At 29.0% G+C, this 68,817-nt stretch overlaps 4 protein-coding genes across 10 annotated transcripts; 3 read left to right on the top strand and 1 right to left on the bottom strand.

Annotated features, from left to right (window-relative positions):
- The first annotated feature begins 2,217 nt into the window (after nt 1–2,217).
- Nucleotides 2,218–7,496, top strand: LOC106762819 (BRISC and BRCA1-A complex member 2). The gene is made up of 13 exons (XM_014646893.2): nt 2,218–2,391; nt 2,491–2,581; nt 2,676–2,853; nt 2,935–3,025; nt 3,265–3,300; nt 3,408–3,506; nt 3,590–3,720; nt 3,829–3,877; nt 3,985–4,074; nt 4,160–4,213; nt 6,435–6,500; nt 7,092–7,189; nt 7,287–7,496. Exons 1-13 carry the CDS (start codon nt 2,308–2,310, stop codon nt 7,348–7,350), a joined length of 1,131 nt encoding a protein of 376 aa, XP_014502379.1. The 5' UTR covers nt 2,218–2,307; the 3' UTR covers nt 7,351–7,496.
- Nucleotides 7,497–10,565: 3,069 nt separating this feature from the next.
- Nucleotides 10,566–18,316, top strand: LOC106761907 (cellulose synthase A catalytic subunit 3 [UDP-forming]). Of its 5 annotated transcripts, none has more exons than XM_014645518.2 (15): nt 10,566–11,082; nt 11,363–11,596; nt 11,729–11,924; nt 12,707–12,927; nt 13,079–13,190; nt 13,328–13,505; nt 13,800–14,066; nt 14,176–14,521; nt 14,600–14,737; nt 15,072–15,197; nt 15,280–15,492; nt 15,651–15,915; nt 16,134–16,336; nt 16,579–16,929; nt 17,353–17,937. In XM_014645518.2, the coding sequence occupies exons 2-15, from the start codon at nt 11,570–11,572 to the stop codon at nt 17,935–17,937; spliced, it is 3,228 nt and encodes a 1,075-aa protein (XP_014501004.1). In that variant the 5' UTR covers nt 10,566–11,082; nt 11,363–11,569. The 5 variants fall into 5 exon arrangements, with proteins under 5 accessions (XP_014501004.1, XP_014501002.1, XP_014501003.1 ...); XM_014645516.2 differs by having other exon boundaries at nt 11,358–11,596; XM_014645517.2 differs by having other exon boundaries at nt 11,349–11,596.
- An 18,029-nt stretch (nt 18,317–36,345) lies between these two features.
- On the top strand, nt 36,346–40,850 carry LOC106762214 (zinc finger CCCH domain-containing protein 30-like). 2 transcript variants are annotated; one of them, XM_014645989.2, is made up of 2 exons: nt 36,346–36,751; nt 38,060–40,850. In XM_014645989.2, the coding sequence occupies exon 2, from the start codon at nt 38,125–38,127 to the stop codon at nt 40,210–40,212; it is 2,088 nt and encodes a 695-aa protein (XP_014501475.1). In that variant the 5' UTR covers nt 36,346–36,751; nt 38,060–38,124; the 3' UTR covers nt 40,213–40,850. The 2 variants fall into 2 exon arrangements, with proteins under 2 accessions (XP_014501475.1, XP_014501476.1); XM_014645990.2 differs by having other exon boundaries at nt 36,347–36,751; nt 38,033–40,850.
- A 6,360-nt stretch (nt 40,851–47,210) lies between these two features.
- LOC106760804 (protein DETOXIFICATION 43) lies at nt 47,211–55,128 on the bottom strand. Of its 2 annotated transcripts, none has more exons than XM_022781213.1 (12): nt 54,988–55,128; nt 51,292–51,399; nt 51,049–51,170; nt 50,552–50,818; nt 50,159–50,355; nt 49,925–50,060; nt 49,731–49,827; nt 49,540–49,640; nt 49,257–49,420; nt 48,891–49,079; nt 48,346–48,563; nt 47,211–47,387 (listed from the first exon to the last, which is right to left on the bottom strand). In XM_022781213.1, exons 2-12 carry the CDS (start codon nt 51,372–51,374, stop codon nt 47,339–47,341), a joined length of 1,623 nt encoding a protein of 540 aa, XP_022636934.1. In that variant the 5' UTR covers nt 51,375–51,399; nt 54,988–55,128; the 3' UTR covers nt 47,211–47,338. The 2 variants fall into 2 exon arrangements, with proteins under 2 accessions (XP_022636934.1, XP_014499717.1); XM_014644231.2 differs by having other exon boundaries at nt 50,531–50,818; nt 54,988–55,117.
- Nucleotides 55,129–68,817: the final 13,689 nt, after the last annotated feature.

The raw sequence follows: 68,817 nt of genomic DNA, 5'->3' as shown, positions 1-68,817 counted from the left end.
TAAGTTTAATTATCATCTCAAACACTTTCAACCCCCCCACCACTATGTGTTAGACCTAATTCTCGAACCGCAAAATTGGTCCTTGAGAGACGACCTAGGGGTCATTCCCTAGTTTATACTGCACTTTAATTGCACATCTAATTTGATTGGGCGGCGACACCCATCAGACTCATTTTTTTTCGAGTGTTCAATGTGGTCTCTAATTTCGTAATTTTATGTTCAATTTGGCCATTTTGCTGACTGCGTCTAAATCGTTCACGACTAAGTGTCGACATGAGCAATTAGTGAATTATATGACAGTTATTGGTTGAGGTAGCCACTTAAACACATAGTGATGTGGATTTGTGATATTTGAAAGTGATTTTCTGAAATTTAATTAGACGTTGGGGTTCTTTATGAGGTCTAGGTTGGAAAACTAGGGCTTTTGTTTTTGAAGTGTGAATGTTTTCTTTTCGTCATTTGGTGGGAAATTTCCCTAACTAAGCAATCTTCTTTTCAATATTCGTGGTTGATGAGGTATGTATGCTTTCCAATCTTCTTCGTCTTGTTGCAGTACTTGGGGGCACCGAACTTGTCATTCCTCACATGGTGGTGGTTAAAAGGGAGTGGGGTAATCTCTATTTGCAATTGTGGTGAGATGACAGTAGTAAAAATGACAAGAACTTCAAAAAATGTTGGAAGACAATTGTGGGGTTTTCATAACTACAAGGTTATCTGAATAAAAGCCTTTTTAATTAACTTAAATGGAGTTATGTGTTGGTAATTAACATTGCGTTTGAAGTTTTTTTTTGCTTAATAACAAAGTGGGTCTTCTAATGTGATGTATTGTCACTATTTCAAGTGGTGCTCTAAAGAAAATGTTGATGAAAGGGATGTTATCATTGCCAGGCAAAGGAAGAAGATTTATGATATGAAGAATTCAGTGAAAGTTTTGAAGAAAAAGGATGCAATTATTAATAGCAATAGTGTGTGTTGTTAGCGTACTGAACATACCTATGTTGTGTGTGTGTGTTTACATTGATGTGTTGTCTATGTCTTTAGGTTGATGTTTTTAGGTGGCCACAATGTTGTTTGGTTTAGTGTTTTAGGGCAAGGAATTTAAATGAAGTTGAGGTTCTGTAGTGTTAACGTTGGACCACTGTCTTTTGTAATGTCTACAAATGAATGAAGGAACGAAATTTGTATTTGTTTGAAATTGTTCAAATTAGTCCCCATTAAATTTGTGTGAATGTAGTCCATATCATGATGACTGATGTGTGAATAAAATGCAGAGTCAAAACCAGAGAGTTTCACAACTAAGCTCTGAATGTTTTTCACAACCTGTGAATTTGTCTCGAGAGAAACAAAATGAAAACCAGGAAGTTCCACAATTGAGTTGTGGCTTTTTCTATAACTTGTGAATTTACTTTAGGACTGCGAAATCGAAAGCAGACCGACAACCAATTATAAAATGTTACAAACCAATGTGTTACACACTCACATCGAAAACATTTTACACAATTCTTCAAAACATCACCCAACCAAAATGTAAAACAAACAATTGCCAACATAATGCAATAAAAATCTTAAACCCTAGTACAAAAAACAAGCATAAATTAGGAACACAAACCTGACCTAGACACGAATCAATGCTTCCAATTTGAACGATAAAGTCACCCAATGTTTGATTTCTTGGAGATTTCTCCACCAAACCACAATAAAAACATTCATATTTCAAAAGCCCCTAATTTGGAACCCACTAACCTCAAAATGTTTGGTTAAATTTATGAAAACCACTTTCAAATATTACAAATCCATATCACTATGTGTTTAAGTAGTCATGCAAGTAAACAATTGTCATGTAATTCACTAATTACTCATGTAGATAATTATTCATTAACGATATAGATGTCATGCCGTTAGTAAAAACAACCAAATTAAACATAAATTACAAAATTAAAGACCATATTGAACACTCAAACAAAATGAGTCTTGAATTGACAAAAAATTGAGGAATATAAAAACAAAAATTGATATTGAATGATGTAGGACTAACATTGGAAATGTTATTTAACACAATAAAACTTGACTAGATTAGGAGATATATGTCTTTTAATTTTTAAATTTGGGAAAAAAATCTCCAATTAACTCAAATGAGCGCATAATTATAGATAATCTGGATATAGTATAATATTAAAAGAAATACAAAATTTAATTTCATCTAATTCGCGATTATGTCCGATGTGTGAATACTATTTTTGATGAGTAATGAGTGCAGCAGAACAAAAGAAGAAGCAGTAGCAGCAACAGGAGAAGCAGAACACAGCCATGGCTGCAGCTCCCGAAAACGTCCCTTCCTTCATCGCCGCTCAGCTCAGCCACCTCCTCGCCCACTTCCGTCTCACCCTCAAGGCACTCTTTTTCTCCTTCTCTCTCTCTCTCTCTCTCTCTCTCTCTCTCTTTCTCTTTCCATTTCTCTCACATTTTCCTTTTTTTTCTTTTCTTTCTCAGGTTGATCAAATGTGGTCCGCCGACAAATACAACTCCGGCCCCTTCGATCGCTTCTCCCTCCTTATTCCTTACTGCTTGGACTTCATCAGATGTATTTCTTCCTTCAATCTTTTTCAATTTTCTTTCAATTCGGAATGGAACCAAACCTTTGCCTAGGGTTTCTTTTCTTTCCTTTTTTCTTTCAGGGGATGTTATATTCGACGCCGAGTCTCCCAATGCTGCTCCCGATGTTATTTTTGGCCCCGAGGACGATAGTTTTCACCCCTTTCACATGCTCCCTTCCCCCGAATCAAGTAACAACTGTTTGTCAGATTGGAACTACAAAGACCCCTCGCGTCTCTTAACCCTCATTCAGTTCTTGAGGTCTTTCTTCTTTCTTTTATCGTGCTTTTTGTGATGCTGATTGTGGTTCTGTTGTGACAAGATAGTTTGCTCAATTAACAGGGATCAGTATGTGTTGTACCAGAGGAAGCGCGTTGAAGAGGTTGATGATGAACGCTTGAAATTCGAAATCAGCACTATCTTGTCCAGAGAGGTAATTGTATTTTATTTTATTTTTGTTTTTAACTTTAACTTCTTTGTTTGCTAACTTTCAGAAATTTGAGTTTCCCTGGTGAAATTTCATTCGTTTCATGTTTAGAGCCTATTTTTAGGTTAAATCTTGCTTCACCCCTACCCCAAAAGCTGGACCGGATATCTATAAAAGAATAAGGGATTATATTTTTTTTATAGGTTAAGTTGACCTTTTACTTGATTGCAATTGTTTTTCTACAGGGAATAGAAATGTATATGGGCTCTAATGCTGAGAAGGTATTCCTTTAGAAAAAACTGTGCTGATACTTCTATGATCTATCGATGACCAAGTTAACTTAGCATTTGGCCATTGTTTACTTCTGTGACTTTACATTTTAGTATAGTTAGAGGAGGTTAAATTTGCTGTGCCCTTACTGGACATGAACATAAACAATATGGTGTCTTGCTGTCCCTGGAGATATTCCCAGAAGATATACTTACAGGTTGCTTTTGTTTCTCTTTTTAAATATTCTTTTGAAATTTCCACTTGCTTTCAAACAAACAACTTATGATATATTAAACGTAGGTTGTATATCCTGTTGGAAGAAAATATACGTCAGTACCTTCGGCTCCTCGTCTGAAGTTGGTATCTTCTCCTGAGCTGAAAGCCGTTTTTTCCATTGATGATGTCAAGCTACCTTCTTGGGTGGATGGGATGTAAGCATTTCAATTTTTTATTATTGTACGTGTCCCGTTCCAATGCTTATACAAGATGGGGATATTTTTTTATAATATTATTGCTTTTAATTGTTCTATTTTGCATAGGTGTTTGGCAGAATATCTTCCAAATCTGGAAGAATATCTTGGGAAACAGGTTAGCTTACATTATCTTTACTGTGTCTGTTTTTATTGTAAGTGCTTAATGAACATCCCCATTTATGTTAAAACTGATATAAATATTTAAATATGTTTTGAACTTAGGTCTTTGAGGCTGTTTCACTAATTGAAGTTAGAAGGCAGTTCATTGAAGCCTTAGCCAGTCCGTTTGGAAGGCCAATTGAAGCTGATCCTGTATCTGCCCTCCACACTCTCTCAAATTGCTAGGGCTGCTTTGTTTTTTATATTTATTGCTGACTTCTGATTGCTCTGTTTCTAGGTTTTTTGCAGGAAGGCAACTTTTCTTTGTGCATCTGGTGTTTTCACATTCCTGGTAATTTATGACACTCATTACATGTTGTATTCATTTGACAGAAGCTTTTGAAACATCAAAAAAGGTTTTCCACATGAGGTTTATTGCATAACTCATGTGATAACTTCTGTCATTTAAAGACATCTGTAACATGTGACTAGGTTAGGGCAGAAATCCATTGTCAGTATCTTTCATTTTAATTTGATGGAAGTCTCATGGCTGGCCAAACGAGAAAGTTCATTAAAACGTGTACACATTCCTTGAGTTTTAGATTAAGTGAACTTGATGCCCCTGTTTTAGAATTACCCATTTCCCTATTTTCTTTTCACGGCTATGACAATCTCGGTACATCTTTTACCTAGAAAACTGGAAAAAATCCTGCTAGTCGTGGATTTATGATCATCAATTAGCAAGATGATATTACCTCTCATTTCCAAAATGTTAAGAAGTACTGCCTCAGCACTAGATCTTGCAACAACATTTTATTTCATACTTTTCCAAAATACTAAGTTTCCTGTAATCAACACAGTATCCAGAGGTGGACTGCCTATTGTCGGGTAAGCCTGCCTAGTTAGCATCTGAGTATATTTTTGTGCATCTCCTCTGTCTTCATAAATTAGACCTTTGCCATGGCCTTTGGTATGGACAGTTCAAAAAATAAATCAGTACACTGAATGCAAAGGCAATATTTGGACGAGTAAGTAACTGTTAAGTAGTTTGGCTTCCGAACCAACCCCTTGTATCTCCAAGGATTCAGTAATGACTCTCCTTGATCGTGTAGTAGTTTGACTTTAGGATCCGTGAATCTCCTACCCATCCTAGGATTGAGGGACTTTGATACCTAGTAAACATTGGAGCTTACTGTGATGACAAGGTAAATGCCTTCCTGAGATGAATGGTGATACAAGGCAGACTGGTTATTATTGCAAACCATCCCAAATTGATACACAACAGTGTGAAAACGACTAAACTAGGGCTGTGGTATCTGTTCGAATCAATGAAGTTACCTGAAAAGCCGACATGTGATGGAAACCCTTGATGTGGTTTTCTCTTGATTGTGGACCAGTATATCAATCTACAAAATTCTATCTTATAAACAAGAATGCATGTCTTGGAAGCTACAAAATCTTGAACTATGAATCTAATCCAATGCGCCATTCATCTCTGAGATAAGCAAGGGAAGGATGATTGCTACTTGAAATATTACACACTCAAGAAAAGAACACTTCGAGAAGTCTATGCACCACTCTCGACCAAGGGATAAACAATGGCAGGAGGACCATCACTTTGGATATTACCCACCCAAGATAAAAACACTCCAACAAAGCCATGGGGGATTGCCACTTGAGTTATTAGGCGCTCAAGATAAGAACACTCTAAGAAAGAAGTGAAAAATCACACTTCCCAAAACTTTCTAATTCTCATTCAAATTCAAGTGTATGGATACATAGTAAGGATCCCTTTAAAGAAATGGAAAGAAGTATTGGAAAAAAAAAAAAAAAAAAACCAAACCAATGCAATTGCTTGTCCTAATTATGTGTAAATGAAGGGGAAGTTACAGCCTCCTCGTTAATGAAGTGATTAGGTTTAGGAACTTGCATAATTTCTTCATTACTGAGGTGGTTATGTGTTATGTGGGTTCGTGTACCTTTCCACTTCATTCTACCTTCCAAGAATTTTCTAGAAAGTTCTAGAACATTATGGAAACTTCTAAAAAATTGGCCATCACATTGTTCTAAAATTTACTAGTTGTGTTATGATTCTTGCTTCCTTCTTGTCATCCTTCCTGTCCCTTCAAAAGTCTTATTTGTTCTTTCTTTTTCTGTCATTTTTTTTCGTGCTCACATCACATACCATAATAAATGACTTCGACTTCCCCTTAGCAATAAAACCAACTGGTAGTTCTTCTTCATCAAGATCTTCATGCTAGAAATAATTTTTCATATCAAGCTATAAAATAGGGGTCATGGAGAAAAGGAATCTTACTGAAGCCAAAACCACTGGAGAAACTGTCAGTTTAGTCTTGATCATACAAACTCCTGAAAGGATGAATGTTATTTTTAGGGCCAACTTGAAGCATTTATAGCCAACAACACCTTATAGCGATGTTGATGGTGATATCTTGTATGATTTTTCTGAGGCTGATGGTGATATCTTGTATGATTTTTCTTTATTTATTTATTTTTTACATTTATAATTGGTATTGCACTTGACCAAAATCCTGATACTTTGGTTTGCCTAGGTACACTTCATGATTCCAACTCAATTTCCAAAGCAACAGCCCGCTGTCATGCTTCAAAGTTCACAGGTTTTATTTGTTTCCACTTTCCTACATGTTTTTTCTTGAGAATTTAAGATTGAATATGACAGCTAAACAAACTGCTTATACTTATACATCCATTTTGAGTTGCTGCAAAATGTCAAATTTGTTTTGGTATAGTGACAATGAGTATGGAACCTAGTCTTCATGCATCCTACCCAAACCCCCCACCAGGAGAACAATCCTAGTGCTTTTTCAAAATGTCAAATAACACTGAATTATTTCAGTTACGTATTTAATGTAACAGAAACCTGGCGATCTAATTGTATGGTATAGTTTCTTAAACACCCATATACCTTCTGTTGGAGACATAGAGGACAAGTTCTATAATCTATTTCGAAAGTATGGATAATGTGCTGGAAACTAACATGCTCGTTTTCTGTAAAAAAGTATAGTATTGTACTTTAAATAGTTAACATGGAAATGTTCTTTGAATATAATTGTATTTTATTCATCTACTCCCAAATTATTTTGTTAGGAGGATCTTCAAATCAGGATAGTAGAACAAATTTGTATGTTTCTGACGTAATCATGATGTACAATACAAGTGATTTAATTTAATTATTTGCGTTATTGCAGCATTTTAATTCACAAATGGCACCTTTGAAGTCACGGCTTATCTCTGATTATCCATGGAGTCCGAGATGGGAACCATTACAGATGGCTGAGCGTATTTGGTGAGTGCTTTGTATTATTTGCTTTGACTTTTTTCATTAGGTTAACACTTTTTTTCCTGTTCCCACATTTATGAACTAATACGAATCGTTTCTATAGTGAGTTTCTGGCAGACGAGGCCTTGAATTTCAAGAGGCAATGCAGTGAGGGTCAGGTTCAGTAGTAACATAACCAATCTCTAAACATGTTCGTTCAAAAATGTCATTTTTCGATCCTCTTGGTCATTGTTTTTGGGAATTTTTCTTGTATGTTAATATCGACATGGAAAAGAAAAAGGGTATATATTTAGTTTATTTTCCGATGATTTTATTAATGATTGTATGTCTTAATTTTGTAAGGACTCTTAAAAAGATGGTTTTTTTTTTTTGCACTACGTAGGTTTTTTATTTTTTCATTCAAACATAAACACGAGCATCTTCAATTCTTTTCTAACAAATCTTAGATTTTTTGTAAGCTACCTCTGCTTTCAACATTAGTTCTTTAGAATTTTGAGATAATTGTAAAATCTAATTATAAGTTCATTTTGTTCTAAAGAAGATTAGCTGAAGTTCTTAAAATTAATGATAGGAATGTGTTTTGAGCATTGCTTTAAAAATGGATTGTCTGGTTTTGTCCACTATTGGTCGGCCATTTGGTTATTTTGTGAAGTAATCAAATCCGGTTTATTTATGAACAGGTTCAAAAAATTCGAATTTGACTTGCTTCACAATGGACTGATTCATTAATTTATTTAACTATATTTTTTTTTCTTCAATTTCAAAAATAAAAAAAAATAACAATTTTTTTTAATTGAAATTATAAAATTTAAATCAAATACAATCCAAAATGATATTAAATTTTTAATATTATTAAAATCATGATAAACTTTAAATACAATCTAAAAGTATAAAATAAATTACTATTTAATATCATATCATTATCATCACTTATTCATCTATAATATTATATTATTTAACTAATAAATCTATAAAGTAAGGTTTAAGTTTAAGTTTATAATTATCGGCTTTTTAATAAATTAAAATTTATTGAGGCTTTTTAATATAATTTAAAATTTATGAGTAGGTTGATAAATCAATCTAAAATGACTCTCAAATTTTATCTAGTTTTATCAATACTAATTTTTAGAGAGAAGTAATTATTTTGTACAAAAAGTCACATTCCATTTATTTACATTTATTTAGATGTTTTTTTTTGTTTAAACTCTTTTTTTAAAAGAAAAAATAGTTAAAAATAACCTACTTTGGAATAGCTTATTATTTTTAAAAAGCAGAGGATATGATTGATTAAGAAAACGTTTTTTATAATTGTAACCAATCTTCAATAGTTTTTATATTCATTAGAATTACTTAATTTTTATCATTTTTTTTTTCAAAACTATTTAGCTTATAAGTTTAAAGTTGGCTTATTGGAGATTTATCAAAAAGTGAGTTAAGCCTCTTTACCATAACTACATAATTGGAGATTCTAACAACTCTAAAGTAGATTTTAATCTCAATTTATTGATTTTTAACCAACAAATATTCATGTATTTTCTCTTTTTCAAAGTACGATGTCCTTTTGAATATATAGATCTGACCTGTAATGAGTATGATTTACTTTTAAATTTCAATTATTAATTAGAAAAGGTATTAATATTATATGTGGTAAATTTCTTTATTGACATTTTTAACTATTTACTTTTGTTTAGTTTAGAAGAATCATGTTTGATATGAAAATAAAATTACTCCTTTAAATGCCGTCTAACAAAAATGGGAGTGTGTAGAATCCTAATTTTTAATAAATAAAATAATTGTTAATCTTTTTAATCAATGTCTAGAGCACTTATCATTTACTATTAACAAACTAAATGAGTAACATGTAATTGTTTCAATTTCATCAATTTGTTCAAGTTTTAGTTTTGGATAAGTAATTGCACTAAATTTATTTTGAAAGTAGGATTATATATAGTAAAACAAAGTAATAGAACTATTATATAGTCACTATTAACTATCTCAATGTATATACTAAGTGACCTGAAAATTTTGAAGTTATAATATTTTCATCAATTCAATACATATTTATAATCTATACAAATAGATTTTTGCAATACCATTTTTCTTTATGGAGTAAGCCTTTTATTCTAAACTTTCTATTTTAAATTTTGATCATTCTGGAAAAATACTATGATTTTAATAAATTTAACTAACAATAAAAAAACCTATTAAAAAATATAGGAAAATTACTTCTATTTCCTCTTAAATTGCGACATGTAAACCGTTTTCTAGTTTTAAAATAGACTTCTCCCTTAAATTCTGAATAAAATAAGCAATAACATCTTACTCACGTCACTTACATTGTAAAATAACACTTACATTTACAGTTCTTATGTGACTAATAAAATAACACTTACATTTCTTATTTCATTTATATTTATACATATATATTTTTTATAACATATTTATACTTATGCTTTATAAATATTTATTTTCTTTATATTAAAAAAATTTTAGAATACAATTTTTAAAAGTTTATAAGATAATTTATAATCAAGTGAGAATATAATTTTTCAAATATTCTAAAATTATTTATAATTTATCTAAAATTAAAGGAGGTCTTAAATTAACATAATTCATATTAAGTTGGAGTGAAAGTGAAAATCAGAGTTATGTAATAAATAGAAATAAACATGATCAACATAGAAAAAAAAAATCCTAATATTTTAACAACACTTTTTAACAAATTTTTTTATAAAAAAATACGTATAACTATTTCATTCGTATGTTTAAATTTATTAAAAAATAAATATTTGAAATATACTAATTAGTACATATATGTTGTCAAAAAGTTATAAAAAGAAATATTGTTAAAACAATTTAAAAAAAAAAAACTCAAAAACCCATAACATTGTTGACAACAATGCATTCCTAAAATATCTAACAACCTTAGAGTTAGTTATTGAGTTGCCATTGTTTCAATCTCCAGCTGTTGTCTACTTGCCACTCCAACCTTATAAAACTCTAAAATAAATATTAATATTCTATATTATTCTGTAAGGAGGAACAATGTTATATTATAGTACTCTTTGATGTGAAATTTATTTTCAGTTAATATATTTAAACTCTTGATAAAAGAAAAACATTCAATAATTACACTTCACAATAAATTATATGTAAAATTTACTAAGAATGGAAACTCATACTTGGTTATTAATAATGAAAAAGTTATTAAATTTTATCAACATTTCTTAATATAATATATACAATAATTGTTATTTCTTTGGAGCATTGTGTAATTATTTTTGTCATGTTATATCACATTCTTGATTAATGTAGAGAAGAAATATTGGGTTGGTGAAGAGTAAATGATCGAGTGTGTATGATGCAGATCCGTTAGGTTTGAAGCTTCAATTTTTCTCTCTCTCAGACACAGAGAGAGAGAGACACAGACATATGTGTATGAAGGTGTCGGTGTCGGCATAATAGTCAAGTTCGTAGTTACATTGTCCCTTTCGTCATGCCTAAGCCATTTGAACATTTTTATATATATTTACAGCTATGCACATGCAGTGCAAATAGAAAAAAGAAAGCTTAAAACTTTGAGAATAGACTGAGAAAGAGAGAGAAGCATTTTTCAATCTTGCTCTCTCTCTCTCTCTCTCTCTCTTTCTCTCTCTGTCGGTCAATTTTCGATCTGGGTCTCTTTTATTCAGTTCGGAATCTCGTGGAGTGTTGTCTCATACCTTCATGGGAGTTGCTGAATTGGGGTGCTCCTGATTCTGTATCTTCCTCTCACTTTGTGAGTTTTCAAGTGGGGGGTTTGTGATCTAAATTCTGGCTTCATTGCTCTGGAATTTCATCTGGGGTTGTCACAAACTGAGTGATCCATCTACTTTGGAGACAAAGATTGCTCTTTTGAGGTGAGTCTCTGATGTAATTTTCGAAAATGATGGTTTGTTTTTTGAAGTAGATTTGGCGGCATAGGGAAATGACATTTCTGTTTTTGCCTTTGGTGAGTTGAAGTGTATTGTTGCCTCAGTCACACATAAGTTTGACCCTCGTATCATTTAACTTCATCTGTTTTTTTATCTCGGCAAATTATTGGAGTCTTAGAGATCTAAACATTTTTTCCATGTTGCAAACTGTTGATGGTGCTTGTTGAACCAAGTGATCTGATTCATGGTAGTGTGCATAGGTCAGATACAGATCCGAGCTTCAATTTCTATACCAAGTGAAGGGAGCTGCTTCTGAAGGGGAACTGGAAGTGGAATGGAAGAGAGGAATCTTTCAACTGATCTTCTGAGCAATTAGAAGTTGCAAGGCTTTTTAAGTAATGCGTGTATCTTGTTGAGCTTGAACTGTTTTTTGATCCGTTATTATCATCTGGATAGAGCTTAGTACGAGAGTATGATGGAGTCAGAAGGAGAAGCTGGGGTGAGTTAAATGTTATGTGAATTTTCTGTCTGATTATTCCTTAAATTGGAGTGAGCAGCTGTTGTTTGGGGTGCTATTATTGTTAATTGATGATGTTCAATGATGCATTTTGGTACCATTTCCAATGAGCAGGCAAAGCCAATGAATGCATTGGGTGGTCAAGTCTGCCAGATCTGTGGTGATAATATTGGGAACAATGTAGATGGCAATCCGTTCATTGCTTGCGATGTTTGTGCTTTCCCCGTTTGCAGGCCTTGCTATGAGTATGAAAGAAAGGATGGAAATCAGTCTTGCCCTCAGTGCAAGACCAGGTACAAGAGGCACAAAGGTAAGTGAGGATAAAATCGTTGGTTACCAATATATTTGTAAGAAAAAAAGTGAAGGGAAGATTTTTATATGCTTGAGGAAGTTTATATGATGCTATGAGTAGCTTTTTATTTTAGAGAAAATATAGCCTTTTGTTTGAAGAGAATTTTCTCAATGAACTATATTACTCAAGCTTGTATAGCCATGACAAGCTTTAGACTACTGAAGCCACTAAACAAAGCCTGTAAAATCAAGCAAGTCCTTCACTCTTGGACTATACAAAGGATAGTATAGGTAGTTGCAGAATACAATGCTGTGCCCCTACAATTCATAGTTTGGCTCTTACCCTTTTTTCATCCAATTTTGCTGAGTATGTAAACAGTTCATAGAAGAATTCAGCTGTACTGATGACCCATTCCAACTGCTTAATCTAGAATTAGGAGAAGACACCAGCCACTTAAGTTATTGGCTTGATTATGTGACTGTAATTCCTTAAGTTAATCTTAGTGATTAGCTTATTGAAGATTTGCTGATATGCATGGTGCAAACTGCAATACAAAATCATAAAATAATCAGATTTATGCTCAAGAAATTTGCTTTCTTTCCAGTGCCCCCAAAACACAACATTGTTTTGTTTCCACCTATTGGATTGTTTACCTCCAAGATGAAATTATTCTTCCACACAATGTAATATTTCATGATACAAAGATTTCTGTTTTGATCTGCTATTTCCAGTCCATATATGAAGGAACTCTACCTTTCCAAACTAAGTAGTAATTACCATGCTTACTTAAATGATTCTAGGTAGTCCTGCTATTCTTGGAGACCGGGAAGAGGATGCAGGTGCTGATGATGGTGCAAGTGACTTCAATTACAGTTCAGAAACTCAGAACCAGAAACAGAAGATTGCGGAGCGCATGTTGGGCTGGCAAATGGCATATGGTAGAGCAGAGGAGGTTGGTGCTCCAAATTATGATAAGGAAGTTTCGCACAATCACATTCCTATGCTTTCCGGTGGACAGGAGGTAGTTCAACTAGGTTCCTCTGTGATATTTTTCTCCACTTCCACACCCAACCATTAAAAATGTCCACTTTATCCATCATTACTCTTTTAGAAAGTATCTCTGAATGGAGTTTGAAATTCAATTTTCTTTGGTATGTCTTCTTCCATTTCAGGTTTCTGGAGAATTATCTGCAGCCTCACCTGAGAGGCTATCAATGGCATCTCCTGGTGGCCGTGGGAAGCGCGTCCACAATCTTCAATATTCGTCTGACATTAATCAATCACGTATTTGCTTGCACCTTCCTCCTTGAGCTATTCACAATATCAAATAGTGTCGTTGTTATATATATATATATATATATATATATTTCGTTTTTGCTTAGCTTTCTGATCTTATGTGTTTGGTTATTATATTTGTACAGCTAATATTAGAGTTGGGGATCCTGGATTGGGCAATGTGGCATGGAAAGAAAGAGTTGATGGCTGGAAAATGAAGCAAGATAAGAATGCTGCTCCAATGAGCACGGGCCAAGCTACATCTGAAAGAGGAGCTGGAGATATTGATGCTAGTACTGATGTGCTTGTGGATGATTCCTTGTTGTAAGTACTTATTTAATTACGAGAATATATGCTGCTCCATTTCTGTTGTGTTTATCTTTACTCTTAGCTCTGTCTGTTGGTATAAAGGAGCTTTTCTGAATGTCATGGGTGATTTATTCCATAATCACTGTTATTATGCTTTTTGGCAGTTAAAGATTGATACTTTGTGAATCGTACTCCCTGTTGTAATAATTTTTATGATCGTTTTAAATAACCAAATTCATCCATAATGCTTGTCCCTTGTCTTCAGATTCTGTGTGAGACAGGACTAAATAATTTGTTTCTATCATGCAGAAATGATGAGGCTCGACAACCTCTCTCCAGGAAGGTTTCTATTCCATCATCTAGGATCAATCCATACCGAATGGTCATTGCTCTGCGGCTGGTTATCCTATGCATTTTTCTTCATTATCGAATAACAAATCCTGTGCCCAATGCATATGCTTTGTGGTTGATATCAGTTATATGTGAGATTTGGTTTGCCATATCTTGGATATTGGATCAATTCCCCAAATGGCTCCCTGTGAACCGTGAAACATATCTTGACAGACTTGCACTAAGGTAAGGCCTCTCTAGATGATCAGAATTTTCCTCTTCTTTAATCTTTCATTTTTTTATTTTGCCTTTTCATTATGATATTCTCTTACTACAAGCACCATGTGAGTTGCAGATATGATCGAGAAGGGGAACCATCACAGCTAGCAGCTGTTGACATTTTTGTCAGTACTGTCGATCCATTAAAAGAGCCTCCACTTGTGACTGCTAACACTGTATTATCTATTCTTGCTGTTGACTACCCAGTGGATAAGGTGTCCTGTTATGTCTCTGATGATGGTGCTGCTATGTTGACATTTGAAGCACTGGCTGAGACATCAGAATTTGCAAGGAAATGGGTTCCTTTCTGCAAGAAATATAACATTGAACCCAGGGCACCTGAGTGGTATTTTGCACTGAAGATTGACTATTTGAAAGATAAGGTTCAACCATCGTTTGTCAAAGATCGAAGAGCAATGAAGGTGAGAGATTGACCTACAAATGGACTATCATTTTCTTACGGGCAGTTTTTAAGATCAATTCCTTTTTCTGTTTCACAGAGGGAATATGAAGAATTTAAAATCCGTGTCAATGGACTTGTTGCAAAGGCACAAAAGGTTCCTGAAGAAGGATGGGTGATGCAAGATGGTACACCATGGCCAGGAAACAACACCAGAGACCATCCAGGAATGATTCAGGTAGTTTGCTTGTTTATTTAACTTTTTTGGTTGGTGGGATTCTTATGGTCAAGAGTCCTTACAACAACCTTTCATCTTTCATTCATTACTTTGGAATTATCTCAAAAGTTTCATCTTCATAGATAGAGTAAATGTTAGTGGGATGAAATTAACATATCTAATGTTTCTATTTTCTCTTTTGAATTTGTGTTTGAAAATGATTTCCTCTTGTAAATGAAATGACCTTATGAATAACATTTGACACATCTTATTCCATGCCTGTCAGATTTTGTCAGGAACTGAGGGGTATTATAATAAGCATGCCATTCACTAAGTTGACATTCTCTACCTGCAGGTTTTCTTGGGCCAAAGTGGAGGGCTTGACACCGAGGGTAATGAACTTCCACGTTTGGTCTATGTTTCTCGTGAAAAACGTCCTGGGTTCCAACATCACAAGAAGGCTGGTGCCATGAATGCACTTGTGAGTAACTAGAAAATTTGGAAATTACTTATCTTCACCTATGTCTTTGTCTAACCACAGGTGGTTCATATAACTATTTCAGGTTCGAGTGTCTGCAGTCCTTACTAATGGACCTTTCTTATTGAATCTTGATTGTGATCATTACATAAACAATAGTAAAGCGTTGAGGGAAGCTATGTGCTTTATGATGGATCCGAACCTTGGGAAAAATGTTTGCTATGTCCAGTTTCCACAGAGGTTTGATGGTATTGATAAGAACGATCGATATGCCAACCGTAATACTGTTTTCTTTGACGTAAGTAACTTGCACCATACTTATCTGAGGTTTAGATCAAAGATTTAACATAATGACATCCAACTTTTTTTTGCAAGGATGATCCTTTGTTACTTTACGTATATTGCCATTAACTTCTTTGTGATACTTATCTCTGCAACCTGTCTCTTTCTGAACAGATAAATTTGAGAGGTTTGGATGGCATTCAAGGCCCTGTTTATGTGGGTACTGGGTGTGTGTTCAATAGAACAGCATTATATGGTTATGAGCCCCCTATTAAACCTAAGCATAAAAAGCCCGGGTTGCTTTCTTCACTCTGCGGTGGTAACCGGAAAAAGAGCTCAAAATCTAGCAAGAAAGGATCAGACAAGAAAAAGTCTGGCAAGACTGCTGACCCAACTGTGCCTATTTTCAGTCTTGACGATATAGAAGAAGGGGTGGAAGGTATGCCTGATCTTTTTAATTTTATTAATTTTGGCCTGTGTGCTTTCATTGGTAGGAATGCCTTGTAAACTATGTTTTGCCACATATTGATGTATGAAGATTTGTATATCTATCTCTATTCCATTTCTAAAGTAAAGTGTGTGGTAGCTAGCTATAAGATTCTGTGAGAACTTCAACTTAACTTAAAAACCATTTTCTTATACAACCTTTTTATTTAGGTGCTGGATTTGACGATGAGAAATCACTACTTATGTCACAAATGAGCCTTGAGAAAAGGTTTGGTCAGTCTGCTGTCTTTGTTGCCTCTACACTCATGGAAAATGGTGGTGTTCCTCAGTCAGCAACTCCAGAAACACTTCTCAAGGAGGCAATTCATGTTATCAGTTGTGGTTATGAAGACAAAACAGAATGGGGAAGTGAGGTATGAGTTACCTTATGTTTAAGGCTCTTTTATGTTTCTTATTCCCAAGTCTCATAACATCATTTTACTGTTATCAGAATAATGCATTCAGGGACAAAAGTATGAATCAGTATAGCGCTGTGTTTTTAGTGATTTATATGAAAGTTAAAACGCTGATTTAAGCATCCTTTAGTGATTAGAATAAACAAGATGCAATGATATAATTTCACCAAAGATAATCTCTGTTCTGTTGTGTTCCACAGATAGGATGGATCTATGGTTCTGTCACAGAAGATATTCTTACTGGATTCAAGATGCATGCCCGTGGTTGGAGGTCTATCTACTGCATGCCCAAGCTCCCGGCGTTCAAAGGGTCAGCTCCTATCAATCTTTCTGATCGTCTGAACCAAGTGCTTCGGTGGGCTTTAGGTTCGGTGGAAATTCTTCTTAGTCGACATTGTCCCATCTGGTACGGTTATAGCGGAAGGCTAAAGTGGCTCGAGCGGTTCGCATATGTGAACACCACAATCTATCCAGTCACTTCCATTCCCCTTCTCATGTATTGTACCTTACCAGCTGTCTGTCTCCTGACTAACAAATTCATTATTCCACAGGTTTGTGATTTCTTCCTTAAGAGTTCAGTATATACTATATAGCATACTCCTTGTAGCCTTCATTTGGATGCTGTTCTCAATGATCAATTTCCTCATTGCCTTATTTTGGTTATGACTTATGGGTAGGATATATTGCTAAAAGTAAGATAAACTTTTCTTGGAGAATTTCAATATAGGAATAGTAAGCTCAGTCTTCAATTTGGGGTCCTCAAACAAATGAGATATGATCCATGTTCAAGATGATTCATACACATGTTTTCTTGTCTAAGAATTTCTTTTGGTTAACAGTGACTAAATTCTTTGAAACTGTCACTCTACTGCACTTTGTAAATTGTGGTGTGGTATCTCTTATGCAAAACATACACAACTTCTCAAAATGTAATCTTATGTAACACAACACCACCTTTTACTTTTGTTTTGCAGATTAGTAACATTGCAAGTATATGGTTTATCTCTCTCTTTCTTTCCATCTTTGCGACCGGTATTCTTGAGATGAGGTGGAGTGGTGTTGGAATCGACGAGTGGTGGAGAAACGAACAATTTTGGGTTATCGGCGGCGTTTCGGCCCATCTTTTTGCCGTGTTCCAAGGTCTGCTGAAAGTGCTTGCTGGAATTGACACTAACTTCACTGTTACCTCAAAGGCATCAGATGAAGATGGAGACTTTGCAGAACTGTACATGTTCAAATGGACAACCCTCCTGATCCCTCCCACAACACTTCTGATCATAAACCTGGTTGGAGTTGTTGCAGGTATCTCCTATGCCATCAACAGTGGCTACCAATCATGGGGTCCCCTCTTTGGTAAGCTATTCTTTGCATTCTGGGTGATCATCCATCTCTACCCTTTCCTCAAAGGTCTCATGGGACGCCAGAACAGAACACCAACCATTGTGGTGGTCTGGTCCATTCTTCTTGCATCCATTTTCTCTCTTTTGTGGGTCCGAATCGACCCTTTTACCACCAAAGTCACTGGTCCTGATGTTGAGCAGTGTGGAATCAACTGCTAGGGAAACAAAGGCATGACAGATTGAATAACATCTTTGTCAAACACCTATGTCAACCAACAACATAAGCCTGGTGGGAATGTTGTGATTAGGCTTATGTTGTCATTGTCTTCCAATTCTTTGGTTTACAGATTTTGATATTTGTTCTTTGCTTGTTTAAGTTATGTGCAGTTAAATGGTCCATACACAAGAAATCATGTTAAGTTATGTGCAGTTAATGTGGACCATACAGAAGAAATCAAAGTAGAATCAAATCATTCAAGGTTGTTTATTTTTTTGTAATACTTTCAGCATATCTTCCATTCTTTTGGAGCTTTTCATCTTATTTATAAACAATTCATCAGAAGACAATATCCTTGTATACACATCATTGCTTTCTGAATCACCTTTTCTTCTGATTTATTTTCATTGCAAAATATGTAAACAAGAAGCACAAGTTATGAAAAAATATGCTCCAACAAAATCTTAACTAAGAATACAACTTATTTATTTAAAATTGTGTACATGATACTTGTTTCTAAAATGTTTTTCTTCTCATTATATAAATTATTAAATATTTCTTTATATAAATCAAACTCAATATAATATATATTTGTGAGAATATGTTAAAATAGAAATAATCTGGTCCTTCAGTCGCATAATCTTAAACAATTTTGATATAATAATTGTGATAAAATGAAGTTATAATTTAATGGTCGGATTAAATTAAATATTTACATAAAATTGTTGGTTTTAACATTTAATAAGAATTGTGCCTTTATAATTTGATTTTTCCTTATAAAAAATAATCTTCATTTTAAAAAAAATAAATAAAATTTGTTCTAATATGTAATTTAAAAAAAAAAATCATTTTATTAAAAATTGAGAAGATGAGAGTTATATTCTAATACACCAATATCAGAACCAAATTCACCAGAATTAAATTAAAAAATAATAAAATAATAAAACATAAATTTATATTTCCAAAAATTACTTTTTCGAATAATTTTGCTAAACAAAACTTATTAATTTGTATATATTTTTTAAAACTATCATTGTAATACTTAAAAATAAAAACATTATCTCATAAAATTTTCCATACTGAAAGGTCGTATTTAGAATTGTTAACCTCTGGATGAGTAATTCGAAGAATAAAATGATTTTGCATTGTTGTATTTATAAAAAAAATAGATTCTCTATTGCATTTTTTGTTATTTTTAATTATATTTTTAAAATGCATTAATATATACTAATTTTAATGTTTTAAAACATTAAAAAAATTTAAAAATATTAATATTGATAAAAAAAGAAAAACCAAAAAATAGCAGAAAATATGTCTATAAGTTTCATAAAATGATGTTCAAGCTTATGTTATCTAAAAGGTTGCTGAAATCAATAATTGTGATGAAGCATATGATATAATAATAAATACAAATTAAATTTTGGGACCATGACCTTGTTCTGTCTTACTAACATAAAAGTTGATGTAACAGAGTTATTTAAACATTAGTAAAAAGATTATTAATTGAATAATTAATATGTGTGATACATTGATAACTAAATGAGTCAATTTGAATTAATGTCTCAGTTGATGTAATTATATATATTTTCAATATTTTTTCATGAAAATAAGATTTAGATTGTATTTTAAATAAATTTTTCATAAACATTCCAAGAATAGAAAAAAAAATCATTTTCTATAAATAAAATTAGTTTATATACATGTTAAAAATAATATTTTATAAATTGAATATGAAAAAAAATTATAAATTAACTACTAAATAATGTCCTTTATCTATTTTTAGTGTAAAATCCATGTCGTGATTTAAAAACTATAGAAATTGAGATCAAGAAAATAATAATAAAAAAAAAAAAACCTTCCTAGGGTTTTGTCTATCATTTTCATGTTCTAGCTAGTTTCCAAAAAAAGATAGACAAAGATATAATTTTGAGGCCACTAGTGTGAGTTATATTTCATAGAAAATGATAGATAAAGATGAACCTCACATAATTATTAAAATTATGTCTTTTATTTATTGTCCATCCATTGAATTATAGGGTTAACATTTAAGTAGAGAATTCTATTGTTCATTTCTTTTTTAAGAGTAGAAAAAATGTCTAATTTTGGATAAAATCAATAATAGGTATTTAATGAATTTTTTAAATGGATATTTGTTATTTTTACATACAGAATTTTGTGAATATTTAAATACTTACAACTAAATTTACTATCCACTTTTCAGTTGAATAATAACATTATTTTGTATTGTAAAATTACAAAATAAATATACATAATTGATGTTTCAAAGTAATATTTTTGATATGTTATCGTTATAATTAATAGAACAAGTTTTTCATTAATTACATGAATTATGTATAATGTAAGATGAAGAAAATTAGGAAATAAGAATGAGTATTGAATTTGGAAAGAATAGATTACAAATAGATTAAAAAATATACGCTTAAATTTTTATATTCATTTAAATAATTTCATATTTTATAATTATTTTATTTTTACGTTTCGTGTCAAATAAATATAAAAGTGTATCATCGTATCTAACTCAAATATAAAGGTTAAATATGTTTTTAATCCCTATATTTTGGGACGATTTTGATTTTAGTCTCTCTTTCAAATTGGTACAATTTAGTCCTTCAACTTTAGAAAGCTTTGGTTTTAGTCATTTTTAACAATTTTTTTTAACTTTATTTATTGTTTCAAGCATCTTTCATTGTAGCATTTGGATTGTTTACACTGTTTGACACATTTTTGTTTCAATGTTAACTGAGAAACGCGTTTGAAACCGCAAATAAAATTAAAAAAATTTAGTAAAATGAACTAAAACCAGAGTTTTCTAAAATTAAATAACTAAATTATACCTTAGTTTGAAAGAGGGACTAAAGCCAAAATCGTCTCAAAATACAGAAAGTAAAAACGTATTTAACCCATAGATAAAGATAAGGACATTGATAATAAAAGTGATAGGCCTACCATGGAATGAAAGTATACTAAACTCAATAGTCCAAAAAATGTTAAGTCATTTTCCAATGCACATTCAGATGCTTCTTTATGATCGCAATCGGATACAAAAAGATAAATAATAAATACAAATAATTAGGTTTTGTCTATTTCTTATTATAATAATAATAATAATAATAATATAATATTGTTAAGCGTGAAACATTAACCTAATCGCAATGCGTTCTCGTTTCTCGCCTGCAGTGAGCGAAAGATGCCTATGTTGTCGTTTTGTGAAGCGAGGGAAGGGTCCAAGGCGTCGTTTTCGTTCCCTTCAATTACTTCCAAGCCTCTGACTGTTGTGCATCAATTCTTGTATGATTCTGACATCTCCACCATCACTATATGCAATTTTATATATCATTTTCTTTTAATCTAATAATCCTAACACCGTCCATTCCGATATGTTTTCCACAAATCTCACCTTCTCACTCATATTTATCCTAAACTAATTTTACACTTATATATGCATTATGCATTGATGTTTCTATGTGTTTTATATGTTAATAAATATATATTATATTAAAACATATTTATTTAGAGATTAAACAATAATATTTTTAAATTTATAATTAAATTTTTAATAGGATTGAAAATTATTTATAAGTTTTGAAAGTTAACATTTATGTGGAAATGTAAAGAGTAAAATTTGTAAAAATACAAAAGATATAACATCTGAAAAAATATACAATAAATTTTTTAAAAGTATAAGAAATAGTCTATGCATATTTGTTATATATACAAATCAGTACATAGATATATTAATTTAATATGTATTGATAGACTCGTGAATAAATTTGTCTAATATCTAATGTTAGACTCGTTTAATAAGTATTTGAACACATTCATCTAATGTGTATTACTATACTAATCTAATGTGTATGAACAGACTCGTTTATTGTGTATTGCAAGACACGTCTAATCAAAGAATAAATAAAGTTGTCTAATGTGTATTAATATACTCGTATAATAAACAAACTCATCTAATGTATATTGCTAGACTAATTCAATCAATGCATAGACAAATACATTTAATGTGTGTTATAAGACTCGTTAAATCAATGGATAGATAGACTCACTTAATACGTATTCCTAGACTCGTCTAATTAATGTATGAAATGACTTGTTTTATGTAGAAAATATTTGTTTAATTAGTGTATGTATAGACTCATCTAATGTGTATTGCTAAACTTGTCTAACTAGTGCATAAACAAAAGTGTCTAATGTATATTGCAAGATTCATCTAATCAATGAATGAACATACTTCTTTAATGTGTATTAATAGACTCGTTTAATCTGTGTATGAAAAAGTTTGTTAATGTATATCGTTCGACTCGTCTAATCAATATATGAATGACTTGTCGAATGTGTATTGTTAAACTAGCCTGATCAATTCATCGACTACTCGTTTAATCAAAGTATTCCTAAACTCATCTAATCAATGTATGGAATGACTCATTTAATATATTTTCGTTATATTATTCTAATTAGTGTATCCACAATCTCGTCTAATGTGTATTGTTAGTCTCGTGTAATATTTTTTGCAATAATCTTTAATAAGTGTATGAAAAGACTTGTCTGATGTGTATTCTTAAACTTGTGTAATAAATGCATTGACAAACTCTTCTAATATGTATTGCTAGACTTGTCTCATAAGTATATGAGCACACTCGTGTAATGTATACTGATAGACTCGTCTAATCAATGTATGTTCAAACTCATCCAATGTGTATTGCAAGACTCGTCTAATCAACAAGTGAACAAACTTCTCTAATGTGTATTAATAGACTTGTCTAATTTGTGCATGAAAAGACTTGTGTAATTTATTTTGCTAAACTTGTCTTAGCAATGTATAGACAAATTGGTCTAGTGTTTGTTGATAAACTCATCTAATCAATGTATGGACAAACTTGTCTAATGAGTATTCTTAGACTCATATAATCAATGTATGAAATGACCCATCTAATGATTTTTACTATGCTCGTTTAATTAAAGTATAAACATAATTGTCTAATTAGTGTTTGTTCATACTTGTCTAAAGCGTATTACAATCCAATTAATGAGTTGACAAACTTGTATTATATTAATAAACTTGTCTAATTTATGTGTAGATAAACTTGTCTAACATATATTGATAAGGTCATCTTGCCATTGAATGTTATTGGTAAACTCGTCTAATCAATGTTTGGACAAACTCCTGAGTATTTTGAAACTCATGTAATAAATGTATGAAATGTCTCATTTAATGATTTTTGTTATACTTGTCTACTAATTGTATGAATAAACTAGTGCATTGATAAGCTGGTTTGATTTTTTTATTATATTTGTTTAATCAATGAATGAAATGACTTTCTAGTTTTATGTTATATTTAATCATTTAATGTATATTGATTAATTGTCTAATGTTTTTTGTTATACTAATGTAATAAATGTATTGACAAATTGGTCTAATGTGTATTTCAAATACCCATTTAATATTTTTTTATATTCGTGTTTAACTAGTGAATTAAATGGTTTGTTTAATATTTTTTGTTATATTGGTCTAATTAGTATATATATATATATATATATATATATATATATATATATATATATATATATATATATATATATATATATATAACCTCGCCTAATGTATATTATTAGACTTATCTAATTATTTTCTATACTTTTCTAATCATAATTATCCAATGTGTATTCTTATACTTATATAGTTAAATAAAATTATATAGTAATCAAAACAAACAACTAAATTATGTTAGTTATATGCGTAAATTACTATTTTAGCATATAAAAATTTGTAATATTAAAAATAATTTTGAATTTTTGTAATTTGGTATATTTAAGAATTAAATTTAATTGCTCACTTTGACATGTATTTCTAAACATATTTATCATTATTATTGTTTAAATTAAACTATTAGATGTAATTGGCATTTTAGATATTGGTTTGAAAATTTTAAATTTCATAAACTAATGACATTGATAAAATAAATTAAAGAAAATATAAAATAAAATTTATAATACTACAGGGTGTGTTTCTTATTACATACATATATATTTTAAACTTTTTTTAAATGAATTATTAAATACAATTTTAATACAAAATTTTATATACACGTGATTAATGTAATTATTTATTAGGCAATATCAATTTAAATTTTACATATTAAAATATGAAGAATATTTAATGATAAGAATATATTTATTATAACTTAATATAAATATTTTATTATTGATAGTTTTTTAAGATCAAATTATTATTATTATTATTATTAAATGATAGTATTTAACAAACTAAAATTAAATATATTTTTTAAATTTTATTTTATTTTTATTAATTAATAAAATATCATAAAAGAGAAAAAGTAGTATAAAAAAATAATTAATATCATAAAAATATTAAATGACAAAAAAATTGATAACTAATACACTTATTTAAAACACATTTAAATTCTAGAAATAAGTGTTAGATGCTCTTGCAGGGATTATACTGGTTGCAAAAGGTATTGAACACTTAAAGGTTTTCAAGTGTATATAGAAAGTTATTAAAACTAAAACAGAAGGAACACTAATTTCTATAATGGTTCACTCAAAATTGAGTTACATTAAGTTTTTTCTTAAGTACTCTTAAGGGGTTAATTAATCTTTCAAAGATTATAATTGAGTTTGACCATTGTTGGTTTTACAAACTAACTAAACTGGTTAGACGAGTTTCAACACTTATGGTTATACATCCAACTGACTAGATCGTTTAACTCTACTCAGATAACAAATGTTTGAATTCACTTATGAATATTCAAAACAATAGAGTGATTTTTGAAATAAAAAAATAGATAATTACTCTATTATAGAAGATATAAATTCAATACAATGAATAGATAAAAACTTGTAAAGAAACTTTTCTTTTTCAAATATAAGGTTTAGGGTACAAAGTCAAATATTACGTTGTTTCTTGCAGAGGCAACTATGCTACTTGTGTAGAAACATTAGACTAAAAACATTGAGGAAACGTTCTCATAATGTCCTTTTATCTCTTAACGTTCTTTTGATTCAATGCAGAACTGTTGAATAAATTTTTTCACCGTATTGATGTACACAGAAAAGAAAGCACATCACAATAGACAATAGAGTACCAATACATACACGCACTAAAAGCGTTAGATGTTTTCAAGCGTTTAGACATTGTATGTGAATCAACATTTAGGCATAGTCTGTTTGAGTAATGTTTAACGTTTATGATATCTTTTTTATATAGCATTTAACGTATTTATCTTAGATGGTTTATTTGATAAACGCTACTCCGTTAAACGTTTTGGTTAAATTTCAAAACAGTGTTTGTTTAGGTGATCTTATCTTAATAAAGTACACTTATCAACACATTAAACAATGATATGAAGGTAACATCCTAGTATATTTTTATTATATTCTAATAGATATTAGATATTAGTTTACTTTTTACTTAATAGATAATAGATAATACATAATTGATTAACAAAATAATTTTATGTATTTCAGAGCGGTACAATGGAATGATTAACATGTACAACAAACCAAGGGTGAATTAGTTTCTTATCGCAAATAATACCATTAATAATTTTCTCATAAAAATTAAATTCCTTAATACCAAATTAAAGAAATAAAATAGTAAGGAAGAGAGAAAATTGCACAAGTAATTTCTATACTGGTTCGGATCACACAGATCCTACGTCTAGTTGTTAATCTCAATCGAGAATTAACGCTTCATTATCATAAACCAACAATATGTTACAATTACAAAGAAATTAAAATTGTTCCCATAATTCTTTAGCATCTTCTACATATATGACACTTTCTACAATTTGTGAAGATAGGGTCTTGATAATCCAAGATAGGACCATCATGTTACATCTTTCAAACATCAAATAAGGGATCATTTCTTTGAGGTTTCTCGATCCCCCATCTATGAATTTGATCTTATTCTTTAAGAAAAAGACTTTCTTCATGTTTTCATTCTAGGAAGCATAATTGGTTTCATTTAGAATTTGAGAGATGAAAATAAGGCCTGGATTTTTCTTAGGATGTAAGTAGAAGGGGCTGGAAAGATTGACAGACTAGTCCATGTGCTCCATAATACGAAGAATGAAAGAAACAAAAGTTAGGCACTAAGATTTAAAGGATTTTGGCATAGCAGAGGCAAAACATACGATAAACTTATTCTGATACCATATCAAAAATGGTATTGGAGAAAAGAAGCTGAAGTGAGAGAGACATCCATAACAATAGTGAGAGAAAGAAACATGGAAACAAAGAAAAAGCCGAAACAAGTAAGAAAAAACTAAAAAATCTTATAAAATTTGTGTATGTATGTGTGCGTATAACATAAAAGAAAAGGAAAACCCTAGTTTATATAGAGTTACAGTAAAAAAAAAGAAGAAGGATAAAACAGGTAAACCTCCAAAATCTAACTAATAACAATCCTAACAAACTACTTATTGCTCCTAAAGAGTAATCTAGTTAACATGACTATTTTGATGAATTTATATATTGTGTAAAGGAGTCTCAAAATTTAAAATTAAAAAAAATAATTTATAAAACAAACCGTATATTTTTTTTCTCTCCAACATAAACAAGAGACATCATTGTGCTCAAAGAAGAAACGTAAACAATTTCCAAAAATCTTCTATATTTCTTCTTTTCTTCTGTTAGAGTATAGGTAGAAATTTTTTTATGATGAACTTCATGTTCTTTTAGAAACGTAGAAGGATGTATCGATAAATTTATAATGATTTTTAGAAGTGCAAAACATGAATATATTAGTGATATTAAGATATGAATATTTATAAAAGTGATAAAATACTGCATACAAATTAATTTTTTTGGTGAAACAAAGACATCCAAGTCATTCTAGTGCATTCTTAAATGATTTAACAAAATTTGGAGACTAATAAAGTGAGGAGATTTTTCTAATGCCCTATACATCCAAATGGAGTATTATAGTTATAATTTTTTGTTCAAACTGAATAAATAAGAAACATTGATAACTTTTTAACCAATTCATAATTTCAATGAAAATTTAAAACATCTATAAAAAGAGACATAGTTACAACCTTTTTTAATACTGAAACAGTTTGTCCTACCTAATTAGAAGTATAATTAATTTAGGTCGAAACGTCCTGAAAAACATAGTATAATTACTAAAACTTTAATGTAGTAAAGAGTAGAGGTAACTTGGCTTATAGATAACAAATTATATTCAAGAATGAGACAATAACAACAGTATCTATTTCAGACAAAATAATATACCCTAACAAATTATAAAAGATAATATATATATATATATATATATATATATATATATATATATATTAATTTATCACTTTATATTAGTTTTTTGGGTTAAATATACTTTTAGTCCTTCAAGTTTCACTGATTTTTGGTTTTAGTCCTTGCATGAAACATTGATGGCATTTCATCCTCTTAGTATGAAAACTCGTATTTTTAGTCCCTAAAAACAAACGTAGTTAGTTTTTTTATGATGTGGCTAATGGCACAACCACGTATTCTTCCACATCCATTGACCATTGCTTACCACGTTAGTGTTCTTTAGCATTTGGATTAACTAACGGCGTCTGCCATCTCTCTTCCGACCATGACCCCCCATCTCTGACTCCCTCATGGCCACCATCAAACGCTCACAGGCCAACCAGCGGCGCCACCCTGATAACTTCTACTTCTATCACCACCAACAAACTCACCATAACCTAAACTTAAACTAAAACCAAAACCACCAACAACTCTTTTTTTGTTTCACCAGAAGCTACCATGGCCAACGTTCAAGTTCTTCACACGTCCTCCCTTCTCCACCACCAAAACGTAACCACAAAGTGCCTCATCGATTTCCCTAAATCTACCATCGCGAAGCTAACCACCGTGACCAGGATTTGTTACCGCTACATTGCCCACCACCATCAACAACCTTAAAGCAATCTCTAGAAACTTGCAGCTAAACCTGAAAACCCCAATTCGAAAAAACCTAGAATTGTGCCACTCAAACACGAATCCAAATCGTGCAAGTCTTCTTCGTCCAGCATCAAATCAATCATCTTCATCGCTGAAATCAAATTTCAGAAACCATCACCTGCAAATTAGCACCTCTCGAACCAAAGAAAATGTGATGCTCGTCTTCTCACTAAATCCCAAGTTGCTCTTTTGTCCTTCACCATCTTCGTCTTCTCCATGAACCTGAAAAATCGGAAACCTAAATCCCCAAATCTGTGAACCCTAATCATAGGAAAGAATCCCAAATCGCATTCAAGATATTTGCGTCTTCTCCTTCTTCGTGAAAAGCCACCACCTGCAACCACAATAAACCTACAGAAAACCAAATTCAACCAGAGAATGCGCAGAACCAGGATTCCCAAATCTATAATGCAGAAAACCAAATTCAAGACGAAGAAGAAGAAGTGATTTTGTGTTTCCATGTTGGAGCAGATGGGTTGGTGGAGGAAATCGACAACAATGTCTTCGGAATCGATGGTTGTGACAACGGCAGGGAGAAGGTTGGGGGAAGTGAGGTAGGAAGTGACGACGGCGCGTGCAGATTAATTGTGTCTGTATCGTCTCACAAGTTAAAGAAGAAACGTGGTAGACAAAGAACACTGAAACTGTCAGAAGACGTGGCTGTGCCGTTAGCCACATCACAAAAAAAACTAACGGCATCTGTTTTTAGGGACTAAAAATACGAGTTTTCATACTAAGAGGATGAAATGCCATCAATGTTTCATGCAGGGACTAAAACCAAAAATCACTGATACTTGAGGGACTAAAAGCATATTTAACCTTAGTTTTTTTTACTTAGAGTTGTCAAAATAGGTTACAATCTACGGACCAACCTAGCCCGCCACAAGTTTAAGTCGGGTTGGATTTGAGTATTTTTTTTTATACAGGTCAATTTTCAACCTGGTTCATCTAGGTTGAATCCGTGGTGAACCGGGTTGGCTCACCAACTCTCTAATTTTATTTTATTAATTTATTATCTCATGAAATCCTAGAAAATATTATCTCGTTCATTATACATGAATTGTATTGTACTTTTTATTATTATTTTAAATTGTCTTGAGTTTAACATTATTTTTGGGTGAAATTTATTCAAATTTGAATTTCAAAAAGTTTGTAATTTTTTTTATTTTAAAGAAATATAATTAAATGAGTGTGAATCCGTTTAACCCACTAACTCGTGGTAGATCGAGCTAGATTCAAATTTTTCTAACTCACTAATAAATAAACCGGGTTGAGTTGACTCACCAAGTAGTCAACCCGTGATGGACCGAACCGGATGGTCCATTTTAACAACACTATTCGTATTATTAACCATAAAAACATATTTTTAAAATATAAAATATGTGTAATTTTAAAGATTAGTTCGAAACAGTATGGTACAAGCGTAAAATATCTTCATATTAAAGTTTAACATATTAAGTTTATAAAAGGATTGGTTTTATTAATAGAATCTATCACATTAACAAATAATCGAGCCACCAATATCAAAAGTTAATTTTTAATTTTGCAAACGAAAAATATTTTATAAAAAATATTATTAAATCTCAATAATTTCTTCTTTTTTTAAACAGACATAATGCAATTATGGGTACAAGAAAATAGATGTGAATTAAAAATAAGAGGAACCCACTTACCCTTTCTAGATAAGCTACAATATTCTATCATCTATCTTAGGGTACATTACAATACATATAATACATATAAATTATACATAGTAAACCATTTCTTTAGTTTCTTGATTTGAACACGACGATTGATTAAAATAGTTTGTTTTCATTTGTTAATTTAATATATACCTAATCCATGAAAAAATAAATAGTTTTGAGCGAATCCGAACCAATCATAGTTATATTTATAGTTTGAAAATACAAGTCATTCATGAAGAAAACACATACATGTTGAAATTTTTAAATGCAGGCTGGAAATTAGGCCACGATGTGGAATTTTAGAAAATCCTGGAATTGAACCATTTAATGGCTTGAATGTGCTTGAATTAATATTGTTTAAATATATATAATAGTTTCATATGGCTTAAAAATTAAGATTAAGAATAATTTAAATATATTTTCATCATTTAATTTTCAAAGATATATTTAAGGACAAAACTTTTATCAAGTTTAAAATTTCAAAATACACAATATATGGGTTACAATAATTATAATTCACCTTAAAGACATCTTAACGAATTTGGAATTGAAATATGAGTGTTAAAGAAAATGAGGTTTCAAATATATATATATATATATATATATATATATATATATATATATATATATATATATATATATATATATATATATACTCTCACGTTTTCTTAACTGTACTAAAGAATGAAAAACTTTTAAAATCATGTTTAATTATTTATTTGGTTATTATTTTTGTGGAAAACGTTAAGTTGATCTTTTAGTTTTTTTTTTATATAATTTGATCCTTATATTTCTAAAAGTGATTTAATTTCATTATTTTCATTAATACGGTACAAACGGTATTAAAGTCAGTATCACATGTAAATATGTGGTTTTTTATTTTATTCTTTTAAAAGTTTTGGACTTTTTTTATGTATCTCTTTAAAGTTGTGCAATGTGAAATTGTCAATATCACATGGTAGTACTAGTGTGATGTGGCTGAGTCTAAATTTAGTCTCTATATTTGTTTTTTTCATTTAATTTAGTCTTAATTTTTTAAAAATGGAACAATGTTATTTATGTTAAAACAAAATCGTTTAAGCAAATCTTGTTTTAAAGTTTAACGTAACGTCTAAAATGAAACTGTGCTTAATCGCAAAGAACAATACGTTAGAAGACTTAAACCCTACTCTTTAAGTGCCAAAAGATTACTAGAACGTCTAATAACTAAGAACATCTAACGCATCCCTCATAAGCACTAAACGCTATAAAGTTCATGATTTATGTATGCTCTTTTCGTACACTCAACGCAGTTGCTTTGTCACGATACAACATAACTTCTGACTCTACCTTAAAAGTTACACCTATAAAAGAAAGTCAAAAGATCTTTGTAACAAATATTTTTCAAAGAAGTCTACATAAAGGAATTTCATGAAAAGAGAAGAGAAGAACTTTGACTATCAAGAATTGTTACGATGCTATCTTTCTAAGCTCTTAAGTGTTATCTTTGAAAAGATCTATTTACAAGTTTTCAGAAGTTCATTGTATTGACTCCAGATCCTCTCAAAGAGAGTTATCTTTTGTCTTGTAAGATATTAAAAATACTTTTTTGTTTTAGATTTAGAAGTGAATTCAAACACTTGCAAAGTTTAACTTAGATGAGAAACGTTTTATACAGTTGGTCTAGTGTTGATAACAAGAGTGGTGAAACTCGTCTAACCAGTTTGATTAGTTTGTAAACCATGAGTGGTTAAACTTGTTTTTAATGGAACCCTTTAAAAGACTTTTAAGAGAGAACTAGATGTAACTCAGTTTAAGTGAACCAGTATAAAATCCAAGTGTGTTTTTGCCTTTGGATTTAAAGAAGTTTTCCATTCAATGCTTTATTTAAACCTAAGTGTTTAACTACTCTTGAAGACTATCTAACCCCTACAAAGTAATATTAAGCCATATTTATGAAAAGTTTTTAAAATGTTATTCAAACCTACTTTCTAGTATTTTTGGTGTTTTAATCTCCCTCTAATTTGTGACAATTTAATTTTTACATTAAATCTTATGTTGATATTTATATTAAAATTAACATTTTTATTAAATATTTCTGAAAATATTTTTAAACTAACTTTAAAATCTATATTAAATTGAAACTAAAAAATAATTTTTAAAAGGGACAATAATTATATATATATATATATATATATATATATATTCGAATCTTAAAAAATTATACTATTTAACTTATTAAACTCTAATTAATGTAATTTTAAATAAAATTATATAGATTTTAAAGTTGATTTAAAAATATTTACATAAATATTTAATAAAGGTGTCAATTTTAACAAAAGTAGCAGCATAGGATTTATAAACAAAATAAATTTTGTCCCAATTCGAAGAAGACTCTAATTTTTACAAAAATTAGGATTAAATTAAATAAAAAACAAATATAAAAACTAAATTTAGACTCTACCATTTAAAAAATAAAAAATTCAAAAAATTACAAATTAACACGTGACATTAACTTTAACATGTTTGTATAATATTGATAGATTTGAGAAAATTGAAATACTTTTAAAAAGATCAGGACTAAATTAAGAAAAAAAAATTAGACGACTAACTTAACAATTTTTGACAAAACGAAAAACCAAATGAATAATTAAATTTAGAAAAATGTCACGAAACTCCTAATTTAAAAAGAAATCGTCACTAATGATAATGATACTATTTCAATAGATTTAAAATTAAAACAACTATTTTGAAATATAAGACAAAAATTACCAAATATCTTTTTAATATTTATGTTTTCAAAAACATTGTATAAGAGAACTAAATCAAAAAATTATATTTAAAATAAATGAAATAACGAGAGGTGTGGATGGAGTATTTAAGATAAATGAAGTAACAAGACAGTGTTAATATTAGATTGTCTATGAAACAAAACCGTCTAACACCTCTATATGTTTTGAAATTTAATAATAACGATAAACGAAATGAGTACTTGAAAAAGTATCATCTATCTAAATGAGAATATCGTTGAATGAAAAACTTAGTTTGAAAAAGCCTTATGAAATATAAGTGTTTATGAAAAAAGTCTTAGTAGACGCACCATCAAATGATTTCATTATAAATGCATCTATATGTCACGTCAGAGTTTTTCTAAATACTCTTGCTATACATGGCTAAGAAATGCTCAATGAGATTTCAATGTCTTGATAGATAACATGTCAAAAGATGTATTTAGAATATATGATAAAAGTCTTAAACGCGTTCTTAAATGAAACAGAGATAATTTAAAAAAAATGTTTCTGGGAACAGTCTTGCATAAGCTAAACAATGTTTTGTGCTAAACGAAGTTTTCATCCTACGATGAAACCCTTATAAACTGCTTGGTATCTTGATTGAATGTTTAAACGATCAAATTGTGCCTGAACGACAGAAAATTTGAAAAACACTTTGTTGTTCTGAACACACATCAAATGTCATTAAATGCATAATGTTTCAAAAACAACAAAAGTGATAAGAAAAATGACATATCTTTCTGCATGCATATCTACTCTACTCTATGCAAATTACTTATGTCAAGTACCCACTTGCCCTATCATATACAAATCAGAAGTGGACGTTAGAGATAAAAAAAGACATTCATATAATGTTATCTTTATCAAAAGTCGTGCTAGAAAGTTCGTAGAACCTACTTTTGATAAAGAATTAAAACAACATGTCTACTTTGACAAATTGACTTTAACCAACAACTGTTATCTACAAAAAGGCTAAAAATATCTGAAGATTAAAGTAAAGTATAATCTAACAAACATTTTCTTGAAACCTATATATTGAAGAATGTCGAAGAAAATAGCAAGAGAATAAGCACACAAAAACGAAACAAAATATATGAGAAGAAAAGAAAAGCTCAAAAGAAGAGAAAACACTGTCAAGCTTCATAGAATCACAACCTTATTGTTGTAAGAAGAGAGAAAACTCTAATAGTTTGTTAGATTGAATTGTATTATATACACATCCTCTTTGCGAGAGTAATCAACTAAGGATTTGTAAACGATCTATTTGATTGCAAATTTTGAAATGAATTCAAACACTTAATGCTTAACTCGGTGGGGCTAAGCGGTAGATAGACAAGTTTGTCTATTGGAAACCAAGAGTGGGTTAAACTCAACTAGACAATGTATCGGGAAGTTACCAAGAGTGTTTAGGGATAACAGGAGTAGTGAAGAATACCACACAACTAGGAGTGGGTGAAACTTGATTCTAGTTAGAGTAACATGAGTTGCTTGGATTGACTAAGAGATACCAAAAGTGGTAAGAATACTCAATTGTAATCTTGTTGAATATTATAGTAGAACCCTCTAAGAGGAGACTAGACGTAATTTAATGGAATGAACCATTATAAAAATAACTATGTACTTTATTACTTTAATCTTGATAACCACTTTCATTACAAACTCGTAATTATTTATTATTTCAATTATTTATAAAAACTCTTATTACCAAACCCTATTTTACTAAAAGTTATCCTTTTCAAAACACAACAACAAATTGGATCTAAACAACTAGAAAAACTATTCTATTTTTATTTTGAAAGTCAATAAACACACTCAAACTTAAGTGTTAACCATTATGAAATGAAAGTGTTTATAGAACTGTGTTTAAATAAAGTTTCAAAAACAAAAAGTATGACATGTATACATTTTAGTATAAAATTACTTAGTAATATAACAATTACTAAAAACTATACTAGTGTGACCATTTTTCTTCTATATTAAAATAATATTGATTTAATTGAAGATTAGTTTTACTTCTATAATTTAAGTATTAAATAAGAATATTAAAAATTAAAAGAAAATATTTTTTTATAGTAAAAGGAAATATTTTTATGTTGTATAACAATAGTATAACCTTATTAGAAATATTGAATTTATCAAAGAATGATTTTTTTTTAATAAAATCCACTTATTGAGGGAAATTATCAATGGATTTTAATATTTCATTTACCAACATAAATTTTCACAATTAGTGAGTTGAATTATATTGATAAGGTTGTCGTTAGGATGACAAAAAATATCGGTGTTTGCAGAGGTTTCTGTAGATAAAATTTATGATGGATAGTTGGTACTCGTAAGTATCTATTACTTATGGATAATAGGTAATGAGTATTTTAATACTCATTTATAAAAATGTTTGATGATGGTATCATACTCTCGATATTCATGAGTATCCGTTACCCAATAAAAATAAAAATAAAATTTAATTTATATTTTACAAAGATAATTTAATTTAAATTAAAAATTAATTTATTATTATGTTAATGTTAATTAAAATTAAATTTTAATTTATATTTTATTTTATAGTTTTTGTAATTTTATTTAAAATCTGCTATATTTTTGAAACAAGAATCTAGCGGGCAACAAAGGGATAACGAGTGAATGTTTTTATTGTGAGTCAGGTAAGCAGATAAATATTATTTGTGTCAATCTCAACCTATTGTCATTCCTAATTATCGCGCTTGGTAAGCAGATAGACATTATTTGTGTCAATCCAACCTGTTATAATTCCTAATTATCGTGTTTGTTTAAAAATGGACGTGCGTTGTTAGTAATTGAGTGGAAGAATTAAAATAAAATTTCTAGATTCAAAGAAGGCCTTTCCCCATTATCAGATTACGAGCAACCTTATTTTCCTCTAAAGTTTTCTATTTCTCCAAAAATTGTAACGCCCTAAATTACTCCAAGCTAAGCACGCTTAACCATGAAGTTCTTATGGGTTAGGCTACTAAAAAACAAATGCATTTGTTTATATGAGTAGCCAAATTAATTTCTTTAAGCTATCCTTCAACCGTATAGTCTCATACCTATAAATCCCTCTCATTCCGACGTATATATGTTCGATTATTCCATGTTCCCCTTCCACTGAAAGTTTGCCAAGAGTCACTCCTTATCTATGCCTCTTGCACCACAATCACTCCCCGCCTTCATCAGTGCCCGAGTATCCTACTAAAAAGAACAAATTGTAATAATAATAATAAAAATCAAATTTAACATAAGATTCAAACAGACCTACTTGTATATTAGCAAAAATACACACATGAATTGATTAAATGTAAAGTATTCCAATATCAAGTTCATTTTTATAATATCAGTAGAAACATACATCAACTTTTCATTATTATTTATGCTTAGAGTATTGATTTTTGGTATACATATTTTATTATCAATTTTATTTAATTTATATAAATCATTTTATTATTTTATCATTTACATTTTATAATTATTTTTTAAAATTTAATTAGTTCCTTATAATAAAATTTTAGAAAATATTTATTATAAATATATATATATATATATATATATATGTTAAATACTTATAATAAAAATTATTATTTTTAACTATTATAATAGATTCACAAGTGATAAGAAGAATTGATTTTTTATAATTTTAAAAAATACATACAAATTAAACAACTTTTATAATTTTATTATAAATAGTTAATTAAATTTTAAGAAATAATTATAAAATTTTTTAGAATAAATAAATACTATCATTTACTATTAAAATATAATAATAATAATTACACGGCATAGAGTATCTAAACCGCCAACACATAGTACCCGTTTGCCCCTATCATTCTTACAAATGGTGTATTCCAATTGGTGGAATCCAAACTCTCATTTCATTTCACTTCATCTTTCTTTTCACAGTCAACCGCTTCAACCCATTCACTCCTCTCCTAAATCCTTCTATTCTCACATTTCCCTTTCACCGGCCCTTCAAGTTTCCCGCTTCTTCACTTCCCGACTTCATTTGGACTTAATTTGGCGTGCATTTCACCGTCATTTCATTTCACTGCCATTCCGCCCTCCCCCTCTGCCTTCGTTTTTTAAATTCGCCCTAAATTTCTCTGCATTTCAATTTCAATTTCAATTTCAGTTCTCACTCTCTCTCTCTCTATGAATATTCTTCCTATGTTTCCTCGGTTCTACAGATGGAGATGGAAACTCTGAGCCTCGTTTTTGCCTAATATTGCTTTCTTCTTCCGATTCAGTGTTTGGATTTTGTCATTTTTCGTTTCGATTGACACTAAACATCTTCCCCTTCCCGTTATTTTTCATCGGGTTTGGAATTCGATCTTCACTTCATCCTCTCGCAATAGGTAAGTTATCGTTCTCCAAATCCAATTGATACTCTTCATTCATTTCAAACTTTAAGTTGATTGTGTAGGTAGATGAAACATGTGTATTTTTAGTGTGAAGGATGCTGATCATTTTTAATGAATTATATTGATATAATATTTGACTATAACACTTTTAATTACAACATAAGTAATATTTGATGTAGATTTGTGAATTTTTTTTTCTTTGTATTGTCTATAATTTTTAAATGTTTTTTTTTTTTTTTAGTTTGTGCGGTAATTATGGAGCGGGTCTATTACTTATATCTTGCAAGTATTTTTTTTTTGTTGGACTCTGTTGGGAATAAGAATAATTTTCACCTTTTTTTTTTCTTGTGTGATCTTTTCTATGCTTTTGTGACAAGGTCTTAACTTTTTTTTTGTCTTGGTTTTAACTTTATTCGAAGCTTGATATGATTCTGATTCTGGATTTTATTCAGATCTTGTTCCATTGCTCAAGCTTTTCTGGAATATTCTCTTGTTTTTTTTTTTTTTTTTTTTTTTTTTTTATACTTTATGGTTTGAGTACTATGCTTTCCTGCGGCTGTTGTTTGAACTTCAAGCTTTTGTTTTTGAGTTCATCTGCTCCAGAGGTATGTTTTATTATTATTATTACTATTATTTGATAAGTTGATCCGTCTTCTTCTTCTTATATTAATATTTCTGTTATTATTACTAAGTTGACTGATATTTTTATGTGCGTGTTTTAAGCATGCTTTTTTTCTCCATCTGTTGCAATTCGTGTGCATGTGTTGTTTTTTGGAATTAATACCATATTTTACCGACTTAATTTTAATTCCAATGACAGTTGATTTCCGGTAAATATTGAGCTTAAGTTGTGTGTGTGCTTGTTTTTTTTTTTTTTTTTGCTTATTCTATGTACTTTTTGTTTCTTGAGTTATTTGATATCCCTTTTTAGCCTTTATAGATTAACGGGTGAGGCGTTTTTGGGGATATTCATAGAAGTTCTTTCAGTTTGAATTTGTAGTATGTTCTGACCTAGATTACGAGGGCCCATATATTTTTCTTTAAGCTAGAAGTTTATGGCATAAAAATTGAAGGTTATAGGATTCTATTTGAATTTTGTAAGGTATAAAAGACTTGCAACTGCTTCAGTGCATGCAAATAAATTTTTAAAGGTGTTTATTTTTTAATTGTTCATCTATCTCTCTTTTGTCTTCCCTTCTCTGGTGGGTTTAACTTCTATTTTAATTCAATTATATCTTTTGTCACTTATTAAATTCCATGATTATTATCATCCAGCTAACCGAAGCATGTGCCGTGGTCCAGAGAAATCAAAATCTCTATCAACTCCATCTTCATCTGCTGTAGAAGGTTCAACTAGAGCCGAAGACATGAAAGATCTAACTGTTTGTGCTGAAGATTCTTTTTCCTGCCTACTAGAGCTTGCTTCTAACAATGATTTTGAAGATTTCAAGCTAGCTTTAGATAGCGATATTTCTCTAATAAACAAAGTTGGCCTCTGGTATGTCCGTCAGATTGGATCCAAACAAATTGTTTTGGAGCACCGAACTCCTTTAATGGTTGCTTCAATGTATGGGAGTGTGGATGTTCTAAAACTTATACTCTCGTGTCCCGAGGTTGATGTCAATTTCTCCTGCGGGACAGATAGAAGCACTGCCCTTCATTGTGCTGCATCAAGTGGTTCTTTGAATGCAGTTGATGTTGTGAAATTGCTCTTGTCATCTGGCGCTGACATCAGATGTGTGGATGCTAATGGAAATCGTCCTGTTGATGTTATTGTTGTTCCTCCTAAGCTCAAAGGTCTTAAAGCATCTCTTGAAGATCTACTTTCAGATAGTGGTTGTGATGGGTCTGTTGGTGACTGTTTTATTCCACTGGCAGTTAATTCACCATGTTCTGATTCAGCGACTCATTTTTTATCACCTGAAAATGGGTTGCCATCCTCTCCTATGGCGTCCAAGTTTACTGATACTACGGTTAATTCTGCCTCCGAGAAGAAAGAATATCCAACTGACCCATCACTTCCTGATATAAAGAACAGCATATATGCTACAGATGAGTTTCGCATGTTTTCATTCAAGGTGCGACCCTGTTCCCGTGCATACTCTCATGATTGGACTGAATGTCCTTTTGTTCATCCTGGAGAGAATGCTCGTAGGAGAGACCCCAGAAAATTCCATTACAGTTGTGTGCCATGCCCTGAGTTTAGAAAGGGGGCTTGTAGACGCGGGGACATGTGTGAATATGCTCATGGAGTATTTGAGTGTTGGCTACACCCTGCCCAATATCGGACAAGGCTGTGCAAAGATGGTGTTAGTTGTAATAGAAGGGTTTGTTTTTTTGCCCACACAGCAGAAGAGCTGCGTCCATTGTACGTGTCCACTGGATCCGCTGTTCCTTCACCCCGTTCTTCTGCTTCTACTCCTAACGTCATGGACATGGCTGCTGCAATGAGCCTCTTTCCTGGTTCACCATCGTCACTTTCTGGCATGTCTCCATCTCCCTTCGCTCAGCAAATGTCTCCATCAACAGGTGGCATTCCTCACTCGTCTTCTGCTTGGCCGCAGCCAAACGTTCCAGCTCTTCATTTACCAGGAAGCAATATTCAAACTAGTCGACTAAGGTCTTCTCTTAATGCTCGTGACATGCCACCTGAAGACTTGGATGTGTTGCAAGATTTTGATGGTCAGCAACACCTTTTGAATGACCTGAGCTGTTTCTCTCAGCCCCGTCCTGGTGCCATTTCAGTTAGTCGATCTGGTCGGTCTAAGACACTAACTCCATCAAATCTTGATGATCTATTTTCTGCTGAAATTTCATCTCCTAGGTATTCTGACCCAGCAGCGGCTTGTGTATTTTCCCCAACGCACAAATCAGCTGTTTTTAACCAGTTTCAACAACTTCAAAGTTCCTTATCACCCATAAATACGAGTGTCTCGTCTCCTAGGAATGTTGAGCATACTCTTTTACAGGCTTCATTTGGTGTCTCTTCCCCGGGAAGGATGTCACCAAGAAGTTTGGAACCAATCTCTCCAATGAGCGCCCGATTATCTGCACTTGCGCAGCGTGACAAGCAGCAGCTGCGGAGTCTTAGTTCAAGGGATCTTGGTGCCCACAATCCTGTCTCAATTGTTGGGTCCCCAGGTAACTCCTGGTCTAATTGGGGTTCTCCTCATGGGAATGGAAAGGTAGATTGGTCGGTAAATGGAAATGAGCTAGGTCGATTGCAAAGGTCATCCTCATTTGAGCTTGGAAACAACGGGGAGGAGCCTGATCTGTCCTGGGTTCAATCCCTCGTGAAGGAATCGCCATCCGAGATTAAAGAGAAGTTGGCAGGTTCTGGTGGCCCTGTTGTATCTGCAGATGGGCAGAATTCCAATCCTCAAGTTGAGTCTATTGATCACTCTGTTCTAGGAGCATGGCTTGAGCAAATGCAGCTGGATCAGCTTGTAGTCTAATCAAATTGACCCATTCCATCTTGTGATAGGTATTAATTTCACAACGTACATATTCTTTTTGTCAATTTTTTGGGTGGAGCAAGGAGAGGGGAATGTGATGATACTGAAGCAAGGAGGGGGGGATGGCTGCAAAGTTGCCGAATGATAATCTATTTTTTCCCATTATTTTGTCATTCATTATTTTACTAAGGAGAGCTTTTGGGGGGGAGGCACAAGAAAGCCCCTATCTCTCTGGTGTCGATGATATCCTAGTAAAAAGAGAACATTCTTCCAAAATATCTAGTTTCGGGACTCTTTCCTTCATTCTATTCTGAGCCAAGCTTGATGGTCTTTATAGACAAAACCAGTAGCTTCATTTGTATTGAAGTTTATTTTCTTGGTTAGGAATATTTTAGTATATTGCTATTGCATGTATAGAAGGTCAGAGTGTGTTTCGCAATGGAGGTGATCATCATCGAATGTTTATTTCTGGCAGACCAAGGCCACTATCTGTGGAAGCCATGTATGTTGTATTGGTTATTATCAAGTTCAATGTAATGGTAATTTAATTGTTATTATCTAGTTTCAATGGAAATTATAATAGTTGAAAAAAGCACTGAATGTGTATTGGCTATAATAAATTGTCGTGGTTGTTTTTATGGTTGTCTAAATTCAGTAGAAATTATGTAAATTGAAAAATAAATAATAGGGTTTGATTTTACATGTATTTTTTGGTTTAGTGGCCAAGATCAAGTCGCTCATGTTCTTGGCTTTACGGAGATTTCCTGATGGAAGTTTTAGGATCTACAAGATCTATTTTTTTCTATAAAATTTTATTTGAAGACATGATTGCTAATATTGAGAAATTATTTTTTATTATATAATTTTTAAGTGAGTTTTAAATGTTAAATTATAGTTAAATTTCTATACTGAGAATATTTTCCAATCAGGAAGGATTGTTGGGTACATGTATTTTATGTAAAATTGCTTTTGTGAGGAGCTTAAATTCTGGCACACAATCCCCCCTGGTTCTATTTCCGGTGATGAGTATATCTTCATGCAGTCTTCGTTTGAAATAACTTATTATGTGTTTGTTTACATGTTCTGTGTTTAAAATATTTTCTGTAAATTTTTTTATTGAACATGTATTTGGAGTATGTATGTGTTTTTCAATGTAAAATGGTTCCGAAGAAATGGATGGATACATGTGTGCATTTTTCTTAGAAGCACAGAGTTGAAGATGGGTCCTAGTCGAGAGGTGAGACTGGGCGGTGCATTGCCATAAAAAAGCAGGTGGGTAGATTATTATTGGGCCAAACATGAATGATGGATGAGTTTTCCATGTTTGAGATGTGGATGCTAATGTGATACACGTGTCTTGATTTTCAGGATATGGGACAGTTGCAGGTTGACGTGAAGATCGCATTGATTATTGTGTTGATGGGGACCAAGGTTAGCTTGGATGATATATTTTGAACAAACACTTGAAAAGACAAACGATAGATGGATAGATCAATTGAATGGCAAATTCAGATGCGTCTACTTTTTACGAGCTGAGTACACAACTTATAATTTTATTTTACCATATTCTGCTTTGTGGGGGTCCGAACCAAGTTAATGGGTGTCGATTTCAAACTTCAAAATCTCATAATGCGACTTTTCTTACCTTGTTCACAGGAACAGAGTAAAACGCAGGACCGTGTACTGTAAATCGGTGATTTTCTCTGGTTGAGGATCAGAAGGACATGGGAAGTGGACCCACCCACATTATATGTATTGGGGTAAGCTGTTACAGCATGTGCATTATGCATTTTTTAATGTTGGTAGAGCCTGCTTTCTTTCAATTTTATATAATCTGTTTGAAATCACATGCTTCTCCAGACCCAGAAAAGTAATGAAACTCCAAAACTCCATAAAACTACATAACCATAAAAGTTTCAGAAATGGTATTAATCTTCTTTTTCAAATGCTGCACATGACAAAACTGTCACTTAGCTTCGAAGAAATCGAGCAAAACTATCACCCACTGAAGTTTTCTGCTTTATTGGTTGTGGAATAGATATTCTGATACTCCTTAGGTAGCAGGTTGGTAGGGTTGGGTTAGGCACATTAATTTTTGTTCAAAAGCTCAATGTTATGGGTAAGGCATAGTGGAGACATTATGGATTTAGGTAATCAAGCTTAAGCTCATGCTTGATGTCCTTAGTGCTTGATAAATCATTTACTAATGATTTCAAATAATGTAATTTCTCAAACAAATATAGTTTTTGTACATGGTAGAAGGAAAAAGAAATGAAAAAAGAGCAAGGTAAATATGGAAATTAGAGTGAAAATAAAGAGTATAATCAATCCGTTTCCAATATTACTTTACAGGTCATAACCCACTAAAAATATGTTTATGTCAAGTCTGACAAAGATCTGTGGTAAAAAAAGCTTCCCCACCAAATCATAACAATCATTTGGGAACTCTACATTAGTGGGGAGTGAAAAAGACCCATTCCACATTCTTTTCAGATATACATATTCTCAACACATTTTCTTATTCTTACAATTTTTAACTTATTTTCAATATATTTTTCATTAACTATTTGTTATTTAAAATTTTTAAAATTAAAATTAAAAATATTTTACAAAGATTAAAACCAAAACTTTATAATTTTTCCAAATTTCGAAACATATTTTAACTCTTGAAATATAAATCGGAATACGAAAGTTATGCCATATCAATTTTGAGTATCTTTCTGACAATTATAATGGGTTTCAAAATATATCTAGAATACATTTAATTTGAAATAGTTGTTTTGAAACATGTTGCATCCAAATTTAGAAGCGTTAAATAAGTTGTTAATATTTTAAAAGTTAATTTGTGTTAAAATTTACATTTCTAATTTATCTTTAATATTTTTATCCTCAACATTTAATATTTGATCATAAAAGTAACGATATTATTTTTTAATCGACAGTATCAACATATTATTTTATGAGTTTTTGGAATAAATATAGTGTCATACAATAAAGATCTTCATTTCTTAATTCATGATAACGAACATTAAGTTATTAAATACCTCTTTATCTCTAGATTCATTTTCATAATATCTTTGTAAGTTTTTAAAAGGTTTCAAGTTTCAATACTTTAGTATCGAATTTGAAATATGATATTGGCTATAATATATTAATTTGACGTCTTCATCCTTTATAAATTTATTAAAAAATTGATATATTTGTTTATTTCATGTATTTTTTGAAAGTTTAATTGCTAAGTTTTGTCACACATGATGACATAATTATCTTCTTGAACATTTAAGTAACACTAACACGAAAATACATTCGACATACAATCAACAATAACAATCAACTCTATTTTACTAGTTAAGAATTGTTTAGTTTTATAATAACTTTAATTTATTGCATAATAAAAAAATTGTGAAAGCAAACAAGTCTTCTTCCTTGCCTGCTAATTAAATTTAAACTATACATTATATTATGACTTGTAAAATTTAAGATACATCAAACTTTCAATAATTTGCTTTAAATAAGTATTATCTACAAGTGCACCATTAATTAATATTTTTGTTAATTTTAAAATTTAGAATAATTGGACTTTATATATGTTTGCTCTACATCATTCCAAACTTATACAAATTATCAATGACATGTTTTTTTTACACATGAAAAATGTTTTTTTGTTTTCTCGAAACTTCAATGCTAAGAATTTCATCTTCATTGGCTCAATCATGTCAAAAGCTTGCATTATAAACTTTTTGAACTTAATTATCATGCCCTTGTCCATACATGCTACTAGGACAAAAACTTTATAATAACCAATTTTATGTTATTAATTAGTGTTGGAAAAAACACATTATTAATGAATAATATTATCGTGTTTATTTCTAAGAATTATCCTATTAACATAGAATAAAATCAATTTAAGAATGTTAATAACTTTTTTAATAATTTTTAACAATAAATTATGAGTCACTATTTTATTGATTTATATATTTTAAATGGATTAATCACAAATTATCACGTAAGTATGGTAAAAAAAGTTGTTAAAAAGATATTTTGTTTTAAGAATACACAAGAATATAATTTAAAATCCTCAAAATAAAATAAAAAAACTACAATTATTGTCTAAAAACAATTAAAAAATAACATTATATCAAAATTTTTACAAGGCATTAGAGAATCTTATTGATATGATTGGTACATCCCGAGGTAAAGAACTATGATCAGATTGAGTCACATATCCTTTCCATTGCTCCTTATTTTATTTGACATTTTTATTGCTCTAATAAAACATACAATAATAGTTTCAGATTGTTTCATTTTAATTATCTTCTAAAAAATTTTCGTTTTAGGAATCCTAAACAATCTTAAATTCATACATTTGTTCAAATATTGATTTATTAAAGGCTTGAAAAACATAAGGTTTGACTTCGTCATCCTTTGTTCTAGGGTTCTTCAACTGTCCCAATATTGCATCAATCAACACAACCTCTTTAAAATACTCCTAACCCCAATATTGCATCAATCAACACAACCTCTTTAAAATACTCCTAACTAAAACCCTTAGCATGAAGAACCTTTTCATCTACTCACTCTAATAACTACAATTAGATAATCAACATGATTAATTACATTTGGTTTATCAAACTAAAATCATGTGGATCCTTAAATTTCTACTGAAATAATTCAAAATCGTGCAAAGAATGACGACAATTGTGAATATTTATTTTGATTGGTTCATTTCCATTTTCTTGTAACATAAATTAAATAAAATTGAAAAACAAAAAGAAAGAAGAAATAAAATAAAGAGAAAAAAACAAAAGCAAAATCTTTCAAACACTATGCTAGATTTCACTTTCAATAGAGGTTCTATACCAAAAACAAAAACACAACTTCTTTTTCTGGCGTTATTGAAAGAGGAAAGATCGAAGATAACAAATTATTGAAGTAAATTGTACGCCCATCTCTATATTTTCTTAAATTATACTGAAACCCTTAATTTTTAAAATATTTTGAAAGCATTATATCAATCCTTTTTATTTTCTTACGTTTCATGTGCTCTTTTCAGGTTTTAAAAATATTTCACTTACAGGAGAAACCACTGTAATGCTTGAAAAATCACATAGTATAAGTTTAATTTGATAAAGTATTTGGAATATCTTTTAGTTTATTTAATTATTTAAACAATCGCTATACACTTACTTCAATAAAAAATAGTTTAAAGTAGATACTTATTTATAGAAAGTCATTGTTTTGCTCCAAATGATTTTTCTAGGTAAAGTTTCGTATTGTCGAGTTTTGTGGATGAAAAAAACATATTTGAGAGAAGATGTTCTACTAAATTGGTTAACGAAACATTTTCAAACGGAGAATAACTATATATATCATTAATATGGTTAAAAAAGGGTGGTAGCACAAATTAGCCATTATATAAAATAACTGCAATCTCATAGTTTTTCTATTTGTTTAATGTTCTACGTTGTTATTAATGACAAAAATATGCTCTTTGTTTCATTCACAAATAATATTGTTTTGATTAATCTGTTTTAAGGGATAAAAAAATCGTGTTTGAATCTCATTATCAATTTTAAGTGAATATATGATTTTAGAAATGACTTGAAAGCTCTTATTAATTGGATTTGGACTTTCTTCCTGTTTAGATGAATAAATTCGCTTGCAAATAACTTTATGAATCTCAAAGTTAGTAAAAGAGTTTAAGATATATTATAAATATGAGATATTGAGTGAGTATTCTTTAGAAAATATCAGTTGTATTTATATAATAACAGAGTAGTTAATAATGTAATATAATAATATTTCATTATAAATAATAATTAACTATCGAAATTAGTTATAATATGTGGATATTGTTATGATAGACATATGTTGGATCGTTCATAATAAGAAGATTTTATGAATTTTATTAAATGTTGTTATTTAATGTCTATTGATATTATATATTAGAGGGTAAAGTTTTTTATGAAAATATACATATATATATATATATATATATATATATATATATATATATATATATATATATATATATTTGAATATTTGGATATTGATGGAATTCTTCATAAAATATTTAAACTCTTACATTGTAATTTGAATATATATTTTAGATTACATAATTCGGAACAATTTGTTTTTTTTTTTAAATTAATTTTGACTTTCAGATTTTAATATTTACTTATGGAATTTTACATTATTTAAAAGTCAAAATTTGCTTTAAAAAGGCGTTTTGAATTGTGCAAACTGAAATATAATTTCTGAAATTACGAGCAACTTGAAATAAATAGAATTATAATATATAAAAACTTTTAGATCAATTCATTCCCCCATTACACAATCTAATCAATTTCTGAAAAACGAAAATTCAAAGTCTTGCACAATCCATAATAACAAAGCGTCAGTGTGAAAAGGAAGAGGAAAAACAATAATCTTATAGGAGCAAATGGAAATTATGTGGTGTAGAAAGAAACACCCGTAATAAGTATCCGTTTAATGAAGTGGGCACTATTTCTTGCTGCACCCTCATAAAATCCACCAATCCCATTTGAATCTTTGTTTTTTCTATTATTTGTCAAAATTAGTATTTTGAAAAATATTTTCAGATCCGAAAATATCTTTGATGAAAGTACAATCCAAATATATTTTTTTATACATTTTGTTTGGAAAGATATTTCTAAATTTGAAAATACTTTTTAAATTATTCATTTTGAAAAATAAAAAATATATTCTAACATGAGTGTTTTGAATTTAAAAATACCTTTTGCAACATTCAATATGAAATATGCAAAAAATAATAGATTTCAGATTGGAAAGTATTTTTAGACTAAATTATATGATCTAGATTACTCCTTCCAAAATATATTAAAAAGACAGATGTATATATATTAATTTATTTGTCTGATATATGTATAGATGCAGTGAGTTTACATAGTAAAATTAGGAAGAATACAAAATATAAGAATGAGTGGGAGAGAATACATTAATTAAACACTTATAAATGGGGTATTCAATATAGAATATATTAATAAAACTATATAAGCACAGTAGAGAACAGAAAAAAACTGATACAAAACAACATCATTTTCTTCCCAATTTCTTTTGTTAGATTGCATCATCAATACATTATTCAACGTCGTCCTCTCAGAAAACGCCATGGTCCTGTTCCTGTTCCCATCCTGCATGTGTATCATTAACCATAAGTTATTAACATCTTAATTATTATTCTCTTTCTTCTAATTATTTTCCTATTTTACATGTTATTCTTCAATTATATAGAGAATAACTCTAAAACAACTATTTAATTAATTGTTTTCATACAAAAAATAATTATTTTATTAACATGTGAATAACTTAGATGTAATTTATAAGAAATTATTTTAACTTTTAATATCATTCATGATACATGGTGATTGTGTAAAAATATATTACATTGAGAAAACATTATAACTAAATTATTGTAGTAGATACTACTAGACTTGTTTGGAGAAACTTTCTTTCTAAACACTATTGAGAGAAAAAACAAAGAAATTAACTTCTTATGAGTTTAAATTACCAATTTATTCAAAAGTTAAAAATATATAAAAAAAAGACAAAAAATAACTTTTACAAATTAATTCTATATAAATAAAATCAATTTTAGCATTGTAGAAGTTGGTTTTATTTTTCTTTTTTAAAATGGTTATGGAAAAATTTCTCCCCACCTCCTCATTATAAAACTTTTATAATATGTATTATATGTTTTGTTATATTGTTGAAGGTATGTTGGGATCAGTTTTTTCTCAAGCACTCTTGAAATAAAATAAAAAAAATAAGAATAAAAAAATTAACTGTTTTATAAGTTAAATTAACTTATTGACAATATTAAAAATAAAAATTTAACAATATCACATGCATAAACTCTAAGTCTAAATTTTTTACATTCATTTGATATTATTCTTATTTTTTACTCTTTTTTTTTTGAAAAAATGCAAAAAATTACATTTATATGATTATTTTATTCTTGAATTGTGTATCAAATGAATATAAAAGTGTGTCATGATATTATTATTCATAAACAAATTTTAGATTTATAAAACATAATTTTTGTAGAAGGTGGTAAAACCATGGTCTTATAAGACAAGGAATAATCTTTACCTCCATACACCAGCAAACATGCGAAGACTCATATATATGGTTAGTGCAATCCATAGTCCAACAAAACCTTTGCTCTTAGAGAGAAGGAACAGTGAAGCAACACTTGCTAATGACACAGTTACCAATGAGTATGCAGAATATGCAAAATCAGAAGCTCCATAGTTCACACCATCAAACACAAAGGCTAATGAGTTGATTGGTTGTGTTGCAGCTACAAACTGGTCAGTCAAATTCAATCCATCAGATAAAAATCATACACAAAACACTTCTCAAATTCTTTCTTTTTTCTGGTAACTTCTTGTGTTTGATATATGTAAACTTTCTAATATATGTTTCGTTCTTAGTTATCAGAATAGTTCTATGGAGTAACAGTAGAATGACATACTTTTACGTTCATTTGACACACAGTATAGAGATAAAACGGTCATAAATGAATAAATTTTTGTATTTTCTCATAAAATAATAGTTTCAGATGAATGTAAAATATTTGTGTGTCAAAGTATCATTTCTCAATTCTATGTAGTGAAAAAGATGCAGAAATATACCGGGAGTCCTATTCTGATTAAGTGCACAACAAGAACACTTTTGGAGAAGATTCCAGCTCCAAAGTATAAACCAACTCCAACTGCAAGAGAAAGTCCAACTCCTAAAACAAAACTCATCTGAAGCGTTCTTGTTGCAGCAGCAATCACCTTTTCATAATCTTTCTCAGCAAAGGAACAAGCTAGAATTGCCTGAGATATAGTGAAAGTGATTACTGATACTCATTTGATCAAGTTATACAAAGACTTTCTCTTTTTTCTGTATGTATAATAATGTGAATAGTAGGATTTAAGCTCATGAACTTTGTAACATGATCACATTTTACAAACCAATATATATATATATCAGCAAGAAAAATGTTCACGTACCTGTACAGCAACAGCTAAACCATCAGCAAGAAGGGAAGATGTCAGCCACACCTGCAAGCAGGTTTGGAAAGCAGCCATAGGAATTGGGCCAAATCTTGCTGCCAATGACGCTGCAAGGGTTTGGCAGAATGTCACAGCCACAACTCTTGCCAACAGAAGACCTCCTATTGAAATTGAAGATGAACTTCAGCATGAGTTTGGTCACTAATTAAACTAGAATTGNNTGTTTTTTTGTTCTTGTTTCTAACANANGAGAGTNAGATTTCAGTTATAGTACACTTACCATTTTTAAGAAACCTGAATATCTGCAAGTCCTTGATGCTTGGAGGTACAAGATCCACTTTTCTAGTTAATATCAACAAGAGGGCGAATGCCATCACATACCTAATTAGAAAGGGTCGACATTTTGTAAGTTCATGTTTTGGTAAATGAATTGCTTGAACACTACAAGGATGAAAACCATGTAAGACTTACTGAGAGAGCACATGTGAAATGGCTGCACCTTTGATGCCCAGTTTGCAGTAGAAGATAAGAATTGGATCCAAAGCCACATTCAATGCATACCCCGAGACTAAAACCACACACACAGACGAATCTCGTCAAGGAAAATTTTGACTAATATATGCATTTTGAACTTTTGATGCTTTTACTGAATCATTTGAACCTACCAATAACATATAAAGGAGTTGTAGTGTCCTTGAATCCTCGAAAGATTCCTTGCATGGCCAAGGAGAGAAGAACTGCAGGAGCACCTAAAGCTCTCAATCTCAAGTATTTAACAGCTGGATTTAGCATAGGAGAATCCTACACAAAGAGAATTAGCTTCACTTCAGTAAAAGATTAGAAAAATGCCTTCTAGAAAATCAAGATTTGTTANATATAACTCATATATGATAACATACAGGTTTCAGACCCATTGCAGCTAATAGAGGTTTGGCTGCAAATACAAGGGTTGCTGCTTGAAGAAGGCCAAGGATTGTGCCAAAAAGTAGCGCTGTTGATGCAGAAGCAACGTGTCGCTTCTTCCTTCCAGGTTTTGACACACTCTTGTTACTACTACTTCCAGCAGAGGTAGATTTGCTTACACTAGTATTGCAGTCTGATAAGGAAATTGGTTATTGTTAAACTAAAATGGGAGAACACAAACTTTCATATATATTCATATACATAATCTTTATCGTAATGAATTTCCTATTCGAAGCTATAAAATGTGTGATGTGTATTAGTGTATACACAAAAATAGAAAGGCAAAACCAGAAAGGGATAGAAAGTACCATCCATTTCCACATTCTCACTTGTTGAAGATGAAGATTCTGTTGGAGTCTCATTGTGTTCCTTGGATGCTCCTTTCTCTATATCTTGAATCAACTGATCCTCCGGCCTTACCTCCTTGGACTTGGCCTTAATGTTTTCAGTCAAATTCTTTTCTTTGTTGATTTTTTCGATGGTATTTTCCTCAGCCACAAAGGAAGTTGTGATGCTAACCAAAGGGAAGATGGTAATTCTTGAAGCTTGGTTAAACAAAGCGATGGACACTCCTGCTGCAGCAAGCTCCACGGGACCTAACACATGAACAATGAAAAGTCAGTGTAAAAGTTGTAGCTATTCCTATGCAGTGTAGGGACCAAATGATATATAAAACCTTCCAATTATGGCTACACTACAACTTGCAACTGCTATTAGTGTGTGCAAAAAGTTGCCAAGCCAAACCACAAAACCTGATTAGTGCAATTTACATGTGTGTGTGTGTCTTTTTGTGCAAACATCACATGAGACAAGGAAATTGATGTACCCAAGTGGCCAATGAATGCTGTGTCTATGAGAGAAGCAATAGGATCAGCAGCAACAGCAAGTGCAGAAGGGAATGCAATCCCAAGTATCTCCTTGGCAATGGAGTCCATCTTGAAAACATGTCTGCATATGTTTTTGAACCAAGTATTAGTATTTTGCAGTCACATATTTTGTTTCTTGAATGATGTTGCTCCTAAAAGGAACAAGGGTGATTGATGAGCTGATAAAATATAAGGGTACGTACCTTGCATCTTTGAAGAAAACTGAGACAGGCAGGTTTCTGTTGTTGTTCTTTGGTTCATTACTTGAGCTACCATTCTCGTCCATGATGTTTCCCTTAAATCTCAACAATCTGTCAAGTTTTGAGTTTGAGGTCGTTCAGTGTTTTGAATCATCAAAAAAGAAAGAAAGAAAAAAACGTTTAATATAGATCTCCATGCAGGAAACTCAAGCTTGTTCCTGACAGCATAAATAAACTATGTATTGTGCGCCTTTGACAAAGATCACAAAGGAAAAGTGACCTATTTATGGTAATATTGCAGAAATCAAGGAGTGCTGAAAAAAAGTTGCTGACAAAAGTATCATCACTATTGCAGTTTCAACTTTCCTCGGATGTGTTTTAATAATGTTTCTATCATGAAACAACTCTTTCTAACTTGAATTAATTGATATTCAGATGCAACAATGAAGGTATATATATATATATATATATATATATATATATATATATATATATATANTATATATATATATATATATATATATATATTGAGTTAAATATGTTTTTGTTTCTTAACTTTCAGTGAAAATTGGAATTAGTCTCTCTTCAAAACTTTAGTCTAATTTAGTTCCTCAACTATAAAAAATGTATGAATTTAGTCCTTTTAACTAAATTTTGTTAGGTTTCTTTGATGTTTCAAGAATATTTCATGATAGCATTTGAGTTGTTTACACTATTTCATACATTTTCGCTTCAATCTTAGCTGAGAAACGCATTTAATAAATTTTGGTTAAAAGGACTAAATTCATACATTTCTAAATTAGGAGACTAAATTAGGTCAAAGTTTTAAAAATGGACTAATTTCAAATTTCAGTGAAAGTTAAATGATCAAAAAACATGTTTAACCCTTAAGTTTTATATTATATGTGAAATTTACCTTTTAATATCTTGTAATATCTACGTACATGAAGAATGTATAGTAATACATTAATGTAAACAAATAATGTTTAACGAATTGCAGGATTTACAAGGCAGAACATGTCAGTTTCTTTCTTTAATATAAGATAAAAGCTAAAGCACTTATGAATGTTGGAATCTTACACCCTAATGCATATACTTTTTTGACATTCGTTATAGATCCTAAAACTGAACTTTTGAAGTCTTATAACATGATATTACCTACCATCTTTCATTTTTAAAAGAATAACAGAAAATCAATCAACTGTGTTAAATTTTATCATTTTTTAATATTTACCCAAAAAGATCATTTTTAAGAAAAAAACATAAAAACTTACTTATATTCGCTAAAAAAAAGATTTTTACGAATAAAAAGATAAGAGTTTTACCATAAAAAATTACATTTTCTTTGTGAACCAAACTTACTTTACTTCTAAAATATTACTTCATATAATAAACAAAACAAGTTTTTACGAATTTTACGATTAATTTCTTACAAAATAATAAAATTGCTTAATTTCGAACTCAATTTTATTTAAAACTAATTTTTCTAAAATTAAATTTGAAAAATCAACCAAACACAAGTTACTTAAACAAGATGTGAATAAATCATGAAAGTTAATTTTCTACCAATAAGAGTCCATATTCGTAAAAATAAAAAAATAAAATCAGTAAATCGTTTAAAAGCTTCACACCCCACAGATATGGACTGATTATCATGTTTTGACAGTTTTGTTTTATTTATCAAAAATAAATTATTATAGAATAAGTTGAAACAAGAAAAGTTCATTAAGCAACGAATCTAAATCCATTTTAATGCGTATTTTATAGTAAAATAAAAAGAAAGCTTACGCACTTTAGTGATTTGAATTTGTTCTGAATTAGAATCTACACATAAAGTTGTGTTTTTAATTATTAATAATAAAAATAATAATAATAAAAATAATAAATAATGATAAAATATATGCATCAATTAAAAAGGAAAAAGAAAATGCAATGGTGTCAGATCCTCAAGAAAATGACAGATAAAGTTTAAATTGTAATCTGTTGAATAAAAAGTATGATGTTTTCAAGATGACAATTATCTCTATCTATTTTGAAGAATACTTTTTTTAACAATTTAAAATGTAATAAAAAATTGTGTAATGTTGGCATCATCATCAGTTGTTTTTTTATTTTATATTTTTTCTTCTAAATTAATAAGAAATAAGATTGAATTGAGGGTAAAATATATATTTTTAAAAAATTATTTTAGAAAATTTTGTTTTATTTTTAAACTAAATTATAGACTTATTTGGTTTGTATATGTATGAAAATCATATAAAATATTATTTTCAACAAAGAGTAAGTAGATGATATATATGTTTGTCACATAAAAAAATTTTACATGTTACTTAGAAAAATGTTTTATGTTTATAAAGACAAAATAAACAGACAATTTAATTTAGAAATAAAACATAGTGTTTAAAAATTAAAAAACATACTTAATCTTAAATTAATTACTAACTAAGATAATTACCCTTGTGTGTACGCACCAAAATATAACACGCATGACATACTAAAGCATTATACTAATCCTTTACCTTGTTGGCCACTATTTCTCCACTATCTTCAATTAAAATAAGTTCTTTATATACTGCCAAAACTCTAATTAAGTACTTAAACACAAAAATAAATAAATAAATAAATAAAAAATCGGAAAAAGATTATAAATTTTTAACCAAGTTTATTTGTTTCCAATGGATAGTTTTCAAATCAAACATTTGAAATTGTTGAATCATACATTTTGAGGTGTGATAAAACTTTCTAAAAGAGAATAATATTTTATAAAGAAATTAAAATGTATCATGAACAATAAACCCTATATTTTAAAGTACTATTAAATGATAAAAGTAGTTGAAGAGAGATTAAAACCGTACATCGACCCTAAGAAAATGGAACAAGGTTTAACATATTGGTGGGTCCCACAACCTAATCCGTACACCACCAATGACTTTTCACACACAAATTTTCCACTTATATATATTTCACATCATTTCATAAATTACACTAAATGTGCATGCACTTATAAATTCCTTATATATTTTCAAATATGTCACTTCAAAAATAAGCTTAGATATTTTGTTATTGTTGTGGTCAATTGTTAGGTGTAAAAATGTCTACTTTTTTTTACCATCCCTTTTAGAATCTTAAACAATTACTACTAAAAAAATACAAGAAAAGAAAAAAAAGTGTATTTACAAGTTACCAATTAGATAGCATGGAAGCTAGGTGGCATGCAAGTTGCATGAAGTTGATAAACTTTAGATTAGAGAAGTGACTAATTTAGGCATTTGGTGTAGGGTGATGTTGAATTCACAAAAGTTATCACAATAATGTTAAGCTTTAGTATGCAACTAAGCCAAAAAATCATGGTAGGTTTTTTAATTAATACACATTTTTTTGCTAGTGGTATGGTTTGATAAAGAGCTTCCCCCATTTTAAAGCAAAAGCATGCATCTTTATATATCTATGGAGTATACTTTACCATCTTCACCATTTGATAGAATATAACAAGAAGAATGAAGAACATAGGAAACAAAATGTGAGGGTAAGAGTTAAATACAATGACATGTATACATATATAGAATATGGAACGATCTCATTTATATATTATAAATTTTGATGATATTTTTAGTCGATGTGTAACGTTCAACAGACATATTGAAAAAAAAAAGTGAGAAAATCAAGTGAATTGCATTTAAGTTTGATTCCATGACATACCTTATATTAAGAAGGTTTGATCTTGAAGCTTGCAGGAAGTCTCTCTCAATGCTTCGTCTTCACTGAAACACTAAGATGAGAAAGAGAAGCTACACCACTCCCCTTTTTATAAGTACCCTTAACCCCACTGTTTTCCTAGGTATTCAAAGACATTTTCACACATGATAAATTATTGTTTTTTTGTCAAGTTGTTAATTTTTAAAAATGGTTTTTGTATGTATATTTAAAATGGTAGAAAAAAGAGTGATTTTTTGTGTGAAGGGTGACACGTTTCGGAATGGCAAGAAGAATTTACAGGTGTTGGTTTTGGTGATTAAGAAATAGTGAGCAAAGAGAATGAGAAGGGAAAATGTTTGATAAATGTCCACTATGATGATAGATTGATAAGCAAGGTGTAAGGTGAAGTATAAAATATTGTTCTACTTTATGCTACAATTTGTGGTGCTTTTCATTCAAAGAGAGTACCATTGTGGGCTACGTCTGAATCCCATTATAACCTCCAATATCTCAATCTTCCAAATTTAAATGTACTACCACAATCTGACCTAATTTTTTCTGGTTTCAACATGCATATATATATATATATATATATATATATATATATATATATATATATATATATATATATATATAATCATTTTCATTTTTCATCTAAGTGGGGTTTCTTTGTTTTTTTCTTAAAAAAGTAAACAAATTTATATCAAGGAAGTTCTAAAAGTTATTATTAAAAAATGGTTTTTAAACCTAATTCAACCTTACAAAATTAATATAGATAGATTTAGTATTACTTATATATATTATAAATTGATTTTATCTCTAGTTGATATGAGATTTCCAACAATTATTTATATAAATACATACAAAATTTACATTACAAACTAATTAACATTCAATTATGTCCAAATTTATTTTAATGAAATTTATTATTTATTAGATTTATTATTATAATTACTATACAGTTATTAAACTACTTATTAATTTTAGCTTTTTAAAATATATATGTTTTGAGATGATAAAAATGTATTTAAAATTTCACATCAATTAGTTATAAAATAAAATTAAATATAAGTGAATATAAATATTATGTTACAAACTTATTTTGTTTAGTTATATTAAACTTAAATTTATTTCTTAAATTTTTTTTTTATTTTCTTTCTACTAGAAGTTTTTAAATAAATTTTTTTATTCAAGCAAGTACGGAATTTCTTGGTAAATAAATCACCTCTACACACAAAATGTTAAAAAGTCATGTGAATTTGTCATATTTCTTAGTCTCTTTTTTTTTCCTTTGTTACTATAACTTCCTATATGAATTTCTCATAATGATGAAACAATATAAGGAGTTTTATATCTTTTGTTTGATAATAATGTAGATGTTTCCTCTTTTGCTGAATCAACTTTCTCTTATATTCTCTAAGAAATATTCTCTGTGGCTGATGAAAATTTTGTTTTCAATATTATACTTAAGTATATTAATCACTTATTAAAATTGAAAGAATTTAATTGATGCACTACTAGTAAACAACTTTCGCGTTATAATTTATACTCTTTTATTTATTTTTTTAATTTTGGGTATCTAGGTCAAATAAGCTAATTTAATAAAAAAAAAATTAAAGATAAAAATTATAAGAGATATTTGGTGGGACTATAAAAACATATATAAAAACTTGAACTTAAGGAATAAAGAAAAATTAAAATAGCTAATATGAAAATATAGATAATAGATATTTCAGATAAAAAAATGAAAATGTTAATGCAAACAATTAACAGTAATTAAGTTAATAAAAGGATATTTTTAAGGAGAGTATTGTTTTTATTATATTGTATATTGATTTCATCTCTAGTTAATGTGTGATTTTTAACTTAATTTCTTTTACGTTGAGAAATACATATTTTGTGTGTGAGATTATATTAGTGAATGATCCAATAAATTTTTATACCATAATAGGAAGTGAATTTAGCTATAACATAACTTTACAAAATTAACTTGTAAGGTGATGATCGTATTCATTCATATACTATATATAATTTGATATTATTTCTAATCAATGTAGGATCTTCAAATACATATTTTCATACAAAGACATTGACATCTTGAACGTGAGATCAAATATTTGTAGATAGTTCAATAATGGTCTAATAGTATAAATAGATTCAAAAAACCTCTTTAAGATAAATTTTAATATCATATTAAGAAGTAAAATTAATCATAATTCATCGTCACAACATCGATTTATAAAGTACATATCACTCTCACTTATATTCTATAAAATAATCTTATTTCTAATTAAACTAAGATCTCCAACTATTCACAATATTTTCTTACTGTTCCGGTATATCTAATAGTCCTACATCACTTACTACTCAAAGTTAATAACAATTTAAATATCTTTCTCCTTCAACTCTTTGAGATGCTTTTTAAAATCTTAATCATTTCATACTCTAAAATTGTCTATCTCAAATATAATGATTGATCTTATCAATGTCATTCGATAAAATTTATATGAATAACATTTTATTTTTAAATGTAGAAAAAAAACTATTATGACTAGTTTAATATTCTTACAAAAGCATGTCTTTATTTACACATAAAAGTTATTGAATAAAAAAGATTAACATTAAAGCATATTATGCTCATGTCACTTTATCTCACTTTGGTCCTAATGATATCATAATCATAATAAAAGGTAATCACACAATAATATCTAAGTTGGCATTTCCACTTTTTCGCGTGGAAGCCGCGTGCCCTAGATTATTAAATTTAATCTTCAATTAACTTTCGTGTGGAAGACACACGATGCTACCCATTACTTCATTAAATTATTACATGCAAGCATTACTGAATATTCTTTTTATGTTATTTTATACACCATATTCAACAAATGCAACACTTTAAAATATTACAATATTACACTTTAAAAAATAAGTTTATTCATAATAAAAAGTTATTAATTTGTTTATAATTATTATTAGCTTTGTGTTGAAAGTCTCGTGTCGACTAGAAAGAAGACCAATGTATAATATATAAGTGAGGCTACCTCACCTTACAAACTGGTTTTATGGAGTTGAGTTAGACTTAAAAACTCACTTTCTAATATGGTATTAAAGTTATGGTCGGAGTCTATCCTAGTAATATTTATTCTTTTTTAAACATTTTTATTTTCATCCGTTTTCGAACCGTTATTGTACATCGATGTGAAGGGGTGTGTTTAAAAACCAACTTTCTAATACTTTAATCTATGAAAAAATAATTTTTTATTTTTTGTTTTTTTATAAGATTTTGTAGAAAATTTCGTCCAATACTATCAAACACGTACATTGATTAAGATTGTAAGTGTGTTTATACTTTATAGAAGAATTGATTTGGTTTTTCCACTTACTTTTAACCTGGGAAACCACGCACTCGTGCTATATATAAAAATCAAAACAAACACTTTTTTTGTTGTTGTGGGGAACAATGAAGATTAAAATAACTGGTTGATGAAAAATTGGTGAACCAATTAGTTCACAATTGAAAATATCAGTGGAGCAAACAATTGATAAAGAAAAACGATTGAAAATCAGTGACAGCTGCAAAACAATTTGAATTCAAAAATACTTTTTGACATGAATAAAGTTAAAGTGTAAAATCTACACTTAGATTTTTATGGTTTAGTTTTTAGCTTACAGTGCATACACTTTTTGTTTTCTAATTTTAAAATAACATACTTGATTTTACTAACAATTTTTTAATTTATTTTTGAAATAAATATATGTAATAAAATGTTTAATTTTCGTTATTTAGGTTGATTTTTGTTCACACTATATAAATTACTATGACATCACTTTTAAATAGTGTTCATCTAAAGTAAGGTTATTATAAAAATACATATTTTCTTTTATCAGTAAAGAATACTTAAATTTACAATAGAGGTATATTTTAACTAATTTACCCAATATTTAAATAAAATAATTTCAAAAACTTTAATTTCAGACAATTTTAATATAGATATCATTAGCTACCGTACCAAAATAATATACCCTTTCAGAAAATTTGCAATATTCTGTTAGATAAAAATATCGTATAACAATTAAGTCAAGAAGAAAAACAAAATCTACAATTATATGATATATAGATTAAACAACTTTACATTTTGATTCTCTTAAAAAAATTAATCTGTCATTATGAAATGTGCAATTACCATCCAATAATATGATTAATTAATTTGTTCAGTGATTAATTTGATATCGTACTTAACATTGTCTTCACTAAATTATTCCATTTGCAAAAGGAAAATGTGGGTGTATATTATACATCCTTCATAGTACATTTTCATCTAAAGAATAATTAATTATATTTTTATTGTAAACTTTAAATCTAATTAAGTTTTAAGTCTCTCGTATTAAATTTCTATTAAATTATTTTGATCTATTAAATATTAAAAAAAATTATGTTTTCCAATTGAATTCAATTTTTTTCTTAACTAAGTGATTTAAATGTTATCTTGTCTAGTATTAAATTGTAGGAATTTAATTGAAAAATATAGAAAATCATAAGTACTCAATAGACAAAAATAACTTAATAAAAATTCAATTAAAAACACTTAAATTTATATGAAAAACTTAAAAAACTTTATTAAACCTAATTAAAGTGAAATTTTGTATTAAGTTAAAGTTGAACTATAGAATGCATGTGAACCTAACATATGTCGACATAATAACACAATGATCTAGATGACGTACATAAATTAAACTTAGTTCAATACAAGTAAATCATATACAATTTTATGAAACTTAAATGCATTTATGAAATATCATGTTTTGAGTGCAACTTCCAACATTGAAGTTTTTCATGTGAGAGAAAAGTTATGCATTCGTATTTAATTGATGTATGTGTTGGAGTCTCTTGTTTCTCACTTATATTTAATTGATCTATACAAAGTGAAGCGTGCTTTGCAAAAATAGAAAAAGTCAAAGACATGAAGGATACAAATGGTGCAATTCATTGAACTTAATCATTGCGTTCTCCACAAAATCTGTGGGCTATGAATGTTTACTTACTTATTTAATTCATGATTCTTCCACTTAATTCACAAACCTTAATTAATTAATTTCAGAACATCCTTTGGAACCTTAATTAATTGATTTAGTTCATCATCGTTTGTGTTATAAAGTTGTTTACTCCAAATGCTTTGAAATCTTAGAGACTCCTACAAAAATAAAAATAAAAATTAGCATTATGGTGAGAAACAATTGGCTTATCACTAACTAAAAGTGTACGTAAAACAAGGTTCAACCAAGATCAAAGTTGAAAAGATACCATTATAAGTAAAAGAAAAAAACTAATAATTATGCATTATTTAATATAGTAAAAGGATACATCACTGAACAATTCTTACTAGAAACATTCTGCTTGTGATTGGAGAATACATTAACTACTAATTGTTTTCGTTATGTTAAATGTTTTTTTAAGGTTGGATGGTACTTTCTTTTGTGCTATTTATGAGACTCTAACTAGAAGTGTAGTTGAATCCTTTTAATAAAATTTAGTCTATAAGGTTGCATACATTGACTATTGTTTTTCAGAATTATTTTTTTGTTCAATATATAATAAGTAAATAGATTAATTTATATTACGGTTTTATGGAACCATATATTATTATTCTTAAAAAAATTATATTAAACATCATTATAACACTAGTATATAAAAAAGCTTCTATCACATCTACTACGTTACAATTTTTACGAAATTGAAACATAAAAAGGATTAGTGACATTTTTACAATTTTTATGAACATATAGGTCTCGGTTCATAAAGAATCAAAGTCATATGTTATTTTTGGTCTTGATTAAAAGACAATCGAAACCTAAAAAATGTCAGGTTAGCATAAATTTTCAAATATAATATCAAAATAGGGTCTACAATATCGATATTTTATAGAAACACTACCATAAGGTCTTATGAAACTGACAATTTTAGAAATTTCAATTGACAACATTCTGAACAGGGCCTATGGCTTTGGTTCTCTACAGAACCGCTATCATAAGACCATGATCCTATGCAGGCTGACTTTTCAATTGACAAACAAGTCGATGGCCTTGGTTGTATGCAGGACCGCTACCATAAAGAGTCTATTACTTTGGTTCTATTCAGAATCGGCATCATAAGTTTTTAAAAAATAACTGTTTTATTTTATTTATTATCTGAACAACTCTTATGGCCTCAGTTGTTTTGGAAATTGGTGCATAGAGCCTTTATACTTTGTTTTCTGAATGAATTGGAGCCAAAAGTTTGAACCAAATTTTAAAATTGCCACTAAAAGTTTTAATTTTTTTTTTAATTTTTTCAACATGCTTTAGGTAGCGGTTCTTCGTAGAACTGATGCCATAGAACATTTATCAATTTGGTTATTAAAAGAACTGAGACAATATGTGTTTCCAGAGTTAAAAATTCACGAAATGGCAGACCCTTGAACAATTTTCTTCTTTGTTTCTTCTACGTTTTCACGAACCAACTACACCGCTCCTTCAACTCTGTTGTCCAACACCACGGTCAGTGCCTCCAACATCATTGCAAGTGCTCTTAACTCATTCTTATTGGTCTGAAACTGTCCCGCACCCTTCCTTCACTCGGGAATGCAATTCTCCACCGTTCGTGGTGAGCTTTGGTTGCTTCATTCGTGACTTTTTTTTTTAAATTTTTGAGTTTGTTTTGGTTCCTAAAACTAAATGTTGTTAGTATTTGTGTTCATATATTGTTTCTTGGTGATGAGATTTTCTACCATTCCAAAACTTGAGTTGTTGCACCATTGTCCATTCATCTTTCACTCTCTCATATTTTTATTATTATGTTTAAAATTTACTTTTTAATTGGAGCATATAATTTTATATAATTTTAATAGTAGGTTGTTCATTTTTGCATGTTGGATATGTGATTAATTGTATGCTTAATTATATAGTTGTGTTGAATTAGCTCTCGATTAAGATTCAATACAAAAATTATTTGTTTTCTCCAACTTTTCTGAAGAAATGTATTTTTTAAAAATAAATATAAGAGGAGGCGGTAATAATAATTTATAAGTATTGAATCTTGAATTGTCCAGTTGGATAGTTTAAGAAGAGTAATAATTTTTTCATAGTTTATTAATGCATATAAATTTTAATATACATGTCTTAAATTTCATGAATATTTGCAACTATGTTTTGTATTGATCTTCATGTGCATATTTGATTGTTATTTATAGTCAATTTCATTTCATGTAACCTGAAGACCAATGCAAAATCGTGGCAAACTTTTGTGAAATTTTAGATATGTTCTTTAAAATTTATATGTTCAATGAACTAAAAAAAGTGAATCTTCTTGAATGGGATAAGGGCAAACCTTGAATATGAAAGCAATCAAAGTGATCATTCAAGTTTACTGAATACGATAGAGGAGTAAAAAAATTTATACAATTTGCATAACGTAATGAGAGTAGAAGTGAAGTTTAGATGAGCTTGTGAGATGTTTCCTTCGATGGGAGAAAGTTGAATGCAACCGAAATTAAGAAACATCTTATTTGTTATGGTTTCCTTCTATGTTATATAACATGGACATGACACGACGAATTAATAGACTTCCCAATTATCTTCCGAACTAAACATGTATTTGATTCCACTATGGAAGATCGACCAGAAGAAGAAGAGTTAGAGGACATGATCCATGATGTTGGTGCATAAGCTTTTGCCCAAGCACATGTGTATGAGACGATGTCCACTGATACAAAAACTCTTTTGTATGTCGATTCAACTAAGTTCACACAGTTTTCAACGGTATCAAGACTCATTAATTTAAAAACGACCAATGGATGAATCGATAAGAGTTTCATAAAATTGTTATCAATGTTGAATGAAATGTTGTCAAATGAAAATAAACTACCCGTTACTTGTAACTATGATACGAAAAAATTATTTGCCGAATATATATATATATAAATGATTAAGTTTGAAGGTTTAAAAAAAAGTCCAAAATGTAAATTTCGAAAAAGTTAATAGAAGTTCATCTCAATTATTATATACTATGTCATTAGTGGATTCCCATATGGGATAGCACAGACAATGTAATGTTTTAAAATGTAATGTTTTAAAATAAGTATAAGTACTATATCATTAATGAGTTACTTTTAATATTTTTAACTTACCCTGCTTTGATTTGTGGCGTTTTTATTTTATTGTAATATATGTTAATAATGAGAAAATTAATATACAAATACAAATAAATCTTTATGAAAATAGAAATAAAAAAACTCTTGAATATATTTTTTATTGTAAATATATGGTGTGTGTGCATGTGTAATTTTTATATTAATTAATTCATTCTTTTTTTTTCTTTAGAAAAAAAAAATTACAAGGATTTGTTCACTTTACTTATATTAATACTAGAAATGTGGCTAATTCACCTTTGTAGGTTTCAATATATTCAAAATCCTTATATTTAAAATATAATTTTATTGTAAAAAAATATGATGATTTTTTTATATTATCATCAACCATTAATATATATGTACGTATATAAATATATAAATTGACAACTTCTTTTTAAATTTACTTATATGTTAATGGTAGACGTGTACCAATGTAAAGTTCGAAAATCTATGAGAAGTTTAAACTAATGCAAATATACGTAATGAAGATAGTTTTAGTTTATGACTTATAATGCATCATTTCGATGATGTTAACATAATATAAAAATAATAACACTTACTGCATATGAAAGAGCCCTATCACTTATATTAAAAAACTGTCTTACTTTTTTATTCAGATTGAAAAATGGTAATGTTATTGGCATAACACAATTTAATAATGAAAACTTAAAAATAGAAGAAAAAGAAATTGCGCATATAGTAAAAGAAGTGGTTCATTCTTCTCCCAGAATCATAGTGATAGATTTAAGGAATATTATAAAACATTGAAAAGTAAAGAATTTCATTTTATGATACCATCATTGTCATTACTTCATTTTGTTTAACATATCTTCTCTCTTTGAAGACAGATTAGAACATTCTAATGCACCTCTTTTCACTCAAAATGTTCATGCACTTATCTTTCTTCTAATTAGGTTAATTAATTCACTAAAATTTATATGGAATCTCAATAACCTTTTGACTTTGCTTTACATTCAAGAAAATTCACAATGTTGGGAATTTGTTCAATAGTTAATGACAAATTTTTATTCATTAGTTTAGAAAATAGAAAAAATTAGAACACAAAAAGGAAAATATATATTTATAATAAGAAAGAATATAACGAAAAGAGTATTTCAAAAATATTAACCATATACGCATAGATATAAGTTAAGAATATTAATATAATATAAGTGTTATTATATTATTATATTTGGAATTCAACTAATGATTGATTTTTTTTAAAAAATATTAATATTTTTTTTCATGTTAGCAATCGAAAAAAAGAGTCACTTATATTTTGTGTGACCAATTTGTTATCAAAATTTTAATTACTAAATTGGTCTTCCATAATACATATTAGTATTTGATTTAATTTATGTGACAGATTAAAAAAATTTATTTCAAATTCATTTTCATTTATTTCTAAATCCACTCAAATAAACAAGGTTTAAACCTCTTTTTGGTCCCTAAGTTATAAGCGGATGTTCAGTTTAGTCCCTGTTTTTTAAAATGTAAATTTTTTGTCCCTAAAAAATGTATCAAATAAGTCCTTTTTTGACTTGAAATACTGTTTTTGGTTGTTTCTTAACAACTGCTACATCTTTATATTGCTCTGATTTGTTTCTTAATAATAACAGCACTTTAGATTGTTCTTTGGACTTACATCAAAAAAGGACTCATTTGATACATTTTTTATAACTTAGGAATCAAATGTTTACATTTTTAAAAATGGGAACTAAACTGCTCATAACTTAGGGACCAAAAAAATATTTAAACCAATAAACAAAAAAAAATTATATTCAAATCTTCTCAAATCCATTCAATTACTCTTCCTCAAATTCCTTCAAATGAACAAGAGAGATTAACAACTAAAATTATTAACTAACTTTCAATTTGATGGTTAATTAGTTTGTAAGTAAGGTTTTTATTACCATATATTTTAAGTTGTTATTTTGGTCCCTAAAGCATTTACGAACAAGTTTATTAGCAACAGAAAAAAGTGTTTCTGAAAATGTTTTTTTAATTGATATTATTAACTATTTTCATATATTATAAACTTTTTTTAATTACAACTAATATGTTCAAAACTATTATAAGAAATATTAAATCATACTACAAATTATTAAACGATTTTAATTTTAGATTTGGATCTAAGAGTTTAATTTTATATGAAAAAATATTACACAATGTTTAAAATATTAATCACAAAAAAAAAAAACAACTATTATTCCACTCAATTCTCTCATCTTATAAATTAAAATATATAACATACAGGTAATAATTGTTCTAGTTTAACAATTCTTCTAGAGTTTAAATTATAGATTTGAAACTATATTAAATATTTGAAAAAAATAATAATCCACGGTTTGAACAATAGTGTCTCCTATAAATCTTACTTCTATTTACACAAAATAAATAAATAAAATTAAAATAAAAATTTAAAAATAGAGATTTTGAATTTATCACCCAGAATGAAATCTTCCAGGTATATTATTTTATTTATAATTAATATATATATAGTATATTCTCTCAACCATATTAAAACGCGATTGTGATTTTTTTTAAATAGTTATATAATATTATAAATTTTGACACTCCAAAATTATTTAACACTCTAAAGTTCGTCAATAATCATATCATAATTTATTAAGAATAAAATAAAAGAATATAAAACATAGAAACAATACTAAATCAACAATAAAAATTATATTTTAAAAAATGTAAGTAACTATATCTATTATGAAAAAAATCTAAATAATATATGATGATAAAATATTAAACTATTTATAATGTTATTTATGAATTAAGATTAAATTAGTTAATCTATTAGTATACTTTTTTTTTACGAAAAATATGAGAAATATATAACAACAGAAATACAAGTATTGATGTCATTTTTTTTAAGACTCTAAAAAATATTTATTGATAAAATAAACATGATAAATTAACGAAAAATTATTTTTCAACCAAAATTTCTGAAAGTATTTTTTTCAATAATACTCCAAAACATAAATGACATACACAAACTTAATATAAATAGAATTTTATACCCCTATAAAAAAATTAAAAAAATTATGCATATATGTTTATCTGACATTCTCTAAAAATACCTAATCATGAAGTAATCTTAGTAGTTGTACCATCAGGACCTTAATCGTATCATATTTTATTTTTTTTAAGAAAATTATCTATTTTAATAATTAAAATAACACAATAATTATTTCATACGAACATAAATTTATATATTTTTTTTTTACTTCGTATACTCAGACAGTATAGTCAATCACACCGTGCCTTAGTATCATTCCTAATAATGATATATCTTATTAATAATTTCATATGAATGTTATATACATACATGATTAAAAAATTATTATATAACTAATTTACGGTTAGTATTTTTTTTTAAGAACATAATAAATGAAAGTGGGTTGAGCACAACAACATGAGAAGATTGACCTAGTTGGAGTAACAAATTATCAACCTAAATTGGATAAATCAAAGTGTATTGAATATATATAGACTTAAACTCTAAATCCTAAATTGGATAAATCAAATTAGAGTAATAAATTATCAATCTAAACTCTAAATTTCAAACTCTAAATTTTAAATCTTAATAAAAAAATTTCTAGAATTTTCTATTTTATAGGCCTACCTAAATATATTTTAAAGGAATATATATGGTACGAATATGTACTCTCTTGAATAGGTGGTATCTTACCATATAATATTAAATAAATAGTTAATTTAGTGTAGTTTTTAGAAGAAAGATGAATATGATATTGTGATAAATTGATAAATAGAGAAAAAGTTGAAAAATAATATTTAATGCATGAATGAGACGTTGCAATGACAACTTCCATGTTCATGAAATGCGCATTATAAGACGATAAAACGATAACTTTGGTTGGAAGATAAATTAATTTAAATCGTTGAATTCTAATAATTTCTTTAGTGAAAATGTTGAAAGCATTACTTTGGTTCGTGATTCCACGACATCAATGGAGAAGGTTAATGCATTTCATAGAACTAATTTGGATCTTTTTCTAAAATAAAAACTAACCTTAATCTATTTAATCTAGATAACCCCACTAATCTAAAATCAATTTTCGATTATAAATTAGTCTAAGTTGTAATTATTGGTGTTTCATATAATGCTTAGGTTAAATTAAAGATAAATAGTTTACTCGCTATAATAAATATTGACATATTTATTATTTTATATATAGTATAATAATTTTAAATATCTTAATTTGTTTGAATTTGTTTAAATTTCTTAATTTTATAAATCTCTCAATTTTATAGTATAATAATTTGTAAGATAAGTTTTACATCTATTTATAAATTATGGACTTTCAACAATTTTAAACAATTTAATTATTTTCTTTTAGGATAATGATTCTTTGACAACTCTTTTTTAACAACTTTTTGACAATAGGATATGTGTCATCATTTTATTGGTATGTTTGAATTTTTCTTTAAAAAAATATTTAAAACGGACCAATCATAGATTGCCACATATGCGTTGTCAAAAAATTGTCAAAAAAGAGTTGTTAAAGAGACTTTTTCCTTTCTTTTAATTATGAAGAAGGTCATAACTAAACATTCATCGTTGTCAAAAAATAATTTTCTTTAAGAAAAACCTAATTGAATGTGATGAATGCACAAAGATAAGACAATCTTGAGATTAGAATATGGATGAGAAAGACGAATAAATATCAAGCAGTCTTATCAAATTTATAATCATCACCATATTCAAAAAAGCCTTGTACTGCATAATCATTTCGTAGGGTGAAATAATCTTCAATAATAAAGATCAAATTTTGCACTTTAACTTTTAAGAATGTAAAATAAAAAATTTAATTTGTTTCATTATTAATTTCATACAATTATGAAATGTTTACTAATGCAGTGAAAGAATATAATTATGATAATTTTTTAAGTTAAACTATAATTAATAAACTTTAATATATCCAAACATAGTAGAAAAGAAAGAATTACAGTTTCTAACTTTATCTTATAATACATAATAATATAGTTCATGAAAAAAATTATATTTTATATATGACTACATAAGATATAGTTATTAAAAAAAATCATAATCTATGATCATGAATAGACTACTATTTTTCATCTAATCAGATGAAATTTTAAAAATAAAATATACTTTCATTTTAAGATTAAACAACTTGAAATGATATTATTGAAAGAGAAACAAACAACATAAAAAAATACTGATTTTGAAAAGTTCACTAAAAAGTTTATTCTTTAGTTAATTTTTTGAGTGATATATACTTTGACTGTTGAAATAGCTAATGGAGTAAAAGAGAACCGTACGAAACTAGTTTCCAAAGTCAACTAGGATGTACGGAAGCTTTGGTTAAGATATTTAGTTGTCCAAATTTTTTGGATAATTCGGTTTTAGTGAAATACAATTTCAAAAGAAATTATTTAACTTTTTATTGAATTTTAAAAGTATAGGTTTAAGTCTCTAGAATTAAATGGTGTTAATAGTATTAAAAGAAGAGGGTGATGTGATATTCCCAATTTGAAACATGTCCATTTTAATCATCGTACGACCACCATTTTGCTTTGCTAATATTTGATTTCAAGATTAAAAACATTAATTTTTAATTTTAGAAACAAAAATGATATTTTATTTTGTTTTGCTAATATTTGATTTCAA

This window comes from Vigna radiata, chromosome 5 (assembly GCF_000741045.1).
Source record: "Vigna radiata var. radiata cultivar VC1973A chromosome 5, Vradiata_ver6, whole genome shotgun sequence".
NCBI classification, from domain to species: domain Eukaryota; kingdom Viridiplantae; phylum Streptophyta; class Magnoliopsida; order Fabales; family Fabaceae; genus Vigna; species Vigna radiata.
Note: the sequence above shows the minus strand (reverse complement) of the source record. Positions and strands in the feature narration are given on the sequence as shown.

Coding starts and splice junctions, on each gene's coding strand:
- LOC106762214 (XM_014645990.2), top strand. CDS start 38,044: ATGTGCCGTGGTCCAGAGAAATCAAAATCTCTATCAACTCCATCTTCA.
- LOC106760804 (XM_014644231.2), bottom strand. CDS start 51,374: ATGGACGAGAATGGTAGCTCAAGTAATGAACCAAAGAACAACAACAGA. Junction 49,828..49,924: donor AACTCCTTTATATGTTATTG/GTAGGTTCAAAT, acceptor GTGTGGTTTTAG/TCTCGGGGTATGCATTGAAT. Junction 48,564..48,890: donor TAATCAGAATAGGACTCCCG/GTATATTTCTGC, acceptor TTGACTGACCAG/TTTGTAGCTGCAACACAACC.
- LOC106761907 (XM_022781215.1), top strand. CDS start 11,570: ATGATGGAGTCAGAAGGAGAAGCTGGG. Junction 12,928..13,078: donor TGCTTTCCGGTGGACAGGAG/GTAGTTCAACTA, acceptor CTTCCATTTCAG/GTTTCTGGAGAATTATCTGC. Junction 15,916..16,133: donor TATAGAAGAAGGGGTGGAAG/GTATGCCTGATC, acceptor CTTTTTATTTAG/GTGCTGGATTTGACGATGAG.
- LOC106762819 (XM_014646893.2), top strand. CDS start 2,308: ATGGCTGCAGCTCCCGAAAACGTCCCTTCCTTCATCGCCGCTCAGCTC. Junction 2,582..2,675: donor CTGCTTGGACTTCATCAGAT/GTATTTCTTCCT, acceptor TTTTTCTTTCAG/GGGATGTTATATTCGACGCC. Junction 3,721..3,828: donor CCTTCTTGGGTGGATGGGAT/GTAAGCATTTCA, acceptor TATTTTGCATAG/GTGTTTGGCAGAATATCTTC.